The sequence below is a fragment of the Amborella trichopoda genome, chromosome 1 (assembly GCF_054954075.1).
Source record: "Amborella trichopoda isolate Santa Cruz 75 chromosome 1, AtrichopodaSantaCruz75HAP2 v2.0, whole genome shotgun sequence".
Lineage (NCBI taxonomy): Eukaryota > Viridiplantae > Streptophyta > Magnoliopsida > Amborellales > Amborellaceae > Amborella > Amborella trichopoda.
In genome coordinates, this window is record NC_142336.1 from 42545345 (window position 1) to 42617433 (window position 72089).

The following is a 72089-nucleotide window of genomic DNA, read 5'->3' on the forward strand; positions in this document are numbered from 1 at the left end:
TTACAAAAATAAAAAATAAAAAATAAAATTCGATCATGGATTACAAGAAAAAAAAACAAACATTGTGATCATGGATTACAAAAAATTCGATCATAGATTACAAAAAATTCTATCATGGGCTACAAAAAAAAAAAAAAAAAAAAAAAAAAAAAAAAAAAAAACAAATTTGTTCTTCACAGAGTCGTTTTACATAAGCGATTTTAACTCAAAAATTCACCTCCAAGTGAATAAATTACATCCAATTGACTATATTTTCTGATAAACAACAATATAAGGAATCAAAAACCTAAATTTTTAACACATTATTTCTAATATATCATGAAAACAAAATCAAAAGGCGGAAAAAAAAAAAAAAAAACAGCGGAATTTTTTTCCCCTGACATCTCAATGTTCATATCAAATTTCTTGCTGTAATTGACCAGATTACGTAAAATTAAAAATTTTAAATCATACTAGACACAATAAAGATTAAAAACCCTAATTATTGAACTCATTTTGTTCAAAATATGCCATGAAATAAATCAAATGGCGGAAAAACAAAAAAACCCAAAGTTCTTACCTGTTTTTGTGAACCGAAGCCTTCAATCTCCAAAAAAGTCTGTTTTTCTCAACGATTTTCACAAATTAGTAACAAAATCTTTTGATTCACAGCTTTAAGATCAATATGCCAACAAATTTTGAAAGATTCATGCCCTATTTGGCATGAAATTTCAAAAATGGCGGAAACCCTAAACCCCGAATTTTTCTTGATCCAAAAACAACCAATTTTTCCACCATTAAATCGTTAAAAAAGCTGAATAAAGCTGTTTACAGCCTGAAAAACAGATCACGTGCCGAAAAAAACAAAAAAAATGATCAAAAAATGACAAATTTGAAAAAAATCCGTGAAGAACACTGTGCAACCCGTGTTCTTCACGGACTCGCCGATTCCGCACAGTGAATCGGCGAGTCACTGTGCGGAATCGTCCGGTTCTCTCTAGAACCGGACGATTCCCGGTTTTTGAACCGATCCGGTCCCTTTTTCTTGAATTCCGAGTCGAACCGGGCGAGTCCGGTTCGACTCGGCGATTTTTAAAACGCTGGTTCTCCCTATAACATAGAAGTTCTATCCTCTCTTGTATCCAACCCTCCATTTTTTAACGGAGGGTTAAGATTGCCTTAATCACAATGTCACGTTTTTACACTATTTTATTTTTAATTTTTTTTCTATAAACTATTTTGACACCAAATTTTGGATGTCTATTCTTCTATTAAACTCCCACTAACGAAAAATATAAAAAAAAGATTTTCAATAAAATAAAATTACCAATACCCTTGAAAGGTTCAAGGGGTATTTTGGTCATTATGTTTTATCAAAAAATTATTGTTAATAGTTTTTTATACGTGCGCCCAATGAGAAGATGACACGTACCAAATTTTATATTCAAAAAAATTGTACTAAAAAAATAAAAATAAAATACTTTGAGACATCATATCTAAGATCAAACGGTGAGAGCTCTCTTGATAAAAAATGGATAGCTGGTTGGTAGGGGAGGATAGAATTTCTATGTTGTAGGAGAATATAGAAAACTTTCCAAAAAAAAAAAACTCAAAGGAAAAACTTTCCAAAAAAAAACTTTCTATACTTCCGCTATAGTATAGAAGATCTATGCTTCCCCTACCATCCAGCCGTCCAATTTTGATAAGAGAGCTACTCACCGTTTGATCTTAGATACGATGTTTCAAAGTATTTTATTTTTAGTTTTTTTTTACTCAATCGGGTGCACTTTTAAAAAATATTAAAAATAATTTTTCGATAAAATATAATAACCAAAATATCTTTTAAAACTTTCAAGAGTATTTTGGTCATTTTATTTTATTGAAAATATTTTATTTATATTTCTCGCTAATATGATTTTAATAGAGGATTGGATGCACAAAATTTGGTATCAAAATAGTTTACAGAAAAAAATAAAAAATAAAATAACGTAGAGACGTGACATTGTGATTGGAGCACTATTACCCCTCCAAGTTGGATGGATAAGGGGAAGTATGTAAATTTTATGTTGTACATAGAAAGCTTGCCCAAAACTCAAAAGGCAAAAGTACAAACAAAAAAGGTCTATGGAACATTTATTTCGAATAGGAACAAGCCACAACATACAAAGACATCCACGAGCATGGTACTCCCAAGTCTTCCAAGGCAAATAGGGTGCCTTCTTCAGTTTGGTCTAAAGAGAAAATTTAGTTCAGTAAAAATTTAGTGTTTGTCTAGTTTTTAGCTGGTTGAAACATCTACTTTTGACTAATTTGATCTGATAAAAAGAACACTTTTTTAAATATATTTCATTATTTTAAGTTATATAATTTTAAATTGTTATTATATTTAAATTTTTAAAATATAGTCCAATTAGTTAGACCAATAATTAGAACAGACCCCTTTCTTGATTACTGTTATGAGAAGAAGAAAGATCATGATTCCACAACTTTTCTCTCAACTACTTGTTTAGTAGTAGTAGGGGAAAAACAAAAATAACTAATACAGTCAAACTGCTTATTTGGAAAAAAACAAAATCATTGATTTGGAGCAAGTGGCAGGATTCTCGAGCCCTACTTGGATTGGATTGGATTGATGAAATGGAGGTGATTTAGTCCCGTCAATTAGAGGATCAATCTAAGGTACCGTCATGTAAAGAACTTGGGTACCCAACGCAAGAGTATGGATTCAAATATTTTGAGTGACAATTTTATGCATAAGTCAAAGGTTAAGACTGTTTTCAGCTCACCTCTCCAGGGCCCTATTTAAATCGTTCCGAGGCCTACTTAGACCAAACCAGCACCGGCTTTGTTTTTTAAAATTAAAAGGTCAATCGTCTTCTATATTTAGAGTTGATTTTGTGGACTTCTAGTGGAACAGACGTAAGGAAAATAAGAATTGCCCATAAGGTCGATCTAGAATTGGACGGCAAAGATCACCCTTAATGCAGATTCAGCCGTGGAAATTGTGATACAACACCACGGCACGAAAGTGAGACATGAAAAAGCTTAATGGGAGGCTCGAATATTGTTTGGAATTTCTGATCGTGCGTGACACGTAATGTGAGTAGACAAAATTGGTTCCCTTTTCGTTGTTGGGTTTTGCTGTCCTTTTCTAGCATATTAGACAAGCGGCAGAAATGACTGACCGAATGCCAAATATTATGAAATTAAGGAACTGCTAAGTCATAAAATTTTAGTAAATAGATTTATTTATAAGAAATATTACACATAATCCATTGATTTTAGACCAATGGATCAGCAAAATAGCGTTTGCTTTAACCTAGGGTTGGCTATGGGTGGCCCGGTTGGGATGGCATTGGGGTCGAGTCGATTTGTCGACTGGGTTGACCTCAACTAGGTCTGGGTTTGGGTCCATCTTTTGCATGCGGCAGGTTCTGGTTCCAAATGACTTGGACTCTATTGGATTCGAGTTTGGGTCTGGCATGGACCCTATTGGATCGGGTCGGGTTGGGTTTGGGTAAGGGTGGACTGCGCCCAACCCCACCTCATGTAAAACGTATCAAACATATAGTAAATAGTATTTAAATTATTTTTTATTTTTAATTGTGTGACCCGAGTACAGGTCCTGACCTTGATCCGACCATACCTGATTCGTTACCACTATCTGTCAATCTAGTCCATATGCCCGGGCCTGAAAAAAGTGTTGGGCCACCAAATGTAGCCCAAGGGCCAAGGCAAAGATAGGGCTAGCCTAGTTTGGCCTGACTCTTTTGTTCTTTATATTTTTTATCTTTCCTTTTCTTCCATGCTGGCCGGGCCATCGCTAGGGCCTGTTTAGCCTTGTCAAGGTTGGGCGGGGCCTGGGCTAGGGCCAAGGCGGGCCTTGCTTGTTGCCAGCCGTACTCTAACCTTGTTGTTCACTTGTGAAATGAAGGTAAATTGGTATCATAATCCTTGTAAAATGCATTTTTCAATGGTTGCTTGGCACATTCAACGTTTCTTTACTTGGCTCGGGCTTGGTAGGCGGCCACTGACATCGCTGAGTTAATTGGGCAAGCTCGAGTTGACTTTGACGAGTTTGGCCTGAACCATATGACCAACCCAAAAAATGGAGAATTTTTTGAAAAATTCCAAATGTAGATAAATTATGGAAATTATTAAAAATTGACAAAACTTGTCAATAATGAAAATGGTATTTGAAATAAAAAAATAATCTAATGTGATGATATTGGGTGTACGCAAACTACTTGATAATCGAAAATATTTAAAATTTTCTATTATTCTAGTGCTAATGTAGCGGAGGCTATCAATTTCCGCTTTATAAAGTAAAGTTCTAAACATTAAGTTGAAATGAACGTCATCTTGGCATTACCCACATTAAGCAATGGTGGCTTCTTAGCCATTAATAAATGTAACAACTTTTTTATAGAAATATCTATCTTAGCCTTTTTAATAGGAAAAGTGTCTTTATTTTCAAAAAATTGTATTACAAAATAAAGATATATGAATGTCCATAAAATTGAGCACATTAAAAAAAATACTCATATATGTATGACTACTTTAAATAACCTTACATGTATAAGGGAAATTTATCGAACTACCTATAAGGACAAACAATTGAACATCTTATCCACATCTTTTTCTTTTATTTCAAAATACCCTTAAAAGTACAATGATTTAAGTTGGAAAAGCAGCAATAGGTATATTGTTAAATAACTAGACTCTTCTGAAAGAGAACATTTGCATTCATATATATATATATATATATATATATATATAGGTAACTTAGACTTTTCACACGGAGCCATTTTAAGGGATTGTCTACATAGAGACCACATATCTTTTGTACATGGAGATCGCACTCATTTTTCTCTCATAAATTTCAAAATAGTTGGTATTAAGAGTATCATTGAATAGACACAAAAAAAAAATTCGAACTTATGACTCACCCAAGCCATTCATTTTGACATCTAATGAGTGAGAATGATTGTGACTCACCACGTTTTTTAAATTGTCGAAATACTTATATTCTTGAATGAGTTTGTTGTTGATTAAGGGTGGGAGCATCCCTCTCTCTCGCCAAATCATCAACCACACTCATGGGACAAACAATTGAGTTCTGCCTGCTCTCTTCAATCTTGTAGGCAAAGAGAAACTAGTCCTTTACGAGTTCATGGCCAATGGAAACCTCCACCAATGGCTTCATGAGCTCCCTAGTGGTGACCCCAATGTCGAGGACTGGAGCATGGACACGTGGGAGCAACAGCAGCAAATCAACTCTTCGAATTTCCTCCCCTCCAACCCTGAAAAAATGGGCTGGCTCACCCGTCACCGCATCGCCGTGGGCATAGCCCGAGGCCTTGCCTTCCTCCACCATGCAGGCTCTCGACCCACACCTCATGGTCGGGTTGAGCCCACAACAATCCTTCTCGATGAGTCCTTCGAGCCTAGGCTTGCTGGCTGTGGGCTTGGTTCACTTGGATCTCAGGCCACTGAGTCATCGGTTGAGGCTGATGTGTATGCATTTGGGGTTGTTTTGCTTGAGCTGGTTACTGGGATGATGGGGTCTGAGGAGATGGTGGCTTGGGTGAGGGGGCTGGTGAGAGCAAAGCAGGTGATGAAGTTGATCGATGAGAGGCTGAAGAGGGTGGGGCCAGTGGGGGAGATGGTGGAGTGTGTGTGGGTTGGGTATTTGTGTACTGCTGAGGTGCCGGAGATGCGGCCCACCATGCAACAGGTGCTCGGCCTCCTAAAAGACATACGCCTCGCTTCATGAAGATCATCTATAAGAGCTGTAAAGCTTCTGTTGGCACGGTTAAAAACACAGCTGAGCATCCTTTTGCAGGTCTAGTTGTTACTTCCTTTTGAAATTGTACATTGATGCGGGCGGCATACACAGTACCTCGTATGTAAAATCAACTGTCCATTTTGAATGAAAGCTAATCGAGACGTACCATTCCTCAGCTTGAGTTATCCGATTATCTGCCTGACTGGAAGAATGCTTCATCTCGCAGATTCGTTGTTGAGACCGACAATTGAGATTACATCTGGAATGCTGCTTGTATGCATAGAATGCATCATATTCCTTTCTCTTTTATGTTGCAACCATTATGGGGACTCAACTCTATGGGTAGGGCATCCGGCCAACCAGTGGATAAACTAGTTACCATTGTACTGATGCTATCCTCTGACATAATGTGATACAATCTCTCTTGCAGGCATTCTTTGTTTACTTCCATGTGCTTATGGAGCACTAGCATTTGTTTTTTTTTTCTTTTTTTTGGGTAAATCAGTAGGGGGAGAAGGTCCCCTACTCGGTTTTCAATAATCCAAGGTAGAAAAAATTACATCATACTATTTTACAACCTTGCAGTAGGGTAATTGTGCCGCATCATGAAGCTGCTAGATGGATTTCACATTTTTGTTACATGAGTAGTGTGGAGAAATAAAACAGACAAAAGAAAGATTGCATGCTTCTTTTAACACACGATTTGTAAAGTTAAAGAAGCCTCCAATTTGTATGTCGTTCAATTCTAGAGATGGCTGTTTGACATGTAAATCTTGGTAATCCACGAGGATCAACTCTATCGTTCATGTTATATGGACTTTGTGCCGAGGCTTTTAAAACCCGAAATGGGGTTCAATATTACTCACAACTATGCCGATGAACCAGATAAACAAATTGCTTAACAAAAAAAAAAGAAGGTATGGGCGATTCCAGGGAGGACATGGATCGTCCACACACTGAATTTGATCTGCATGGGCACTTTTCAATCGGGATCACGGAGTATGAAAACTTGGAGTGTGCCCAATCAACATTAAAAGTGCATAGGTGCAACCATTGGAAGAAAGCCTCTCTGACTATATACCAGTACTCTCAAGTACGTATAGGAATTTCTTTGATCTGTACTTAAACCAAAAAAACAAAGGGAAATTTTTTTTTTTCAAGTTGACATGCTAATTAAGTAAAAGCTAAACATTCAGTTGTCATGCATGTATGCCCCCTACAGTCCTTTTAGAGTGTGAATCAATTTTGTTGATGCGAACCATTTTGCAACGATTCAATATTAAAATAATATTTCGCAGTTTATATTTTCAATAGGCTTCTCAAGCTGATCATCAAGAAAAGCGATTGCATAACTTGTAAACAAAAGACAAAACACGGTTACTTGAAAAAAAACTAGTTCCCGCGCCCCCATATATACCTCTTTAGTTTAATCTTTTTTTTTTTTTGGCAAGAGTGTCAAATATTATTTAAATCATAAAATCATTACAACCATAACAGCAAAGAAATTACAAAAAAAAAACCAACATTAGAACAAAGAAAAAGAAACCCTTAACAGAGGAAGGGATGCCCTCTCTATATATATGGAACAGAGGAAGGGATGCCCTCTCTATATATATGGTTGAAGGTAATGTTGCTGCCAGCAGATAATTATTAAATGTGCAACCAAATATATACCATACGCCAAGGTGTAATAGATAAGTAGTTACACCAGTCCATCGCATTCTTAGAGTCCCCCAAGCTCATCTCCTTCCATAGCTCGATACCTTGTAGGACCGCTGCCATTTCAGCATAGTTCGCAGTAGCATTACCACACGGTCCTGCAAAACAGAAAGCTAAATTCCCACTTGAGTCCCTGCTTACTCCACCTATCCTAACCCTACCTAGATTTCCCATAAAAGAGCCATCAACATTCAATTTAAAGCAACCACTCAAAGGAGGCTGCCTGCTGCTTCTTGGCCTCACCTTAATAACACTCAAAGGAGGCTGCCTGCTGCTTCTTGGCCTCACCTTAATAACACTCAAAGGAGGCTGCCTGCTGCTTCTTGGCCTCACCTTAATAAATCTTAACAAGATTAGTTGATCAAGATTCTCATCTACATCCATTCTTGAAGTTCTCCATCCTTCTTTAGTAATTCTAAACCAATTCCATGTATTGAGTAAGATCTTGTTCTCTACGGTTGCCAAATCCACCGCCACACCTTCAAAGGTCGTCCTATTTCTTTCAAGCCATACTTCCCATAACAATGAACCACGAAACATATTCCAAAGAATTCCCCCAACCCTTGGAACTCCAACAATTTTCAATTGATTCACAATATGCCAAACAGATGAAGGGAGATTCATAGAAAACCCAACTTTTTGCAAAGCTCAATACCAAAGTGCAGAAGTAACCGGACAAAGTAAAAACAAGTGATCATGCGTTTCCGCATCATTTTTACCAAAAAGGCAAACATTACTCGTTTTCGCAAATTGTCCCCTGTTAAGCATTTACTTTGTGCCAAAATCCAAACAAAAGCCTGCACTTTATGAGGGATTTTCCAACTCCATATATCTTTTAAAAAAGGCTGATTCCATCTTACACGATCATGGAACTCTTTAGGTTAATCATTCTTCAAAGTTATCTCATGAAATGTTGCTAAGGCCCTCACGGGAATGGGGTCGAGGCACCGGTGGTTATGGGGCAGTTACCTAACATTATGTCCTACCCAATGTTTAAAAAAACAGTTCGGTGACTCGAGCCGGCCTCACCCATACTTGTGTTGGATCGGTAGATAAGAGAATCGGCCAAATCAGTAATTTTTGTCCTCAAAAGTTTCAAATAATCACTATAAATGTCTAAAAATAGTGTTATTTTAGTTTTTAAAAGAAATTAGGGGTGATGCATTGTGTACTTTCGTGATTTTATAAAAGTAGGGGAATACTGAGATGTTTTCCTGTCTGGATGCCTGTATAATTATCAATTATAATATTGCATCAAAATAGCTTAAATATAAGAAAACACTTTCACATTATAAGATTAAAAACATAATTTCCCATATAAAGTGAAATTAGTATCACACCAAAGTATCAATCATGTATTAATGCGCTTTACTTATCCAAAATTATCTCAATCTAATTAACTATAATATTATATATTGAAATTGAAATTGTTAGTTTATATTGTATAATTATTCTGCTATACAAATAATTGTATAAGAATAAAACTAAAATGTGCTATAATATCATATAATTTAAAAAAATCTTATTTATAACTATAAGAATAAAAAATACATTACATAATTTATAATACAAATAAATTAATAAATAAAATACATGATTTGGTTATCAATGTGTAGTATTAACTATAATATTATAAAAAACATGATTAAAATTTATTGGAAAATGCTTTCATGTCATATAACTAAAAAGAATAAAGCCCTCTAAATGTTAATATTATAACATTAAAAAAATTCAAATAAATATTTTACCTTAAAAATAGAATAAAAAAAATAAAAAATGCCTGTCGACAACACCCACAGCAGCTATATATATATAGAGAGATGGATGCCAAAGAGAGAGAGAGATAGGTTGTTAGGGGAGAAAGAGATGAGCGATAAGGGAATTAATTTGCACATAGAGAAATAGAGAGAGCGATGGATGCCTAGGAGAGATAGATAGGTTCTTAGGGAAGAGAGAGAGGGGTCCAAACAAAAATTTTGGCATTTGCGATGAAGATTTTATGGAACCTCCAAATCAAAAAACATGGGACTATTTTATTTAAATAAACACCAAACTATTTTCTTTCGCCTTTTACTATATAGAGTATATTCCTCAGTAAATTACTAGTGAAGAATTAGGAAGTTTTCAGCAACAATTTTGCATAACGCTTGCCCCATCCCCAATGGCAAACAAACTGACCACACGAGAGTTGCGCAAACTTCGCTTCACTAGAAGAGCATATACTCAGGCAAACCATGACTAACTGGGACTATTTGTCCCTTAAAAGAACCATTAAAAAAACATTTAATGACATATAAAAAATATTTAATGACGTGAGAATCAGTGAGATGTCTGATTCATGAGGTAATGATACTGAGTTAGGACGTAATGTGGCGAATCCCTGTTGAAAATCGTCTTGATACTATTTTTCAAGTGGGCCCGGATGGGTGCCACCGACATCCGATCCGGATCAAGTCACCGATTTTTCAAATACTCGTCCTACTCTCTATTCAAAAGATAAAAAAAAAGAAGTAAAAGGAAATATACAAACCTCATTTGCATTCTACAGGGAAGCATTGGTTAGATGATCATTTTATTTTGTTTGGAGGAATGATTCTTGTCTATTGTTGACCTCAGATAATTAGGGAGCTAGTAGTACTTTGTTTTAGTTTTCTATTTTATTTTATCTTTTTTATGGAAATGCATACAACAAGGCCATTTACTTTTTGTATAAAGAAGCCATAATCAATAATGACCATTAGATGTAAAATTGGGTGGCTGGGGGTGTGTCAGTACTTGTGCACAAAGTTAAAAATCTAGTTTCACAAACTATGTGATTATCTTTAAGTTGTCGGATTTTATATTTAATGGCTACAAGTGATTGTGGCCTCCTCGTAATAAAAATGAATGGTCTTATAGTATACAATCCCCATTTTGATAGCTAGCAATAGGATTTAAACCTTGGATGCTTTAGCCACTGAGCCAAGAGCCTGTGCCCACCGATGCTTGGTATATGATACAATGTTATTTAATTATGAGAACTCGCTTGGATTTGATTGGTTAAGGTATTGCTGATTGCGAGACTATGTTTTTTTCCTACAAACTGCCACCCAAAAAGGGACCATGCTCCTAAATGAAGCCCTTCGTTAGATCATAACACTCATACCTCCCGTGAATCATTTTCCTTTAATTTTACTTTATATAAAACCTATATGGATACAATCCTACCCCCAAACTTAATGTTGCATGACTAATATTTACATGCAGACCTATTTGGATTAAATTTAAGATCTCCCCACTCAAATCATTGTTTAAAATAAACAAGGATGAAAAATAAAAGAAATAGGGATCATCAAATTATGACCAACAGAAAATAGATCTCACATTCTCTTTGTTGTAGGGCGTAGGCTGCACAAGCAATATTGTTCTTTGAATTAACTCAACAGAAACATATAAGAATTTAATAACACTTAAGATCTATAGTAAATGATGCATAAATGAAAAAAAAAAGTACCTGAAATAAAGAAAACAAAGGTCAGGCTCACCAAGCAAGACCATCAAGCACACCTAGTGCTAGTGCCTGGATTAGACTAGCATAATTGTGTCAGCCTTCTCCATTTAAAAAGTGTTACTAATTGAAATTGAAGTGAGAATGGATGCTTCCTTGGATGTTGGATTAAGAACTATGAAAAAATGTTGCTTAAATCTTCATCCAATGCTTGAAATGACATGCATGTAAGTGTGGAGTGCATTTTTGGGTCGCAATACAAGGCCGTGTACACGTAAACAATCTGCACATAAAATCCAAGAGGTTGCCTTTGAAGATCAGTGTTAGGTGGACGCCAAGCCTATATATGCCTTGCAGAAGGTGGGTCATTATGCAAGACCAATAAATATGATTATTGGGAATCTATTTGCAAGACATGCTCCAAGTACGATAATGGGGGTATGATGAAGCCAAGGCATGCCAATCCCGACCATCTGTCAGCCTATATCTTGACTCCTGATTAGTTACAAGACTATCAAATCATCTTGGTTTGAGACCAACTCAGGGACTCATATTCCCTAAGGCCCCTATATGCCTTTTCTACACGATATTGTAGGAGTTTGGAAATATATGGTGCGATATGTATTCAAAAATCTGTCGAATATTAAAGATGGGTTTGACGGCCATACTATGCGAAACTTCTTCAAATCATATCAGAATAATGTGTAAGCTTGTAGATATATTTAATGAGACATCATGCCTTTGGTCCAAGAATCATATAAATTGGACATCATTTAGCCCATTATCCAGAATTCGTTGAAGGCCAAGATATGTCTTGACTAATGACCCTACCATGATATTTTAGGAATTGATTCACAACTCTTGGAAAACCATATTTGAGGCATTATATCCCTCATCCCAGAGTTTCAAGTCATTTGGAAATGATTTGAGCTCTCATCTATATCCATTGGCAGCTAGACCCTTATACGTCATCTGCCAGGCAGATAGCTAAGATGGCCTCCGGCCACTAAATATGAGATTTTTCCCAAACCTATAAGGAGTTTTCTCATGAGACTTAGATCATTGAATTCCTAACTCAATTCCCTATCAACTATGTGAGGGCAATAGCCTATGAGTTCCTAATTTGATATGGGCTAGCATTGCTACAATAATTATAATACTATACAGAAGTTTGACCGTTGGTCTTTCATATCTCCCAATGTATGGAGAATTTTGAGCCCATATGGGGTTGTGGCTTATAATTCCCTCTACAAGATTATCAAGTCCCCAGGGTCCATAGTTCCTTGTGTTGAAAGCGGTTACCTTGCAATACTCAGATATGCTATTGCAATTTGAAGCAGAAATGAGACAACTTCAACGAGCTGTATCTCCCTCGTTATTGATCTATTTGAAGTGACATTTGGACTGTTGTGTTTGTCTTTATATCCTCTATCACCATGCAAAATTTCACAATGAGAAGATTCATCATAAAAATCGGCAGTAAAAATAATTTGGTATGCCAAAACTACCCTGCAGTTAACCACCTTTCCTCGATTTTCTCATAAGATGGCATGTCAAATCTCTGTAGTTTTGAGTTTAAATTCAAATATCTTGATACTTGAGCTTAAATGTGATTAGAACTTATCATCAAAACCACCCAGATTTGAATTCGAACGTGAATCTATGTTTATCCTATCGGTTTTCACTCAAGGATCTAATTAAACCTGATAGATTTCTATCCTTTATCATCTAGAAAGTTATTTAAACGTACTTTTTAGTGAGAGAGGGGACTGATCGGAAAGAAGCTAGTCTTTCCAACACTCACGCCTTAAAGTCCATTTTGTTACACTCAGTGAAGGAGACAAGCCCATGATAGTGCTACCCTTCTCTTGCGTGCAAGTACAAAGAGAGAACACTGGAGATCACACACTCACTTGAATCCTTAGAGTATGAGGACCAAGACGTGGTCAGTACACCGTGCAAATATTCAGGTATATAGGCATATGCGCTCCTTGGTATTGATCTCCCTCATAGTTCGTTACATTTTCTTTCGTAAAGTCTGTAAGTATTTGTTTCAAGGCTCAAATCAAAAGGTATCCGGCCTTGTGTTAAGGATTGATGTATATTGTAACAGGAATTGGAAGTTCTTGGAACTCCTCACGAACCCTACATATATGTAAAAAACCTTTGTTTTCCTATTATAGAAATATAAGGTTGGATATGGCCCTAGATATATTGGTTTCTTTGGTTCATTTTATGTATTGGAGTCATAACATCATAGAAATATTTCTTGACACATTTCTAGGTAACCAATAAGATATGAATCTTAGGATTTTGTGCTATTTAAGAATATAAATGGTTAGGTTAAGTATCCTGGTGATTTAAGATGTGTTAAGGTCTCTGTAATAAGGGTTTGGAGTTAGGTTTTCTAAGGATTCTCTAGTCCTGGAATTTAAGGTCTTGGAAATGCACCTCAAAAGGAATTAAGAATTTAAGATCTTGGAAATGCAACTCAAAATGAGATTTTTAAAATTGGAAATCCTTTAAAAAACATAGAAAATTAACCATAAAAAGTGGAGCAATATGAGACCTCTACTTAGCCATGCCTTAAATTAGGGTGTGCATGTGTTCGACTATAGTGTGCACAAATTTAGGCCGTTTTACCAAATGGATCTTCCAATCTTGGAATTCCTCATGTCCTACATTAGGAAATTGATCTCATTCAACAGTTTTTAGGGTTGTTTTCAAATTATCCTCTTTTGCTTTGACTTAGCTCTTAAAATTATATTTTTCAACTTAACTTCCCTACATTTGGTTGTTTCATATATATATATATATATATATCCCAAAGGCAACTTCATAGGTTCTTTGGGTCCCTATCTCCAAGTTTATGTGGTTCCTTCTACTAATCGTAGTGAATTAGGTTTTTGGGGGTCCTAAGACACCTTGACATTGAGACAACCATGATTTGGCCATATATGTGCTCCACGCCACAATTTGTAGTGTGCAAGAGCTAGTAGGTAGCTCTCACACCATGGTGTGCTAAAATGGGGTGGCAAATTCATTTTCTCTTTTGACTCTAGGTCCGAGGTGGTCCATGGTGGGCATTTTGATGATTGAAGCAAAGTTTTAAGAAGTTATAAAAAAGTAAGGATGAAAAAGTAATTATTAGGTTGTCTATATTTATAGCGATTCTAATTAGGATTTTTAGGCTAAGGGAAAATGTCTTTCCTAGGTTTAGAGTTCCATTTAGAATTATTTATCCAAAATTAAAGTGTCTACATTTGCCCCTCTTTGTTATTCATGCTTTATTTTTAGTAAAATGAGTTTAAAAGAAATAGGTATTGATGCGAAATAAAATAACTAGTCTTTTTATTATGGAATAGTCAGTGGGTGCCAGCCTCTTTCACAATATCCAAAGCATAAATCAATTCCCTATTTATTGGATACCTTGACTCAGCCTATGTTAAGGAGTTACGCATGTTGAATATCCTTGTCGCCCTATGCTTAGGTTTTATTGTGTCGTTGATTATGGGATTGGATGAAACTGGACATTTTAGTTGACTAAGTCATTGGGTGCTCCTGGTCTTATAGGGTTCTTAATTGTAAACGTTCATGATTGGCTCATTAAAGTTAGCCAATAAATAGAGGGATCACGAATTTAATGTGTGGATTATAGTTTTAAGAGCAAGTCATATCTATAAAGATAAATGCAATGCAATCGTGTAGGGGACTCTCTCTTCAATAGATCTATCTGACACATTTCGGGTTGCTTCCCATAATATAGCTATTATGTCCACGTGTCATGCAAAGGTTTTTGAGGATTTGGTTATTGCTCTTGCAAGCCTCGAACCACATGCAGGAGAACACCAACCTTCTGACTCACAATATCATCCTTAGACATCTTTATGACCTCAATGAGGAATAACCTGTAATGTAACCCTCAATAGTCGTACTTGTACAGGGGTTAAATATTTTGGACTTATTCCTAGGTCTAGACCACTCAAGCCAAACAAGTCAACAAAAAAACCATAAAATACCATACTAAGCCCACATGAACCAAAGTCCCACTAGAATACATTTTCATTATAGTCATGATATTTACGTGCTCTTCAGACCTTTAAAGGCCACAAATCTTATTAGCTCCCATTTGGCTTTTGAAGGCCATACAATCACTGTCCCCCACACTATCTCAAGCCCATCCGAGGTACATGCTTGGCATATACATTTGCCACTAAGCCATTACTCATGGATCTACTAACATATCCTTTGTAGGAAAATAAGCATCATCAACATCTCCTGCTCGGATCTCATTCGGTATATGTTAGTAGTCTATCTTTATATGCCTTGATTTCTTGTGAAATCATGACTCCATAGCTATAGAAATTGTAGGATGGTTATCGTAAAAGATCCTCAAGCATGATCATTTGACATGGTCGAATCTCAACTGATTCAGAAACTTCTTCAACCAGAAGACCTCTTTTGTTGCTAAACATACCACATGCTCTGACTCTATAGTAAAAACTGCAATGATGTGTTGTTTCTTTGAGCACCAAGAACCAACATCACTAGCAAGGTGCAATATATATTCAGGTATGGACTTCAAGTCATCTAGATTGCCTTGATTGCATGCATCTAAATATCCTTATATCTGAATATCCAAGCCTCCTCCATAGGTAAGCACGTGATTAATTGTTCTGTTTACATATTGTAGTACTCTTTTAATATCCTTTCGGTGCTCAATGCCCATATTGCTTTGGAATATGCTAGATTGCAAATCATACTCACTGGCGAATATGTGTCTACAATTTTTCATTTGATTCTTTGGGACATCTTTTTCATTTGAATCTTTGGGATACATAGCTAGGCTTCGCTTTGTCTCATCAATCGGGGTAAATGTGTGCTTACAGTTTTTCATCTCAAATCTCCCTAAGAATTTTTTACAATATGTTTTATTGGGACAACTGAATGGTTCTCTCTACTCTATTTCTTATAATATTAATTCTTAAGCCATATGATATCTCTCCAAGATCCTTTATATCATAAGGCTATGACAATAAAGCTTTTGTTTTTGAGACAAAAGTCATTGAACTACTGGCAATTAGCATATTATCCACATATATGAAGATGAATACAACATCACTCCTGCTGACCTTGACATATATGCAATAGTTCTCTTAGTTTTCTATAAAAGCATCATTTTGCCAAGGTTTCTTTGAATTTTATATATTATTGTTGTGATGCTTACTTTTAGTCCAGAAAGGAAATTTTTATATTTATATACAAGTTTGAAAAAAACAAAAAAATGCCCCAAAGACAACTAAAAAGATATCATGGGTGGTTTTGTTGCAACTTCTACGACTTCTCGGCACCAAATATATTTAGAAAACAATAAGAAGCACAATTGAGCCCTTGTTCAAGATCAAACTGAGCTTAGGTCTATGGAACCCTCACTTTTCATAGCAAAGGGTCTTCCCAATAAAATCCATGGTTTAGGAAAGCTTTGCCATGCCATGGAGTGCAATGGCCCAAACTTAAAAGAACCCCACAAAGATAGATCTTGTTTCTCCAAAGCCATCCTCCAAATTATAGCTCAAATGTGTCTTGTAATAAGAAAATAAATAATGGGGTACCATATACTCCCTATGTATGATTGAGAAGCTATAAATTATAGAGATACCCCAGAAATCAATCTCCGACAGTCTCAGTACCATCACAAATATTTTTGAAGGTCAAAAACCCCCAATTTCACGCCAAATAGAAGTATGTATGCCGTACATTCCCAAAAGGGAACTGATATATACTATGTAGGTCTTATGGTTTGTCCTACATGTCAAAAATAGTAATTTCCTACAACATTGCCCTAAAATTGGGTAAATTTCCCACAAATGGTGAAGGGGATCATACAGAAATTTGGTTGTCTTACTTGTCACCTAGGGATTATTTTTTTATATATTATGTAGAAGATGACTGCCCAGATTGTAAGAAATCTAAGAGAAAATTTTGTGAGTTGTCATGGTTATGCAAATTACAGTCCATCTAACCTCGCCTTGGTACTTTCATGATGACTTCACATCCGTACGATGTCTTGGGATATTATCACATGCATGTCGAAGTGACTTGAAGGGCTTCACAATGGATCAGGGGACGGATTGAAGCCCGTCCGGGCATAAAACATGGCTAATTTTATGATGTTGCAGAATATTTCATTTTCAGCAACTTGTCGAAGCCATAACTTTGTCAAATGTGGGTTATTTTTTGTGCTTATCGATGCAAAAAACGACTGTAGCAGACTCGCCTTAATTTTTCCATCTGCCAAATGACATATAATCTTGACAATTCTATGGAAAAGTGCATGAATCCAAAAGAAAAAAAAAAATGCTAGAAGTCCACTAAATCCTCGGAGTTTCAAGCAAAATTCATATCAAAACGGTCATGATGGCCCGGTATATGTTTTCCCATGGAAGATGGTCTCTTCTGACACCAAAAAGTGTGAAATAAAGGCCCCATACCATGTAGATGGGAAGATACCCCATTTTAGGACTTAAAGCATCTTAGGACATTGTTGGTGTCTAATTTTATCATTTTTTGCTTTGCCGGAATTTTCTTCTTATATTTCTTAACATTTAAATCCTAACCCAACCAACTATTGTTTATTCCAGTGTTCAAATGTCGCCAAATCGCATCGGACGACACAGGAATTGACCCCCCTGTGCCGGTTGTAGCAAAACACGGAGAACCCCCCGTGTCTAGAGAGAACCGGGCGGTTCGTAGCGATAACTCGCCGAATCGCTATAGTGACTCGTCGAGTTTGCAATTTTTTAAAAATTTAACGCGTCAGGCGCACATGGGTCATAACCTGCTACGCAACCAACGCACATGGTATTTCCCCTTCAGAAGGATTTATAGCATACAAACAAATGTTAAATCTTCGATGTGGGGTAATTCTTACATGCATGAGAAACGGTTATAAGGTTTATACGGCCATTAAAAGCACACTATTATTACCTAGTGCAGTTGGTTTTAACTCTCAAGATCTCCTTCGACATCTCGGGTATCTCCTTCGACGTCTCGGGTTTGAGCCTCTTGGGCGCCATCCTTATTTGTCCTCTAGAAACAAAATAAAGTAAAGTAAAAGGAAAAAAATAAAAAATAAAAGGTTTTTCAATAAAAAAAAAACACTTTGTTTGTCTTTGACAAGAAACAAAATAAAATTGAAGGAAAAAAATAAAGTACAGTAAAATAAAATAAAGTAAAATAAAATAAATTCCTTTTTTGAAAAAAAACTCTGTCCTCTAGAAACAAAATAAAGTACAATAAAATAAAGTAAAAGGAAAAAAATAAAAAATAAAAGGATTTTTACAAAAAAAACCTCTTTTTTGTCCTCTACAAGAAACAAACTAAAGTAAGAGGAAAAAATAAAAAATAAAACGTTTTTCAATAATAAAAATATATATATAAAAAAAAAAGTAAAAGGAAAAAGTAAAAAATAAAAGGTTTTTTAAAAAAAATGTAATATAATATATATATTTTTTATTTTCTTGTCAAAAAAACAAAATGTAATATAACAAGAATTAAAAGGTAATATAATATTGTCAAAAAATAAAATAAAAAATGTAGCACCACCTATTCTTATTTTTTTGGATTTGTTATTATTTGTATAATAAAATAATTATAAAATATAAACCAACAATTTCAATTTCAGTTATAATATCAAGTTAATTAGGTTGTAATAATTTGGGTTTTTTTTTAGCAGATTAGAGTTTTCTACCAATCGAGATTTTAGTGGCCATTTTTTCATTGATTTAATTTACTATTTATTGTAATCTATGTATAATTATATATATTTTTTAATGATAATTCTATGATTTTTTTTTTATATGATGTAAATTTAATGATTAACATAAGTTCATATAGGGAGTAACATCTCAATATTTCGCAAATTGATGAAATAAATGAAAGTTAATAATGCAGTACTCTTATTTTTTACTGAATTCCAAAAAAACAACATTTATAATGAAATTTAATAAATTTTTTGGATTTTTTTAAAGCTTAATCCGACCGATTCGGTTGATTCTCGATGTGGATCACCTATTCACTAATCCGAATAGATTTTTGAAGTGCCCGATCCGAGACACCGATCCGTTTTTTAAACGACTAGTGTCTAGCTAGGGTTGATCCGATGGATAGTGACATTCATTTACTTTATCCATTTTTATCCTTCAATGTGCATTGGGTGGTATCACACGCGAGCGTGCACACACGAACATGCGGGTGCGTCGGCGGCGCGGCACAACCAACAACTGAACGGAACTTGCCTCTTTTAGATCCATAAGCAATGCCGACTTAGTTTCACACTGAATTAATATCTATGAACTAAACTAAAAATAAATAAACTAAAATTGAAAATATACAATTAAATAGAAAAAGGAGGAGATACTAACCCCAAAAAACAAAAAGTTGGGGCAAATGTCATGACCACATGTTGTTTACATCTTGAAGCCTTCTCTTTCGCCTAAAAAAATAGGCACATGAGGGATTTGGGAAACCTAGGCGATCTTATCCCTAGGGTGGTTTTGAGTTAGGGAATTGTTAAACGGTTTTTTGTGGGAAATCTAACTTGTGGAGAATTAGAGCTTTCTATCATAAGGTTTTCTAGGTTACCTCGATCTAGGATTTAGTTCGGAAGGAATCTTTAGAGATTTTTTTAGGGTTTTTAGATTGTAGGTTTTTCCATAATATTTTATGTGGATTTTAGGTTAATTTTCTAATTTTCTAGGCTTCCTAATTTCTAAGCTGATTTTCTAAGGTTTTTGTAGGGAATTTTGGATTTTCTATGAATTTCTAGTGATTTTAAGATGATTTTTCGAAACCCATCCCCCCCCCCCCCCCCCCCCCCCCCCCCCCCCCCCCCCAACCTGTATTATTTTTACCGACATGGGTCTGTGACTCGCCATGGGTTGTGGAGAATGCCCCACATTACTCAAATCGAGTCCTAGGCTAGGGACCAAAATGGAAATTCTACCTACAATTATCAGAACTTTTAAACTGTATATTCAGATACAAACGATTATTGGACTATTGGAAAAGCTTGTGACTTTTTTTATAATTTGAAATCAAGTTTAGTCCATTTTGAGTGAGTTCTAAGGAGTATATAAGGTTAGGACTTTAAGGTATCGATTTTCAAGTTTTTGGGTATCATATAAGTGTTTCGATAATGTTTATTAGGTTCAACGGTGTCTAGGATGACTAGCTTGGGGTATTAGATAGGTTCAAGTCTGGGTTTTAGACCTGAGAATGTGATGGGTTTTAGACCTGAGTTCTAGGTTTTGGGGAATTCCCTTGGGCAAAATTATAAGGGTGTGTTTACAATTTTCTCTATCATATCCTAAATTATTTCTTTATTTAGAAAAGATAGGATATGTTTTTTTTTTAAAGAAATAGAAAAATAACCTACATTATGCCCTACGCTGCTCTATTTGAACATTGCATGCCTTAACTCCTCTCTAGAGATATGGTCCCTTGTTTTTTTAACAGATGACCATCCCTTAATTGTGGCTTGACAAATACCGGATTGATACTTATAAGTATTTATTATATAATATAGTAATTTTCTGGGCACACATAACGGGGTTGTTACCATTTACAAACCTTTTGGTTATATGCAAACATTGGTTGAAAACAAATATTGGTGGGATGGATCATCCATCACAAAGACCCGTTAGATCACCGGATTGCCGATCTAGATGGTCCAAGCCGACGACCTAGAATAATGTAAACTCAAAAATAAAAGCATGAACAAAAGGATTTATGCCAGGGAGGGGATTAGGAGGACCTAAAGAAATATTAAACAAATTAAAAAGAGGTAAAAATATGAAAGAGGCATTTTACAGGAGACTACTCTATTACAAATTAAACCAATTCACCCCCTCCTAATTCCCGATCAAATGGGCGATTCCGAATTTCCAAAGAGTGAAAGTCGGTTGGCAGAACACCAAACTCGGCATCAGTTTGTTGAGCAAAATATCTGGCGAGTCAAGCTGACCACAGCTCCACAAATCGCGGGTTCTATTGTTTCACCAGTGTGCCACGTGTATTCAAGTCACCGAAAACTTTCAAATTTAACGAAATCTGGTATATTTGTCTTCGGCTCTGCTTTTTCATTTTTGGCGGATTCTAGAAAGTCTTCAACGGGACCTGTAAACCACTCCTTTGCCCTCAAAACAATTAATATTAGATATAAAACAATTATTAATCATTTCGTTTTATAATTTTAGTGAATAAGGGAAAAAGATTGATGATTGCTATGCCACCTTGTTGAATAAAATAATTAGGTAATAGCGATCCTATCTTTTTTTTGAACGTTGCGATCGAACTTTTTTCTCATGGAAAAAGCGTATACAAAGCCGAGGCTCTAAACAATCAAATTAGAGACATCGAAAATTTCACTATAAGAGGTTGTTTTGATGCCCAAATATCTTCAAATTGATCATCCCAGCATCATGATGCAAGGACATGAAAAAAAAATAGGTTTTAAGTTTTGGAAATAGTGTATCTGACTACACAGTTTTTTACGGTCAATTTTTGAGATTTTCAAGTATTTATAGATCTGTCCGATCTATACTAGTTTTTAAACTTTAAATTTTATAATTAAAAATGAAAATATTTTTTAATGTTATCACAAAGATTTACAATATTAAAACTACATTTCTCGATCCCATTTGAAGGTGTGCTTTACTTTGATTGTTTAGAGCTTTGACCTATACAAACCACACCCTTTTCTCAAATGGAAATTGTGTAAAATAGAAAAGAAACGAGAGTTTATAGGTGGATCGTTTTCATAACATAAACTTTGAAGATTATTAAATTATTTATTTTTATTACAAGAAGATCCCCATATGGCTATGAGAAGTCAACTAGATGTCAACTTGTATAGTTTGAGGTGCGATACAAATCCGTAAAACCTAAATATTATATGCTTTAAAGAAGATCTAAATATATACAGTATTTATAAAATATTAGAGACAAGCTATTGCTTTTAATATACGGAAATCACACGTAGTTAAATAGATTTTTTAAAATTGTTGATGGCAACACATTAAACTAGTGTTTTAGAACTCACAGTTGGATGGGTGATTCAAATTGATTTGAATAAGTAATTGAAAAATTTAAAAATAAAATATAAAAAAATTAATAGGTATTTATACGATGGTAATTTAGGGCAATTTGATAAAGGAAAATTGTTTCATGCGGACAGGGCTATATTTCTACATATACGGTCTAAAGGTATAAGCATTAATTTTAAAGGTGAATGCAAATAGGTGGTCCATCTACCTCTAAAAACAAATGAGATTAACTATCAAAAATTTTTTTAAAAAAATTTATTATTTTTATTTATTTTTGTATATTCATGATATCCATATTAGAGATTCCTAACATGTCCATAAAAATTAAGTCCAAAATCCATATAAAAAATAGTAAGAGGCGCCTCATTTATACATGGACTCATAGAAACCAGGTCCCTTAACCAAACACTTGATAAGTTTAAAAAATAAAAAAAAATAAAATAAGAGGTTATAAGATAAAAATTGAGCAAAACTCCGTGCCAAACCGATTTCGTCTCAACCAAATCAACATCAGATCAAGATTGACAATCGTTAGATTTCCAAAAACTCCATTGAAGTCCTCCGCAGCGCCGAACTCCAAAATCGACGGTGAACAGCGCCGTCGGTAAGGGTTTTGGGAAGGGGTCCAATTGCAATAATTTGAGTTGGAAAGGGTTATAGAGTCTTTTTCCGTTACAAATAAAGAGAAGGCACGACGACACCTTTGGTTTTAATTCCGACAACCGAAGCCTCGGTGTATAGCCAGCTCTCTTCGATATTCTGATTGTTAAGCAGTCACGTTACGTCGTTATAAAGTTCACGCCATCTGTCAAACAGGCTAGGGCGGTCGCTGCGACTTTGCCGGCCTGTTGAACAAATAATTTACTTAAAAAATATATATAATTTTATTTTTTAAGTAATTGTATAGAAGTGTTTGGTGAGACGACCTCTCACACTGTTCTCATGCAGTCTCCTTACAAAATATATATGAAAGATATATTTTTGATCCAAATTTTAGAGTTAAATAATCTCAACCATGACAATGATTTAAATTTATAATTTTTTAAAAAGAAAAAGTTTATATAAAATTGCAACTTTAAAATATAGAACTACAGCTACACTTAAAAAATCAATCGGAAAAAGGTTGTTTTAATGTTGAAAAACCTTCTAATTGATCATCTCGACAACTAGATATATGAATATGAAAAAAATATTTTTATATTAAATCCCATAAATAATTTATCTTACAATACATTATCTAGACTGTTTGTTTTTAAGATTTTCATATGTTTATGGATTTACATGATTTTAACTATTTTTAAAGTTTAAAATTATAATTAGATATAATAATAGATTTTGAGATAATCCTAGAATCAATTTATACCAAAATTACATGTTATGATAAAATTCGGAGATTTAAAGTTGCAACCTTATAGAAACCATACCCTTTTTAACAATATAGATATTAGTTTTAAAATTCTTTTTTGCACCATCCATTTCAACTTTTAGTGGATTTGACATCCATCTTAGAGATGGATGTTAGATAGACAATGGATCACATGGCAATAGGTAAGTCGGTTGACTCACGTATCCATATAAAAAAATTAGATATAATTTAAAGTAGTGAGAAAATATATACTAATTTTTTGCTTTACTAAGGATGTAACTATTGATAGAGTAAAATGAAGAACCAAGATTCATGTATATGATCTCAAATAGTTGGAAAACTGCTCTAATGATGATAATGTTATGATATCATTTATTTACATTATAAAGAGATCACAATTGCGACTAACCATTAGATCTGAATTGGATGGTTTGGAGAAGTGTTTGATAAATCGGCCGAGTCAACTCGAACTCAGCTGAGTTACTTGGGCTCGGGCAGTGGATGAGCCTGAGTTGGAGGTCCAACTCAGGGATATTGAAGAACTCGAAAAATTTATAAGAAATCTATTTGAAATATGTTTTTTTATATTTTTTATTATTTTGACAAAGATTATGGATTATTTTAGCAAAGAGTACTTATTTTTACATTTTTCCATTTTTTTTGTGAAATTTTGTAAAATACTCCTAGTTACAAAGATTTTTTAAAATCTATTTGTTGGCTCCATGTTTTTTTTACCACAGGTGTGTTTTGTTTAAATTTATTATATATATATATATATATATATATATATATATATATATATATTATATTTAATTTTTTGTTATATATATATATATATTTACCACATTGTTTTGATGCTATTGCATGCATCCCTACTCGGGCCGAGTTACTTGGACTCTCGACTATGGCATGGGCAGAGTACTCGACTCAAGAAGTTGTTTCGTACACTAGTTTGGAGCGAGAGCGAGTTTTAGAAAAAAAAATTTCACTGTAAGACTAGCCAATTGCATACTTATAACTACTTGATTTAAAATCGGATGGACAAAAACATTCCTGACTCTTTATGTTAAAAAGGGAAATTGTCTCATGCGGGCTGGGTCGACTACATATGCAGTCTAAAAAAGTGTAAAGCATCAATATTAAAGATGGATATGAGTGGTGTTCTATCTAAATACAATGAAAACTGACCGTCCAAATGTTTTTTTATTAGGATTATTATTTTTAGTTTTAAAAATTTACTTATTTTTCCATATTTATGATATTAATGTTAGATTACATGTCTTTAAAAATTATATAAAAAATCGATCTCAAATTAGATTTATTAATAAGCCCGCATTTCTACATATGCGGGCTTGGCCGCATAGAAACCGGGCCCTATTAAAAATGAATAGTTTGTGCTTTTCCAATTAAGTCCATTTCCATTAATTATAACCAAAAGATTTGATAATTTAGAACTCTCCAGCTCCTCTTCTTCTCTCATCTCTGTTAGGCAAGAGAAAGGCCGGCATTCGTCTGTGACGGAAACAGTCCGTCACCGTCACCGTCGCCGTCGCCATCTGCCGTTAACCCTTAAAGGACTTTTTTCCCTCTTCAAACAAACGTTGCAATGGTGGATCGGCAAAACAAAACCCTAATCTATCCATGCCAAAACAGCTCCTCGGTATTGATACAAAACCCTAATCCGTCCAAGCCAGAACAGCTCCTCTGTTGTCCAGCATCATAGGAGGCTTGAATTGAAGATTTCACCGAATTCGCGATCACAGCTAGAAATCGACAAACCTTGAATCAAGAGCTTTAATGGCGGATTTACAGAGGAATAGAAACCACTAGCTCATCGATGGCAGAGGAAAAGAAGCAGCTAAAAAAATCAGCACAAGGTCTCCTCCTTGGTCGATACGAGGTAGGAAAGCTTCTTGGCCATGGCACCTTCGCGAAGGTCTACCATGCTCGGAACGCAAAAACAGGTCAGAGCGTTGCGATCAAAGTTCTTGACAAAGAGAAGATCCTCAAAGGAGGCCTTGTGTCTCACATTAAGCGAGAGATTGCCATCCTTCGGCGAGTCCGGCACCCTAACATAGTCCAGCTCTACGAAGTCATGGCCTCAAAGGTGAAGATCTACTTTGTAATGGAGTATGTGAAAGGAGGGGAACTCTTTAACAGGGTTTCCAAAGGAAGGCTCAAAGAGGAGACGGCAAGAAAGTATTTTCAGCAACTGATTAGTGCAGTTGGATTCTGCCATGTTAGAGGCGTTTATCACAGAGATTTGAAGCCTGAAAACCTCCTCCTAGATGAAAATGGAGACCTGAAAGTCTCGGATTTCGGACTTAGTGCTGTGTCTGATCAGATCAGGCAAGATGGTCTCTTCCACACATTTTGTGGAACTCCTGCCTATGTAGCACCAGAGGTCCTGTCAAAAAAGGGTTATGATGCAGCAAAGGTCGATATATGGTCCTGTGGCGTGATCCTGTTCGTTTTGATGGCAGGTTACCTACCCTTTAATGATCCGAATGTTATGCTACTGTATAAGAAGATCTACAAGGGTGAATTCCGGTGCCCTAAATGGTTTTCAAGTGATCTCTCCAAACTGCTCGCTCGGCTCTTGGATACTAACCCTGAGACCAGGATTACAATACCAGAGATCATGGAAAATCGATGGTTCAAGAAGGGGTTTAAGCAGGTCAAATTCTACATAGAAAATGATCGAGTTTTCAAAGAAGCAGACGATGCAGTGGAGAGCTCAGGAGAGTGCTCGGAGAGCGATGGGGAATTTTCAGCTGATGTTCCAGTGAAGCCCAGGGGCCTTCCAAGACCAGCAAGCCTAAATGCCTTTGATATCATCTCATTTTCTCCAGGTTTCGATTTGTCAGGACTTTTCGAAGAGAACAAAGGGGAAGAGGCAAGGTTCGTTTCTGGTGCACCTGTGACTTCGATTATATCAACATTGGAGGAAATTGCAAAAGTTGTGAGCTTCACAGTGAGGAAAAAGGAGAGTTGTGGTATGAAATTGGAAGGGGGAAGAGAGGGAGAGAAGGGGAAATTGGAAATTGCAGCCGAGATTTTCGAATTGACACCCGATTTGGTTGTTGTCGAGGTGAAGAAGACAGGGGGTGATCGAAGAGAGTACGAGGAGTTTTGCGACAGAGAGCTGAGGCCTGGTTTGCGGAAAATCATGTCTGAGGTTCGTATGCATGATTCTCTTAATCCTCGTCATCTTGTTTCTGATAGTGATGAACCTGTTACTCCTCATCATGTTGTTTCTGATACAGAGTGAGAAGAGTGAATTCATGTGAATTGCATTATTATTAATGCAGAGTATCTGCTCTTTTTCCTCTTCCTTTTCTCTTAAAAGTAAATATGAAAAATATATATTATTAAAGTTATTTCTTTTATTTCTTCATTTGTATCGACATGGTGCTTATTTAGAATATTCAAGTTATCATACGATCGTCTGCAGAGTGTTTTGCTCTTGCCTTGTATTGTCTCTACCTGTTACTCCTCATCATCTTGTTTCTGATACAGAGTGAGAAGAGTGAATTCATGTGAATTGCATTATTATTAATGCAGAGTATCTGCTCTTGTTCGTCTTCCTTTTCTCTTAAAAGTAAATATGAAAAATATATAATATTTAAGTTATTTCTTTTATTTCTTCATTTGTATCGACATGGTGCTTATTTTAGAATATTCAACTTATCATATGATCGTCTGCAGAGTGTTTTGCTCTTGCCTTATATTGTCTCTGTATATTTTGTTGATTTGTGAGTTGATATCCGCCATTAATCTCTGTTTTTGGAAGTGGTGGTTTCTTAATGGTGAATATCTAATATTGTACCACCGAATTTTGTGTAGACCGTAAAGAGATGGTGTTTGGGGTTAGATTGGTAATAAGTTATTCCGATCCTCCGCGGATAAGGGTGATACAGGTCCGGGTCCCCGATATGTTTTTCTAATTATTTCTAATAATGAATTTTGTTGGTTTTTCTAATTATTACTAATAATGAATTTTGTTGGTTTTTCTAATTATTACTAATAATGAATTTTGTTGGTCTATGTGATTATACAGAGAGAGAGAGAGAGAGAGAGAGAGAGAGAGAGAGAGGAGCTTCTTGATGTGATGCAATTTTATAATTTAATGGTTAAAAGTGGATAATTAAATGGTTAAAAGTGGTTGTGAGGTCTTGGTACCAAAAATCATTTAAATATAGTATACCTTTTAAATGGTCTCTTTTAAGTATGGGTGCAGTTTGTATAGAAATCTTCTCATGATCAATAATGCATCAAAACAACCTCTTTTTTTTTTAGTGGAATTTTTGAGATTGGGCTCTAATTTGATTGTTTAGAGCTTTGGCTCTATATAAACTTTTTCCTTTATAGTTTTGGCATTTATCATTTTCTTGCCGCGAATTAACAAGGCGAGAGGCGGGGTTATGGTACATCGGAACTCCATTGCCCGGGCCGGGGAGTCTCTAAGTAAAAACTTGAAAAGTGAATAAAAAGGAAAAGGGAAAAGTTTATATAAGGTTGCAATCTTAAAATGTAGAATCATAGATGCACCTCAAAAAGCTATAGAAAATGTTATTTTAATATTGAACAAACCCTTTATTCGATCATCTCGACATTGAGATGCATGAATATGAAAAAAAAGGTTTTTAAGTCCCGTAAATAGTGCATCTTGCATCACATTATCTAGACCGTCTATTTTCGAGATTTTCGTATATTTATAGATCGATTTGATTTTAACCATTTTTGAAATTTAAAAATTTCTAATTAGGTGTGAAAATAGATTTTAAGATGAAACTAAAAAAAAGTTATAACAAAATTGTATGTTATAATAAAATTTTAAGGTGTGCCTTAATTGGATTGTTGATTGTTTAAGGTTGCATCCTTATAGAAACCGCAATTTACGCATGCTTGGTGGAGTCTAATGGAACGATGATAGCAAGTAAATTTATTTATATGAAATCATTTCTCTCTTCATTCGATCGATCTTGCAAGTCCTTTTCGGTTTGTTAAAATTATGTAAACTATTTTTTTCTTTTGCAAGCTTCAACCATGGGCAGCCACTCATTGAAAAATGAGATAAATGGATGAAGCAAATGGATATGATATATGAGGGCAATGAGGAATAGGAAAACTCATCTCATAATGCAGTGAAAGGACCCCACTCTCTTGTCCCACCGTTACGCGTTTGCCACCAAAATTTTATATGCTCCTATGTCTGTCCGGGTTATAACTTTTGTGAGGGAATGTGTACTATATAATACAAGTAATGATCCACATCCATATATTTAGGACTTTAAAGGATCTTCATTAAATTTGACACAGATTTTTAAAAAAATTATCATATGAGTGTGCGACTTGATTTTTTTAGAGATCTGTACGAAATTTAATTATGATTATTTAGGGTCTTACACATACTGGTGTGGGAGGATCTTACAAAGTCATTTCCCATATAATAGATATATGATCTATGTCATGATACACTGGTAAAATTTATAAGTTGGTTTAAAATTCCTTGTATGGCGGTATCTTAGAAATTTAGAAATTTTAAAAATAACTTCTAAAGAATATCTCGAAGAACGTTATGGTTCTCGTTTTTTTTCGAAGTATTAAATGCTCTTGATTTGGTAATGTTCGAGATGCAATTAGTTCTAGCGAGTACACTTTCAAGATACAAGTTTAATATTTCAGTTTTTAGTCATCGAGTTGCATAATGATTGACTTTTCCGTAACTACAATTCAATCTTTGATTTGTTTTTCAATTGGTAAAACAACCACAAACATCAATTGAAAATAAATATAAATAAGTATAAAATCTTTTATTCTAGAATAATAGAGTTTAAAAAACTGCTAGTAAAGTTATAATTAACTAAATATTATATCATATGATGACAACCATACTCTCAAATTGTTTTGGCTAGAATCTTCTCACCAAGATAGGCGATTTTTCTTCTTTTGTTGTTCCCTTATCAAAACAAAATTTCCCTGTATTTATAGATATGAAGTTTCAACATATGTGTTTACACATGGCCTTAGACTATGCATTTCATAATTACACACGCATGGTAGCTTAGTAATACCACATGTAACTATAGTGATGCCACCTATAAATGTACATAATTTTATATTATTTTAATCGCGACACCTGCGTTGTTCATTGTGTATTTATTTTTAAGGTTGGTATTGTGACCTATTGTTTATACTCGAAAATACAAGCAAGGGACTTCGTTCCCGCCGTAGTTTTGAGTGCAAATAAATTGATGAATTGATAGAGTATGTCTTATCAAAATACGCTCTGAGAGAGTATTAGGTCCTAATACTTTATCCCTCTCGAACCACCGACAAAGTGAGATTCCTCTTATTTCAATATTAGAACCCAGCAAAGAAAGCGTTCAAAAGAGGTTTGAGATAAAGAGGAGATTTTAGAAGAAGCGGTTTAGAAAGAGAAGAAGAGAGGAGAACCACGAATAAACAATTAAGCTAGGGAAACATAAATACACATGAGTAACAAATCTAACATGAGTAACAAATCTAACTATAAAATGCAAGAAAAATAAGAAGGCAACAAACATGGAGGTTACAAAGTCTAAGCTAGCATCTAAGTTAAACATGCATAAAACACAATGAAAGAGAGAGAAAGGATTAAAGAAAAGAAAGACTGGATGTGAAGAAGAAAAGAAAGGAAATCTTTACTACAAAGACAGAGGGATATAAATATAGGATGAGAATAAAAATCGTAAGATAACATAGATGAGAAGGAACCACAAAGAAAAGAAAACTAAAACTAAAACTAATAGATGATACGCAAGGGGAGTAATAAAAATAAATGAAAAAGAGGGATAGAGGGAAAAAGTGTTAGAGAGTGTTAAAATGAATGAGATAGAGAGAAATAGATAATGATGCATTGAAAATGGGGAAGAGATGAATAGATAGACATGGATCAATAATGAAAGATGATAAATAGACGAGGGAATAAATAAAACAAGAGAGCATAAAATAAACTAAATTATTGAACAAAATATAAGGGGAAAACAAGCAATATGAGTATCAAAGAAGAAGATGAAAGGAGGGGAGGTAGAAATAAATGATCTCTAGAATACAAAATAGAAGAAAAGAAAGAGAAAAACCAAAGTCATTCTTCAAGAAAGATACACATAATAGAAAAATGGTGATGAATACCTAAAGAAAAGAGAGAGAGATATATATATCTATGCTTCGAGATCAATAAAGAAAGGAAGGGAAATAGATATAACAACTTAAGAGAAATAACCATTTAAGAGAGGAAAGAGAAAATAGTTATTTATTAGAGAGATGAAAGAGGGAGGAACATTTACATTATCAAAGGAATAAAAGAGAGAGAAAACAAACAAAACAAGTTAGGAAGAAATAAATGCAACAAAGGAAGAGAATCTAACAATACATTAAAAGATATGGAGATTAGGTGAGGGGATAAAATCTATGGCACCAAATAAAGGAAATAAGACTGGGAATAAATATAAAAAAACAAAAGAAATAAATACAAATCAACAAAGGAAAAATGATTATGCAATAAGAAGACAAAAGAGAAAGAGGAAGATCAAATATAACTATGGATAATAAATGCTACATTAAATGAAGGGGCAAAAAAACATAAGTAGGATTATAAATAGGGGAAAATAAGGAAAAACGTACTAAAATAGTTGGAAAAAAATAAATGTAAGAAGTAAAGGAAAAGAAAAAGAACGGTTAAATCATGAAATGAAGAAAGAAGAGAAGTATAACTCTAACAAATGAAAATAAATGCTAGAAAATAAATACAAGAAGGAAGAAAACATGTTCAGGCCAGGCCCCCAAGCCTAGTGCCCAAAATCGGTGCCGATTCAGAATAGTTGGTTGCACAGTCAATCTCGAACTTTCTCGATTTTTAACGAGGCAAGTAGAAATATGAGGAATAGGGCTCAAAAGGTTTGACTATCCAGATCGCCTTCGGTTGATAGTGTATCGTGAAAGAATTGATAGTTTTGGTTTTGGATTGTAGGGACTTGGTAGAATGGGGTTTGCTCAAGTGGGCCCACCTTGGGGCTTTTTCTCTGAACATCAAGTTTAATCTCAAGATCAAGGGATTTTTTACCATAGCCTAGGCACAAAATTAAGAAAACTCGAATAGAGTTTAGGCTCAAGATTCAAGAAGCTAGGACCTTCAGAACTCTGGCGACATTTGGACTAGCGTTGGATCTAGTTGGAATGACACCATGTCATGAATGTGGCAATAATGACAGTTAAGAAATATTAACTGTTCCTTAATGCAGTCGATACGACCCTATCAATATCTGACGTCATTGGCAATGGCACCCAGCATTCTGACTGCCTTGAGATCTTCTTTCGGACATGTGTCGCTTTCTAGTGACTCCAGTCTAGTTCAAGTGGACCAATCAGAGCTCGAAGCTATTCCGACTAGCGCCGACGGCATTTGGAATGACGTCAGATACCACTTGGCACACCGTCTTGGTTGTACCTTCGTTAGTTCTTCATCCAATGGAAATTCAACAACCTTGAGTCGTACTGACGTCTAACATGCCAATACGAGTTTGTCATATCGGCATGTATGGACTGACATGTTAGCGCGTCATCCCAGTCATGTCAACCAAGCTGTTTCTCACATGGTGGAGGTCTTGGGACCTGGCACTAGTTGGATTGGAGCTGGTAGCATTGACACTACCGCCAGACTTTTGATCACTTCTAGAACTCAAAGGGGAGGCCCGGAACTGGGCACTAGTTGCGCTGGCGCTGGCGCCAATGGGAATGACGCTAGGCTCTTGGTCTTCTAGGTCACATGTTCAGTGATTGAAATGGCTTCAGACTTTTGGTAGGGCTTTGGTGGCTGTTAGGGCAACATCAAAGCCTCCTTCTGAAATGCTTCATAGGTAGGTCGTCTTGCATTGTCTAGCCTCTTGATGGCTTTGGTCCCACTATGGAAATGAAAGTTTGGTGGAGGCTAGGTTTACGGAAACGGGTTCCAGTGGGTTGAATGGTTTAAAATATCCTGGTGGTCTGCCTGGAACATTTCAATCTATCTATAACTTCCCTAGTCAAGATTGGGGTGTCTACACCTATACATCTAAAATTCACGATTCTACAGTGAACAAATTAACTAATTGTGCAAAAATGGAAAAAAGAGAGTGTGAACCTCTTGAACCATACTATACCGACTTTACTATTTACTGTGATCTTGCATATACTATTCATATGGTCTTATAAGGTACTATTTATTCGCACAATACTATTGCACAATATTATTCATAATATTATTCATTTGCATAATACTATTCACAGTTGTAGTTTTTCATAACCACAAACTTATATAGTCCAAAAAACTAACAATCCCCCACCTGTTTCAAAACAATGAGATACATATAAAACAAATTAGGAAAGACAATGTCTAAGTACAAATGTCCTAAAGACTTGAACCTTTGCATAGTGTTATGCAAAAAGCTTATCAAGATAGTGAGTGGATAAACCTTAAACTATGTTTTTTATTGATAAGCCTCCCACATACTGCACATTATCTTTGAAAAACTATGACTTTCTTGAAACGCTTGCACATTTAAGGGCCATGTGCTTATCTTGATTGCATGAACGCTTTAAAGAATGCTCAATTATCATAAGAAGCAGCCTCCACTTCCACTCTCGCATAAGTGACTCTATGAAAGATACCCCAACCTAGGCTTTCCATCACCTAAAAAAATAGAATCATTAAGAGTAAAGCTCAACCTCTTCTTTCATTGTAGTAAAATTGTACCACCTAGCAAGGATGTTGGAAAAATACAAATTTCTATTACATAGATATTTTTGGTACATATATACATCAAATATCACACAAGTGATTTTGTTTTTCCCTTTGAACCTTGGACTTGGGATATCCTTGTCCTTAGGTAGGATACCCATCACTTTGTGGCAAGATACATATGAGCTTTAAGCCCATCCCTCTAGCCATCTTCCAGACTTGGTCCCTTTCAAGGCTTTTAGTCACTGGATTTGCCAAGTTCTGGTTAGAACTAACATGAAGTATTGATATTACTCTATCTTCAAATAAGTGTCTCAACTGACTGTGCCTCAAGCGAATATATTTAGATTTTTTAGGATAAATCTTTTTTTTTCCTCGGTATACTGTTGCTTCACAGTCACAATGAATAGAAATTGCAGGCATAGGCTCTACCTCTTTTGATAGGGTTGCAACCCTATCAAAGCATTTTCCTTATAATAATTATGTAATGAATTTAGACACTTGAAATTTCGCTCAATATTCCTGACTTGGTTCATACAATCTATTCATTGCAAATCATGGGCATAATTTTCGATCATCTATAAGAACCATTCGGTACATTGTAGCCCCAACAATAGGTTGGGAAGCCTGCCCTGTTGGCTCGACCTTGAAAATCTAGGGCCTAGGCTACAAAATGTGGCTCGGGGGTTGGGGTAGGCTGGGCCATGGCCACCCTTTCTCCATCCTTATTTGTTTACTTTTTCCCATTTGGGTCTATTAGGTCTGGCCTGGACAGTGCTATATTTGGGCGAGTTCGGGTCTTTTCTTGCCGAGCATGGCTTAGACGGGCCCAGGCTTGTGACTGCATGCACCCCCAAAGCGAGAATGGCTTTAGAACTCCATTGTGGCCTTCTAATCCTAGATCGTTCAATCGAAAATGAATAGTGATTTTTTCTACCCTCATCACTGCCCAAATTTCATCGTACGGTAACGATAATCTGGTAGTGTTTTATTTTTTATTTTTATTATACAAATCGGAATGACCTGAAATCTGGAGAGTATGTACATCTTACTGAGGTGCATCTAATCAAAATATAAAAAAACTTATCCGCAAAAAGTAAATTGACCAAAATACTCTCGAAACATTTCGGGAGTAATTTGGTCAATTTTTTCTTGTAAAATAATTTTTTTTATAATTTTTAAAGATTGATCAATACACGCTCCAAATTTCAGGTCATTCCTATTTGTAAAAAAAAAAATTTTAAAAAATGAAACAATACCAGACAATAGCCATTGCGTAGTATTCCCATATATATATATATATATATATATATATATATATATATATATATATATGGAAAAGATTATGTCAACCCATAGGTTGATTGCTACTGTAAACGCCTACGGTTCAGATTAAATCTGGGCTGATCTAAAGGTCATGATCTCAGTTTGTAATTGAATTTTCATTTTTTTGTCTACAAATCCAAATCACTTGAAATTTGAGGCATCTATTCTTCAAAAATAGTAAAATATAATAAATTTTTTTTAAAAATAATGCACAAAATATAAATCGATCAAAATAGCCCCGAAATGTTTTGAGGTATTTTGATCAATTTATATTTTACGAATTATTTTTTTAGATTTTTATTAGGTACGCCTTGATGAGAAGAAGGAATGCTCTAAATTTCTCATGATTTGGATTTGTAGAAAAAAATTAAAATTAAAATACGAAATGAGGTCGTGACTGTCATATCAGCTCAGATTCAATCTGGACCATGGGCATTTACCTGTAGCAGTCAGCCCGTGGACGTATGGAATCCACTCCCATATATATATATATATATATATATATATAATTTTCTTATATATAATGATTATTTAATATAATAAATATATTTAATATAATATTAGTATAATATAAAATATTATATTAAATATTAATATACATTTATTATGATATTATATTAATTATTAGTATAATAAAAATATTATGTTTATATATTATTTATAATGTAATAATAATATTATACTATATATTTACATTTATTTTATTAATATAGTTTTTATTGAATATATATTATGTGCAATATATAATATTACTATATGGGATTGTATACAATGAGACCATATACCTTTGATACAAGGTGGTCACAATTACTTACAACCGTCCGATGTGAAATTTGATTGCTTGGATGTATCACAGAGTTTGAGAAAATTTCTTTTGAAGTTTGAGCTTGGTCAATGTAATAATTTCAGCCACACAATTTCACATCCAATGGTCATGATTTATGTGACCACCTTGTGCCAATGGTAAATGGTCTCATTTATAGTGAATACTGATCAACAAAAAAAATTATGGAAGATTAAGTTCCTATCCCCCTTAAGAACTTATTCTTTCACTTTTTAACAAAGGAATGTGAACTTTTGTTGAAAGGTTAGTTTCCAAACTTTAGATAGAAAGTGTGAAACAAATGCGAAACTTTTTAAAAATCTAAAAAAATACTTTCAAAAAAACAAGCACGCACTTAGGGAGAAGAGATGAGGTACTGAGCTCTTGGTTCTTGGAGCTATGGTGCCAACTCCCACTTTGGTTATGGTGGTAAAGTTCTGAGTTATGCTTCGAGAGGTGGTGTTCATCCCTCTCATGCCTGCATGAGGCTCAAAAGAAGACATGGGGCCGGCTCCCCTTTTGAAGCTGGTTCTTACATCTAAATAGGGTAGGGGGGCTTCTTTTGTCGACTTCACTATTAACTTTACTAATTTTATTAAACAACATTTTCACAAGATTCACCTTATGGGGAATGCTTGAAACTGAAATTTAATGGTAGTTCTCACGAGAACCCACACCCAGTAAGTGTTGGAGATCTTCTTAGAAACTTAGAGGGTGTGTAGTCTTTAGCAGTGTTAGTAAAATCGCATCGGAATAGTTAACCAGATATGGGGCAAGAAGTGGTTTAACCGACTTAACTGGTAAACCGGCCGATTTGACCATTCTAATTGGGCAAGTCCCGGGCGGCCAAAAGTTTGTTGAAAAAATAAAAAAAGATGAAAAAAAAATCTACTAAAATATGAAAAGCATATAAAGAATAATTAAAACAAAACACATTCAAATGAAGTTAAAAATTAATGAAAAGGTGAATTTTAAAAATGAGTATTAATGACCAAAACAATTTTTAATATTTACCATAATGTAAAAAATATTAAAAAATGTATTACAAATAAAATTCCTTATTTTTGAGATTTTATAGATATTTTTGTTTGAATTTTTATTTTTAACGTACCTGCCAATCACCAAAACTGCCCAAAATTGAAACCAACAAGGGGCCAGTTCCGATCTAACCGGGCGGTTACCGGTTAGATCGGGAGGTTTTTCAGACAATGGTCTTCAGTCATCCAAGACCTTGTGGTTCCACAACTAATCAAGCTCAAGTATGATCCTTTGGCAAGGTATTATGCTTTGTTGTGACTGGGCATATTGTTGTCGAAGATGACTCTTTCAATATTATTGATTGGTATAAGAGATAATGAGGATTTCATGAAAGCTGAAGTCTGTGTGGAAAGCTGAAGTCTGTGTGGATGCTTATTATGGATTCTTGTGTACCTTTGACGTTTCTTTCGAGCATGTGTACAAAGAAGCAAATTTTGAGGCCGACTCTTTTGGCGAGGAGACTGGTGGCTCTTACTTCTTTACTCTCTGCTGATGAATCTCTTTTAGATGTATCACTCCATGTATCTCTCCTTGATTATTAATAAAAGTTCTTAGCCTTTGTTCTAAAAAAAAAAAAAAACATGGAAAGAGAGAGATAATTCTTTATTTTCCTAAAAAGAGAGGCAATTTTGACTTATACAACTTAAAATTTCATTGTGGAGGTTGATGAGGAAAAATAGTAAGGTAATTGGGGAAAACAAATTTTGTGGGTAGACCACTATTCGCAAAATCGAACTGGAACAGTTAACCGGACTTGGGGCTGGGAGCGGTTAGAACCAGAACCGGACTAACCGTACGGTTAACCGGACTACCCGGTCCAGTAGATTTTTCCTTTTATAAATGGGTCAAAAATCCCCTAAAAATAAAACAAAATAAAAAAATAGAAAAACTTAGATTAAGTATATACTATCATATTACATACATTTATCTTACAAAAAAAATTTGTAAATTTTTATATAAATTAATATTTGAATACTATGGAGATATGCAAGACAATTTATCATTTGACATTAATTCAATTAATGAAGTCACAAAGTCCAACTAACAATGGCTAGTAGTAATGAGAGTAGCGATGGGGATAAGGGTATTGTTGTGGTTTGCTATTAGGGTTCACGGGCGAAAAATCTGAGTAAGGCCTGGTGAAGTATGTAATGCCGCAATTGTGCCCCCTCGTCAGTCAGGAACATTTCCCGTGGTTCCCCCTTGGCAAAAGTCTCCTAGACTCGTCCAACCTTCGTGGTGTCCCTCACCCTGTTTTGTGTTACCCCCACCTTGTTCTATATTATGGCCCTCAACAGCTTCAATATTGTCATCATCATGAATAACCAGGATACGGTACCAGCAACGGCTTCATCTCTCCCTTGTTGAGTAGCTGCTACGCCTCGATGCTTGGACTTCCTCTCGAGCCAGTCTCATTAGATCTTCTTGATCATCGGGCACCGCTTCATATTGTGCCCCTTCACATTCTTGGACGACTGGACCTTGCTAGTCGTTTTCCATTGTCACATCTATCTCCTCGTCATCCTGCACCTCATCTTCATCCTCTGCATAATCATCATAGTCGGTATTCATGTCCACTGCTATGTCTCCTTTATTGGGTGTTGCAACATCTGCATTATCATCCATATCATCAATTGCCCCACTAAGGAAATCCTAGTCTAGTAGTGGGGTCATTTGTGATACCTACTCATTGGCGAGGTCCATCCGGAAGATGTAATCAAGAGTGATCGGTGTGTAGTTTGTGGGGGTCCTCTTTATATGTCGCTTTCTCAATTTCAAGTTGTAATGAATGTACACCAAGTTGTACAACGTCTGAGTTTTTAACATATTCCGCCTCGGGGCATGTATCTATTGAAATATACTCCAGTTTCTCTCACATCCCAAGGAAGCATAGGTTTGACTTAGAACTCTACAATCTTTTGCAATTGCTTTGTTCAAATTCCATGTATCGTCCACCATTGTCCGGACACATACAAACATAGACATACTTAACAATAGAAAAGAAATTTATTTTAAAAAAACCACTATAGTATTGTACTAAACTATTACAAGTTTTAACTTAAAACTAACTTGGATGCAATTTTCTAACTACTTTTTTAGCATTGTTGTATGCAAATTCCCCATTTTTTTCCATGTATAAGATAAGCTACAAATAACAAGATGCGTATACAAGAACTTCATACAATATAGAAATGCAATTCATTATTCTGAATTGAAATTTTATTACAAACACATTTTAATTAAGGTTTACGTACTATAAACACTTCATCTGAGTTTCAAGATAAGGCTCAAGCCTGTAGATGTAGTTTTCCACCCCCTCCATGATATTTGCATCATCTAAGGTGGCATTGGAGTACAAGTTCTGTGGGTTAAGAAAGAACCATGCACATAGTTTTTATATTATTAATTACGGTAAATTTACTCAGAGTTGAGAAAGAATCGTGAATTAGCACGATAAATCATAAATTACATATCGCATGGATATCCCCGATGTAGTTGGTCTCTCGTCTTACGATCAACGCTCTCCAATATGTCATTAGTCCATATGTTATTATGAAAAATAGCTTTCCTTGCACGTGTCATTGCATCGAATAGAAACCCCATTGCTGGTTTATCATTAGAGTCAAGTAACCTCAACACTTGCACCAGAAGTTCAGTTACAGAAACAACATGGTTGCATCAAGCCAAAACCTCCGATTGACAATAATGGTTTCAACTTACCTTTCATGTTGACTCGTTGCTGCCCTATCAGTCAAAGCGTATCATTGACCTCAATCATGCATTGCTGCCCAACATTAGTTGTATAGTAAGGAATGTTGTGACGAACCTAGTTGTGGACTCCCTGACAATCTCTCATATGCAATGCTCCCTCATCAAAGCATGGCGGTACATGTGATTGTTTATGAATATTGTAATTAGCTTCCACTTCAAAATACAAGTTTTAACCCTCTTTAGCTTCCTAATTTCCTTAAGCATCAAATTAATACAATGGGCAGCACAGGGAGTCCAATAAAGATTGGGTCTTCTCTCCATTACCAACAATGCTTTTTCTTGTTACAAAAATTACATCAAACTCTTTCTTTGTCATTCACTTTTATGTCATACTGTTACTCCACATCTCCCCTCCTCGTCTTATTATTTTCTTGTAAATTTTCTTGAACATAAAAGTCATTAAAATTTTGTTTTACTATTAAATTTTAATTTTTTATAAAATAGCATATTTATTTGGGATATATTTGCCTCAATATTTTACCCAAGCAAGGTGCTCTTTATAGTTTCGATGACTCAAAACCTAAATAAAGCTTTACAAATTGATCCATCCCTCTTTACATAATGCAACTCAAGATAATTAAACATACAAGTAAATACGCAAAATAAATAAACAAATAAATAAAGTGGAAACAAAATTCCATTTTTAATATTAAAATATTTGCAACAAAGATTTATATATAGTTCTTTATGGGCCATATAAGAAAATAAGAAGAGAAAAAGTAAACTATGGATGATGTAACAACGTATGTTGGAAAAAGTTTATATAAGGATGCTACCTTATAATGTAGAACTACGGATGCCCCTAAAAACTCCATCGGAAAAGGTAGTTTTAATGTTGAAAACCCCTTTGATTGATCATTTCAACATCGAGCTGTATGACTCTGAAAAATGAAAAGATTTTAAGTCTAAGAAATAGTGCATTTTACAACATATTATCTACACCGTCCATTTTCAAGATTTTCATATGTTTATAGAGAATCAATTTGTTAAAAAACGAACAATAGATCGATCAAAAATCAGTTTTTTGGATCGATTGCAGTTCTTCGACCAACAGCTTTTCGGGTTGAAATCAACCTCAAATCTTCCAATTTTTGGACAAATTGAAATAAGGAAATGATGTATGCTTTAATAATAATTCAAAGTCCTCAAGTTTCATGACGAGCCTTGTGGTATTGAAGCTGTTATTGAGAAAATGACAAAAATTTTAATGCTTTGAAAATCCGCTACTTCAATATACAAAATCTTTTTTTTTTTTTTTTCAAATTTTAATTCTAGATTCAATATTTTATAGCGATTTGATAGTGTTAAACTACAATAAAGCACCATAAACTAAAAAAAAGGGCCGAAAATCGAATCTAAAAAACTGTAAAAGGTGGATTTATGGGTTCCTGTATTATATAATGGTCCTTTTTCAAGTAATGCCTTTTTTTTTGAAAAAAAAAAATGTTCGTTATCTTCGAAAAAATGCACTTTTTAGTGTTAAACCTGCAGGTTAACAGAAATTGGTCAGGTTTTAATTAAATTCACTGTTCAAGGCCTAACCGGTTGATTTTGGATCCAAAATTTTTTTGAGGTGTTCGTTAGACTAATGGTATTATAAAACTGAAGCTAACCTGACTCGGAAGCATAGCGGTTCCGAGCTAACTGACCGGTTCTGGTTCGAACCGGCCAGTTTTTCGAACAATGGGGTAGACCATTTTTTTTAATATGGGAGTTCATGTAATTTTTCAAAGTTGATAAAATTTAAGAAATGCTCTTTTATGAAAATTATGGATGCCAAAACTAGGAACTATAACATTTTGAAATAGATGTTGTTGGTTTATGTGGCCATTTAAAGCCTTATGAGAACTTGTATAAGCATTTATATAATAAAACATAAACTCAGTGTGGTCATTAAAGACCTTATGTGTTCATTAAATGCCCTATTGTAAACTATACTAAGCAAATGTTATTTGCCGATACTCAGACTAGGCTCGACATGTTAGACCAGTTGAGTTGAAAAAACTCAAGATACATGGGCATAAAGTTAAACCGATGATGGTTCGGCTGGTCAGCCCTTGATGAGGCCATGCCCAGATGAGTAAGTCGAGAGACTGTGTGGCCCTTGTATATGATGGTTAGCCTTTAGAGACAAGGCTAAAACATTTTCATAGTATCACCACACGACATGTACATATATAGCCGTATCGAGATTGTAATCCACTATTGAGAGTGAAACATGTCTATGTGCGAGAGATTACCCCTATACATCATAGAGTCATGGTTGCATCATGGTTCGGAAGACTATAGATTTCTCTTTAAGGGAGAACCTGAAATCCATATACTGGGATTACGTCCTTTAGCCTATTGGCTGACTTTGGTGGCCCAATCATAAACCCCTGCAGTAAACTGTGTGTCATGGGAACTGCTGGGTTAGTTTGAGAAAACCAATGTGTATCATGGTTCACAGTTGAATGTGGAGTGCTCCAGTATATTCATGATTCCTAGACCTATACAGATCCGATTCCCATCAAAATTAATTAGTTTTAATTAATTTTATGTTATATGATTTTTGAATGTTTATTTGAATTTTTGTGATCCTCTTGATATTTTAGTTTTATCATTTGGATTTATAAAATAAAAGAAAATCATTTGTAATGTTTTAAATGATCTAAGATAAATAAATTCTATTTGTAAATTCTAAAATCAAATTAATATATTTTCTAAAATATATAGGACCCTCCAATTGATATGGGGTCCATTATGTAATGGGTGGGGCCCACGAGGGGCCACCTAGGGTGGCATGCCCCACCAATAGGAGTTATTCTTACTAAATTTTGTGAGAAAGCTTCATGCTAGTTGACTTCCATTTTGGTGTGAAGCCTCATTGCATAAGGAATCAATATAATGAAATTTAGTATGTATTGTGAATCAAGATATTTTGATTGATCAAATATTATAAGAATAAGGAATGAATATCTATAAAAGATAAAATACGAGTAATATTTTTCTTATTTAAATATTTGATGTGAATAAGTTTAGGAAAATGAGGATAAAGTTCTAGCACATTTATTTAAATCTTGATGGTGGATCTAAGGAATGGATGACTCACATCTATTACTCCACAAGTCTCTTTAGATCAATGGTCTAGATTTGATCTCACTAAAGATAGCAAACCCTAAGGCATAGAAAATTTATAAATAGAGGTTTTCCTCTCATAATTCTTAACACCTATTCTCTCTTCGTCTCTCTCTAAGCTCTCTCTTTGGTGGCTTGAAAAGGGGGCACACCGCACTATGATAATTCTCTCTTTCTCTTGATTAGTTTCTCTCTCTTATAAGAAGGATAGAAAAGGGGTCACGCCCCACTTAGGTTTTATTTCTCTATCTCATCTCTCTAAGATCAAGTCAAGGGGTTCGAAAAAGACTAAGTTATTGAGCCTTTAGCAAATTGGTTCTAGATCGAGATCCATATATATTTGAGAGGGTTTTGTTATACATAGTAAAATTAAGAGACTGATAATTAATCTCAAGCACCATAGTTCCCAACCACCATTGGAAAGAGGAGACTCGGCGTGGGGTGTACAAAGCCTCGTTGAAGTAATATCTAGCAATTTTACGTGTTTTGTCGTATTGCTTTATTGTGCTCTTCTATTCCCATAAGCAATGTATTTAATTTTTGTTTATTGAACAAATAAATTGTATTTAAGTGATAGCAAGTGAAAACCGTTTTTATTTATTTATTTATTTATTTCAAGATTGATTTTATTTGTAATTCGAGATTGTAAGTGAGCTTACTAGTGTACGAAATGAAAATTTTTAAAAATATATACACCGTGCTTTATCATATCGTCCAACTTGCAATAGATGTCAATAAATGTACTATTGAATATATTGAACAGTAGATAAATATAAAATAAGAGTGTTTATTAAAAGGACACAATTTATATGAGTCGGTCAACTAATATGTAGATGTGTTTCCTCTCTGTATTATCTACTTTAGAGATGGTCAACTAATATGTAGATGTGTTTCCTCTCTGTATTATCTACTTTTGAGATGGTCAATTAATATGTAGATGTGTTTCCTCTCTATATTATCTACTTTTGAGATGTATTTCGAATCCAATATTTTAGGTACATATAATCTCCAACACGATGATCATTACTACGTAAAAAAATTAAATTTTAAAAACAAAAAAATGACATCTTTTCAAGAATAATTCTTGGCCATTCGGTTTAGTTGTCCTCTTAGGGGAAGCATTTGTGAAACACGAAATGGTGGCAAGAATTATGCAGAAAGAATGCACATGAAGGATGTTTTAGGGACATCTTGGAGTGGAATTGGAATGGATGAGAGGAGGTAAAAATAAACAGCTGGAGTATACCCCTTGTAAATTGAAGTTTAGAGGTGCAAAAGCTCCATAAGGTGTCTAATCTTTGACCCTAATGCATAGAACCCTAACTTACATTGGGTGGCCCCTATACTATCATCCCATGGAGAAAAGTTTACATAAGGTTGACCTTGATATTGTGGAAGTAAGGTGCATCTTAAAAATCCAATTGGAAAGGTGATTTAATTGATCATCTCGACCTCGAGATGTTGGATATGAAAAAAAATGATTTCAAACCCTAAAAATAGTATACCTAAAACACATTAACTAGACTATCCATTTTCAAAAAAATTAATGGGTCGTTTGGGACCCTAAGACATGAAAATCCATATTTTTATGGCCTAAGGTCGTTTAGGTATAGTTTTGGAGATCATATCCTAGATATCCACGTCCTCAAAACCACCATCATTTACTCATTTTAAAAAAAAACTTGGAATGAGTAAATAAAAGGTTTGGAATAGATAGGTTTTGCATTGGGGCATGTACCACTTCCACTTTTTCTTGCTCCCTCCTCATAATAATGATATTATTCTTATAGTTATAATATTTTATAGTTAATTTTTACTATCATTATTATTATATATATATATATACATATATTTATTAGTGTTGTTGTTGTTGTTGTTGTTTTTATTATTGTTGTTGTTCTTGTCGTCGTTGTTGTTATTATTATTATTATTTATAAAATTTGTTAATATTGATAATATTATATTAGATATAATAATATTATATTGCCAAAACCTGGTTTCACATTTAGATGAACCAAACATTGGATTTGTTATATGCCAAGCTAATTCAGAATGTACCAAAACGACATTGATCCTTAAACCATGTTTTACAAATACTGAAATTTTTATAGCCGGGATTTGATACATAACCAAGTTTCGCAAATACTTGGCCTCAAACAGCTCATAAGTGTTTCTAGATCTACTCTTTCTAAACCATATTTGGAACTTTAAATTTCATAATTAACAGTGTAATAGATTTCTAGGCCATCATAAGGCTTTTCAATACTGGAACTATATCTTCTAACAAGATTTAGAGATGCGCCTTACGTTGATTATTTAAGGTTGACATTTTATACGAACCCCACTCTTGTCCAATTGATTGATGCAAAACTAAATGGAAAAGAGTTACACAAGGCACCGACAACAAGGTGCACTATAAAAATTTTGGGGGAAAAATTGTTCGGATAATAGAAAACCTTCCAAATGATCATCTTGACCTTAAATATATGAATATGGAAACAAAAGTTTCAAGTCCAGATAATAGTCCATCTTGTAATTCATTATCTTGCATATGACTAATTTTCAAGATTTATAGTTTTGCTTGATCTAGACCATTTTTGTATTTAGTTCTACAATTAGGAAAATAAATTGATTTTCAAGCCATCACAGGAGTTTTTACCACCGAATCTTCTGCTTTATAAAATACACCGAACTTTGATTGTTTAAGGCTAATTGTACAAATCATAACCTAACTAAGTTGTGCTAAGCAGGAGTGATGTAGCTTTATCTCCCTGAGACTGTGAATGTGTGAATCAAAACTAATGTGCAGTACAAGGATATTTAATTTTCAAAACTTATGTGCAGTACAAGGATATTTGATATTGTAAAAGGAGTAGATGTGGCTTAACAAAATTAGAAGTATTTTTTGTGTGGCTAATGTTGTTAATATTTTTAGGTTGGGTTTGTTTAACCACAATTGAACGGTTCTCGATAATTTACTTAGGAGACAGTAGGATTATGATGGAAAACAATGACTCGGAGTGTTGGGTGAGTGCAGTCGTTAAAGGCCTTATGAGTGCTTGTAAAATGAAATGCTATAGTGGAACATGAACTCAGTGGGAGTGTGGACGCTCGTGGATCATACTAAGCAAACGATATTTACTGATACTGGATTGTGCTTGACAATCTAAGCCAATCGGTAGGTAAAAACTCATGTTACCTAGGCATAGAGTATAAATCGATAAGGATTATAATGGGCCATCCCTTGATGAAGTCAGAGTATGGCCAAATGAGTGAGCTGAGGGACTGTGTGACTCTTGTGTGTGATTATAGTCTTCAGAGACGGGGGCCAAAGCTTCATCCATGTACCATCATACGTCATGCATATTGATAAACCGTTTCAAAAAAGCAAGCCACCTTTCAGAATGAAGCGTATGCATGTACGAGAGATACCCCTATGCGCCATAGGAGCTGTGGTCGTATCAGGTCTAGGTGACCTTAGTCCGCCTCTAGGGGAAAACTTGAAATTCACATACTGGGATTGCATCCCCTTGGCTCATCAACCAGACTTTTGTGACCCACTAATGAGGCCCTACTTAGACTATGGGTTATGGGAAACATTTGGTCGGCCTGATAAAGCAAGTGTGGTCTGTAGTCCACATTTGAAGGTGGAGTGCCCCATGATTATTGGTTCCTGAACCATATTGAACTTTTTCCTATCAAATTGATTTAATTATATTTTTTTGTTATATAAATTATTTTAAAATTATTATTTGAATTTTTATAAACCTCTGGATATTTTATTTATAATTTTTGGTTTTATAAAATTAAAGTTATTGATTTTACAATAGTTTAAATATTCAAATAATATTCTAAAATTTATTTTTAAGAATTTTTAAATATATAAAAATTTCATGAGGGCCCATTGTGCACATGAGCCCACCATGTTCTAGAAGGTGGGGCCCATTAAGCCCCCTCATGGGGGGCTCGTCCCACCCCTTCTTTGGATGTTCTTCCTTTTAGAAATAGTCATCTTTGAATTGTGGTCAAAGATTGGTCTATGTGTTGGACATATATTGACCTAAGAAAGATTTGAATGTATATTTTGGAATGCATGAGTAGATTTGTGTTATTTTATGGAATGCACAATATTTTGATTAGAATTAATTTGATTTAATTTTATTGATAGGAAATGGTTTAGGAAAGACGGATAAGGGTTCAAGCGCATTCCATAATGTTGATGGCCCATGTATGGAATGGATGGCTCAGATCTCTCACCTCACAAGTCACCCTTAATCGACGGTTGATCTTCAATCTCACAAGAAGAGGCAAGCCAAGAAAAACATTAAGAAACCCTAATCTTGTTTAAAGCCTATAAAAAAATAGTTTGTCGCTACCCAAAATCTCTACACTTATCTCTTATGCCTAATTCTCGTCTTTCTCTCTCATACCCCACAAAAGAGGCACGACCCACTCTCTCATCTTTGAGATCTATCGCTCCCACATTGTAAAAGAAGCTAAGGGTTTAGGCAATGAAATTCTTCTCTCTCCCATCTCTCAACTATAAATTTATGACTAAGGGTTTTAGGGTATAGCAAAAAGAGAATCTATCTCTCTCAAACTAGGTTGCTAAGAGAATTCACCTATAGTTTGAGTGTGTGATTAAAGGGGTTCATGTTCTATTGGTGGGGTTTGGCCTAAACTTGCTTTCCTTGTTGAGATTGAAGGTTGATCATTGGTCTCACGCCATCGGATAGTGGTGACTCGGTCTGGGGTGTAATAAACTCGGTTGAGGTAATCTTCGACACTCTCTTTTTGTTTCTTGCTATATTTAATTATATTGTTTTTATATTCCCAAGCATAAGAATTGTGGATATTTTCTTTTATTAAAAGAAAATGGATTTAGTGGCCTCAAAGTTTTTAAGATCTTGGATTTGTTAGTTTTGAAGCAAGAGTTATTGCAATAAGACTACTTGTAAGTAATCTTTGCCAAAATAAAAGAAAAAGAAAAAAAAAGGGGTGTAAAAAAGAAAAAGAAAAATATATATTCCCCGGCAATATCGTATTTGTCTTTCTTTCATTGGTATTAGAGCTAATGATAATTGATGCCATTAGTTATTTTTTCTCTTTATTGAATTTAGATCAACCTTGGGAATGAAATATAAGAAAGCTAATGACCTTTGTGATCATGTAATATACTCCGGTTAAAGAATTATTGGAATATTCAAACACCGAAAAGGCACTTTGCATAATGGGTATTCTGGGCTATTTTGAATCAGTGATATGAAGAATATAATGGTGTATTTTTCTACTACACACTTAAGTGATATTGTGTGTATTTGATATTAGGATCTAACTGCAAAATTTCAATGGGAGACCCTAAAGGAATTGAGACTTATGGAATCATCAATAAAGAGTGTCAATTCTGACCCTGCAAAATCTAGGAACTGTCAATTGAGTTTCGTGATTCTTCCTACCAACCATATGATTTTATTTATTTCTAAAATTTTACTGTGACTCATGAAATTGAGTCCACTTTAAAAAGAAAAAGGCTTCATCAATAAAGTCCTTGTTGTTTGAAATATTGAATGGTGCGCAAGTGTTGTTTTCCGCAACGAAAACTATTTCCATAACTTGGAACTCATGATATTATTTCTATTCTTAACATAATGTTTTATAGATCACACTAAGTTTTTAGACTTCCATTTCAAGTCTAGTTTCTAATAAAATTTATTTGAGTAAAAAATATTTATGGGAAGAGAGGTCATCTTAAAATTTCTGCAATTTGGTATATTCTTCATTAAGACATGTATAGCTATATTTATCAAGCCCACTTAACAGAGTGATATAAGGCTTATAGAAATATATGTGTTACTATTATGTGTCTATTTTCAAACAAAAATTATTTTAAAGGGAATTTCTATGAGGGTAAAGAGAAAATACAATTTTACTAAATAATGTTCATCTTGGAATTCTGCAGTATGATTTATTTTGTGACGTGAATGCTACTCATTTATTTATTTCTCCGAAGAAAAGTATTATTTGGGATTCACACTATGATGTTATGATTTGTTTTTTAGTCTAGTTTTCAACACAAAAGAATTTAACAAGAAATTATTTGAAGATTGAGAGAAACAAATTTTTTATTGAGAGGTGCTTAATCTGATTTTCTGCTAAGAAAATTGCATTGTGACGTAAATGTTACTAAAACCAAGGCTCGCTAATAGTGTGATTTAGGGATGGAACTGAGCACTATTTTATATTTTTTAGTCTTTTCCAAGACTCAAAAGGATTCCGAGAAAAACGCTTTATGAGTTGAGAGATATCATGGGATGCTCATGTCCGATTCTGCAGTAAATTAAAAGATGCGGCATGTTATGACACATCTTTGGATTCCTCATAATAAAGAGCTTTTTAGGGCGCATTTAAAAAGTTTTATTGTGTGATATGAGTATGATTTATTATAATAAAACTTTAAAGTGATGTAATACAGAGTTAGCAAGATATAATATTTTACGTGAAGAATATTTTTAGAAATAACAGAAAGAAGAAGAAACACAATACTTATAAAAACATCTTGGTTCATTCGAAATGAAATGATACATAGAGAGACTTGGTGGTAGCAAATAAACGCTAAAGATCAGTGAAAGAATCAAATTTGTGATATTTGAAATGATAGGATGAATAAGAAGTTTTTAATCCTGATGTTGGAATTTGAAGCTCCAACATGATGCAGATTTGACAGATCGATGAAGACTTGAAATGGATGGTTTAGAATGTATACATCAAAATCCCATGGACAATTTATAACTTTAATGCCAAAACCCTTGCAGTCGCCTATAAATCTATTTCTCCATTGACTATGGTGTTTGAAGCTCCATAAGTGGTGTAGATTTGGCTGGTACGTGAAACCATGAAAGTTGGACATTTTAATAGAACAACATGACTATTTTTTCGCATTTGAAACTAGAAAAGCTATTTTTAGGACTTGAAATTCATCTTCTTTAACTAACATCCATAATTGTCGAGTGCCAGTCGAGTAGGTTGACCTGAGCTAGTCAGGTTCTAAAAGTGTGGACCTAATTACCAGGTTGGATCTTAGTCCATCCAAGACATAAACCGATCAGTTTGGGTCGATATTCTACATATTTCTTGTTTTATATTGTTGTTTGGATAAGATGTCAACCTTAAACAATCTAACTAAAGGCTTACCTCCAAAGCTCATCGAAAGTTGTACTTTTGGTGCTAGAAATTTCTATGATGACCTGTAAACCTACTCAACATCTAATTATAAAGTTTACAAGTAAAAATAGGTATAGATCAATCAGATCTACAAATACATAAATTTTTTCAGAATGAACGGTCTAGATAATGTATTAAGATGTATTATTTTTGGAACTTTAAAATATTATTTTTCATATCCACACATCTCGATGTCCAAATGATCAATTTGAGGGTTTTTTTGCATTGGAACAACCCTTTTCGATAGATTAAGGGTGTAATCCCAAATAAATTTCTTCTTATAGAAACTATATAATATATTCACTCTATATAATAGTATGAAAATATACAATATAGAAAATATTATGTTTATATATATATATATATTGAGTTTTGACCCAAACATAACTAAATCCGACAAGAGAGACCCAATCGCCAACCATCCTCCAAGTCGGGCCAGACCCGGACCACACTTCCTCGTCGTACGGCTTTATAAAGCGGCAGCCCTACGAAATACATTCCTTCCTAGATTTCCCAAGGCCAATGGACTGGAAGTGAGTTTTGCCCGTGTAAGGACCCGCTCTGAGAGGCAGCAATTTGTATCCTCTGGTCGAAGCCATATAGAGGAGAAGAACGCGTTTCAATTTTCAAGTTGAGAAAGCTAGGGTTTATGAATCAGACTTGGAGGCCATGGTTCCAGAAGGAGCGGCTTCTCCCAAGCTTCTGCGCCTTCTCTCTTTCATTGGAGCCGGAGGTGTGATTACAACCACTTCCCCAATTCTGTCCTTTCCTCTAGGGTTTTTAGCTCATCTCTCTCGTCAAACTTGAGTTTGTTTCTTGTTTGTTTTGTAACTTTGCTGGGTTTCTTACAGTAATTTGCACTGCGGCTATAAATGTGTGGAGCAATATTGAAACGAATCGTCACAGGAAAACGTTTGAAGCCACTGAAAGAGCCCAAGAATCTTCTCAAGTGGTGAAAAAAGCGGTACAAAATTAGTTTTCTCTTTCTATTTCTTCATTTACTTGCGAGTGTTTTGGTTTTTTATGGATGACAATGGGGGTTGAATCAGTTTCGCATAGGACTTTCGGAGTTCCAGAGGCTTGAGATCAAGTTGATGCAAGCTTTTCTTTTTTTTCTGCTGTAGGATTTGGGAATGAGCAGATCTATTGCCAAAATTTATTCAAAAGGCAAAATTCATGACTTAATTTATATAAATACCTGCTTTGTATATCACAAATATTAGAGATTTGGAATTGGTATCTTCTTCTTCTTCTTTTTTATTTTGTTTGGAACTGATATATTATGGTGGTTTTGTGGGTACGTATACTAAAAATGGAAATCATTCTTATGGTTTACTTCATTTGTTGGAACTTGAAAATAACTTCCAGATATTTAAAAAAGAAAAAGGGTGGTGCATAATTCAGGAAAAAAATGGAAGCTGAAATATCATTGACTATGCAATGCATATTAATCTAACTCTAGTGGTGAAACAACTAAAACATGAAAATTTGTATTTTAGGCAATTTTAAATATACATCATTTTAAATCGATGCTAATATGCATTATGAAATTCATAATGGACGCTAATATGCATTGATTATGCTTTATGAAATTCATACTAACTTGGGTTGATTTTGGAGCTAATAGCAAGTTGCGTGTTGCTTTTCCATCCTTGTAACCTGAAATTATTAGGATGGATGTTTATGACCAGTTTTGATCAATGTTCAATTAACTTAGCCAGGGCATTGGAGTCAGCCCTTGCCTGAGTTATCGGCTGAGTCCCGAATCCGAGTGGACTTGGCCAAGTAATGTACACATTGAAAAGAAGTAAGAAAAATCCCAAAAAATCAAACTAAAAATAAGGAAAGAGGTGGAAGATAGTGGAGAGCATTGGGGAGACCAAGAGCCCTCTAAATCAAGCAATGTCAAAGGCAATGCTGACCCAAATGATCAATATCACTTTTAGGAGAATAAGAATGGAAACAATCACAAAGCACAGTCTTTCATAGTACACAGAGAAGAATCCCAGCTGCAGTTTCAACATCTGATGGTGCTGGGCAGCCAAATGAAACCTCAGATAGCAGCCTAAACACAGGAAACAAAGAAATTTCCATGGAAGAGGAAGATTTATCCAAATAAATTTATTTGGATGATGCTCTTTCCATGAGCCAACCAAAGGATAATTCTCTTCTTTGTGTTGAAGAACTCCAGTAGCTTGCTGGTGTTACTGATAGCAAGGGTCTAGTTTCTCTTCTTGGCATGGCAATTCATCTTAGAGTATGGAAAATACATATCAAGAGAGAGTAGTAAAGGGGGTGGGCCCAGATTTCGACCCGAGAGAGAGAGAGAGAGAGAGAGAGAGAGAGAGAGAGAGAGAGAGGTATGAATCAGATAGCAAGGGTCTAGTTTTTCTTCTTGGCAGGGCAGTTCATCTTAGAGTATGGAAAATACATATCAAGAGAGTAAGAAAGGGGGCGGGCCCAGATATCGACCCGAGAGAGAGAGAGAGAGAGGGGTATGAATCAGGGGCAGATCTGCCTTCTTTTCAGAAAGAGAGAGAGGTATGAATCAGGGGCAGATCTGCCATCTTTTCAGAAAGAGAGAAATGAAAAGAGTGAGAATCTGTTCCCTCCCTCCTAGAGAGATGAAATGGGGGGAGCATACTGCCCCTTCATTGAGGGAGAGATGAGAAAGGGAGTGTGGATCTGTCCCCACCCTAGAGAGAGAGAAAAAGGGTTTTCCCATGTGCCGGAGTGGGTGCATTGGTACACCATGGCGTGGCCAAGTAACTTGGATGAGTTGAACACTAGTTTGGATTGACTGCTAAACATGACTTAGTTCTATTTTTAAAAACCCATGTGCCCGAGTGGGTGCATTGGTACACCGTGGTGTGGCCGAGTAACTTGGATGAGTTGTTGAACACTGGTTTGGATTGACTGCTAAACATGACTTAGTTATATTTTTAGAACACATTATACACTCCATAACATATTTGTCTTCGTCCTTTCTTGTTTGGAGACGACAGAAAACAGCTAAATCCGATTAACTCCACAATAATAAAAAGAAATGCATACAATAAGACCATTTACTTTTGGTATAAGGAGGTCACCGTTAGATGTCAAATTGGATGGTTGGGGATGTCTCATTATCTAGGCACAAAGTCTAAAATAAAATTTCTCCAATATCGTGACATACTTCAATATATCGGCTTACATATCCAATGGCTAATAATGATTCTGACCTTGTACCATAAATGAATGGTCTAGTTATAGTATACAATCCGATAATACAATACTTGTTGTTTTCTTGAGTATATGATAACGTGGTGAATAGTGCACCATTTGGTGGATCCATACTTGCCTTTATTGTCAAAAGAGTGGAAGTCGCAACTTGTTCAGGTGTCCACATTAACCACTTTGAATTGCACATTGTTACAAATGCATAGGATAGGAAGCTTTAATGAATCGGTTTAGACTTAATGCTCTAATCTACCAATCAAATAACCAAACAAGAAAGAAAGAGAAAATTCTCTAGTCTCAATAATATCATTGCAAACGTTTTAACTGGCTTATCTTTCCTGTTCACTTATCCTGAAACTGAATCTCGCATTTCACTCTTCCAAGATGTAAATGATAGGAGAATGATCAGAAATATTCCCCATTAAAAGTTGTATGCACAATGGCCTTAGAATTTATTCTGAAATGTTTTGCAACAATTGCAATGATTTGAAATTTCAAAAAGAAAATTGCAATGTTTCAAACCTCATGATGTCTGGGAAGTAAATGGACAGGTTCCTGTGCACAATATTCCTCTGAAAGCAGGACTTCACGCATTCTCCACTACCAACAAGGCCAAGAAGCCTTTCTTTACAAAAAAATTCAATTGTTTCACCACACTTTTACCCTTTTAAAGTAAGGACAAGAGGCTCACAGATTACGGACTGCAAGCAAACCAATTCTATTATGTAAATTAGTGATGTTTGTAGACCGTGAGTCCCTTGACAAAGGGAAAGTATCCCTTAAGTTTGTGTGGTAACCGGGGGGCAATTAAGTGACTTGGGCTCACACTACTCTTACCTTGAGTTTATAGATCACTCTTGCAGTGGTCTATGCATAAGATAATGTTGATGATCAAGGGGCATGGAAAGGGTGGCAATCGCATTCTTTTTCCCTGTGCACACATGCACACATTAGGGTGAATGTCAATAGATGCTCTATAATTACATAAATGTCTACATGTCCAATTCTTGGGTAAATAATGCATTAGAATTACTGATGCATCTACATATCCCTTTCATTTTGAGAGAACAAAAATACATTACGATCAAATGCTCTGCAAAACTTTTCATAGGAAGCGAGCAGATCTTTAAACAAGCAACCCCCTGCACAGCCCATCAACAGAAGTACAGAGAGCATAGAGAGAAGAACAAAAATGAAAAAAGAACAAAAAAATTTATAGGCAAAACAGTAACTACGCTGGTTGTTGTAGTGGCTGCTGTTGTGGTTGCTTCATGTCCCCTTGCCAAGCCCACACTATATCTTCAAGTGAAGGCTTTAGCTCTTGGTTGCAAAACGTCTGATATTCTAATGTATCACCAGCTGATTTCTTCACCTCCACAACAAAAAAAGTAGGGGTCACCTCAAAGATCTCGGCATCAATGGCCAATTGACCCTTTCGCCCCTCCTTTGACCCTTGCAATTTCACCAACCCATCTTTCTTCTTCACCTTGAACCTCTCTGTTTCTGCAATCTCTTCGAGTTTAGACACAATTCTTGAAACTGGTTGCTGGGTTGTGAACCTCGCCTCTGGCTTTGGGTTGTTCTCCTTCTCGAAAAGGCCCGAGAGGTCGAAACCAGGAGAGAGAGAGATTATATCAAAGGCGTTTAAGCAAGTGGGTTTCACAGGACCCTTCTCCACTCCCTTTTTCTCTCCTTCCCCATTTTCAAGGCTCGAATCGAAAGCCAAGTCCACATCACCAATTTCTGAATTAACCACCAATGGGGGTTGCAAAGACTCTATTGGCTTGAACCCCTTCTTGAACCAGGGGCTCTCAATGAGCATAGCCATGGTGATTCGTGAGGTCGGGTTTGGGTCCAATAGCTTGGATAAAAGCCTCCGAGCATCTGGTGAGAACCATGGTGGGAACTTGAATTCTCCCTTACTGATCTTTTTGTACATCTCCATCAGATTTGGGTCATGAAATGGAAGATAACCAGCCATCAAAACAAATAAAACAACCCCACAAGACCATATATCAGCCTTAGCTCCATCATAGCCCTTCTTGCTTATAACCTCAGGTGGAACATAAGCCGGAGTTCCACAAGTGGTATGGAGCAAACCATCTTGCCTCTTTGATTCAGCCAAAGCACTGAGGCCAAAATCAGATACCTTCAGGTTTCCCTCCTCATCGAGAAGCAAATTTTCAGGCTTCAAATCTCTATGATAAACCCCACGACTATGGCAAAAATCAACAGCGCTAACAAGTTGCTGAAAATACTTCCTCGCTATTTCTTCTTTGAGCTTGCCTTTGGCCACCTTGTTGAAGAGCTCGCCTCCTTTCACATACTCCATGCAAAAATATATTTTTGTTTTGCTAGCCATGACTTCATACAGTTGGACCACATTGGAGTGTCGAACCAGCCTCATGACAGAGATTTCTCGTTTGATTTGATCGATCATTCCCACTTTGAGGATCTTCTCTTTGTCGATCACTTTAATGGCAACGCTCTGAGCAGTCGCAAGGTTTCTCGCATAGTAGACCTTTGCAAAGGTCCCTTGGCCTAAGAGCCTCCCCAATTCATACTTTTGCATAAGAATCGTCCCCTTTTTCTGCATTTTTTTCAGCTCGGTTATGTCTTTCGACCTAATTTTGAATCCTTGACCCTACTGTTATATTCGAGCTACAAGAGCCTTTGTCCTGCATTTGTTTGAGTTTGAATATGCAAACACGGATGGCTGCATTCTTTGATAGCTTTTCAGAGAGATCAGGCAAAAAATTGCAGACAACCTAGAAATGCAGAGAGATCCAACCAAGCATTGCAATTTTAAGAGAGAATGAATAATTGTTGAAAACTAGCAAGAAATAAACAAAAATATCGAGCAAATAATCACCCAAAAAGCCTGAAATCGCAGAGATCTAAGAAATTCCTTGAACCCAAGAAATTCAAAGAGATCAAATGAAGAATCACAGAAAAAACAGCAAAAGAAGAAAGGGAAGAAAAATTGGTACCAGATTATTGAAATAAGAAGGGGATGGGAAATTCTTGGTGATTTTCTGGTGCGCCCCACCTCATAAAACCAGTCGATATCTAGGCCAAAATTAACAGCAAATCGTTAATGGAAGCCTGTTGTGAAGGCTTCGAAACGAAGCCTTAACAGCAGGGCGGGTCCATGCTGTTATCGAAGAGAGCAAATATATTTATGCACAGAGCCGTTAATGGCGGTGAAAACAGCAACTACAAATAGCAAATTTTAATTCTGTAAAATCGAAGGAAATGGCGGATACGAACCGTAGAAAAGTAGAGAGAAAAGGTAAGAAGAGAACGTAGGGTTTAGAGGGAGACACGAAATTTTTGCAGAGTAGACTTTGCACAGTTTGGGCTTCTATTTATAGTAATGTTCTCGTATGCAAAATTTTAATTTAGTTCCTAAAAATAGAAAATAAAGTGTAGTGTTCCATCTTTCCGGAAATATCGACGGCTTGGGAAATAAAAGCCAGGGGCTTGCAATATGAAAAGTTTGGAAACGTGATTTTTACACTTCTTTTTATCATGTTCTCCAGGTAAATTAACTGCAAAAGTTAAGTTTTTCAACCGTAAATGTCTAACCTCTTTGCATAGAGGCTAAAGAGAGTTTTTTTTTTTTCTTTCTTTCAAGTGAGTAAGTGGGGAGAAGGCCTCAATAGAAATTGAGCCTGAGATTTAGCATTGCAAATTGTCAAGCGCTAACGAATTTAGCAGAAGTACATCTCAAGTTCCATTATCAAGGGCAAAACAAACAAGTTTATGATGAGGTTTGCATAAAGGCTCCTACACACTAACTTTTAGGATTTGAAATTATTATTTTTCTTTATATTCACACATCTAGAGGTTGAGATAGATTGGAGGGTTTTGCAACATTATAAACACTCTCTTCTAACCTTACTTTGATAATATAAAGTTCTAGCACTATATAATTTTCTTCATATATTAATAATTTCAATTATAAATGTTTGATTGATCTCTCGGCTAATGCGGTTTTGGTTTGCTGCGACTGACCTTAATAATGTGGGTTATGTTAGAGATGGGTCCAATGGGCACATGCCTCTAGTCTCTACCATGGTGATGATGAATCTAAAAAAAAAGAAGAAAGAAAGAAAGAAAGAAAAAAAGATAAACAAAAAAAAAAAAAAAAAAAAAAGAAGAAGAAGAAAAAGAAAGGTTAACCTCATGCATGATGATTAATGTTAACAACGCACTACAAAGCTTGAACTGCGCTAATCCAACCATTTGTGCCATACTTTTTTAAAAAAGCAAAATTGATACCAACCATAACCTATGTCTCCATTTACCTTGCCGGCCATAATCAACAAACAACAAGCTCAAAAATACCAATTAATAAACATTTTTCTTGTTCCAAAAGCACTTTGGACAATAGAAATCTGTGTGATAGCTTTCAAATCAATTTCCAACTGTAATTATGAAATTTGAAATTAAAAAAATATACAAACCTTACATATCTATGAACACTTATTTTTAGGGAGAAATGGACAATCTAAATAATATGTTACAATATACACTATATTTGGGGTTCTGTAATCCTTTTTTTTTTTGTCTGCAACCATAATGAACAAGGTTGAGATGACCGATTTAAAGGTTTTATGATGCCAGAACTACAAATTTTTTTAGAGTTTTGAGGGGAGACTGTGTTTAATTTGGTAGGACTGCAGCCCTATCAATACGTTTTTCATTAAGAAAGGAACACAAAGAAATAAGAGCCAAATGACTTGCTACTTATTTCAAGCTATACTACTTGACAAATTGTAAATTATGGAAAAATATAACTGCCCAAGAAAACAAAAGAGGGGAAAATTTAAGGGTAGTAATTTCATGCAACAGTTGTATCTTAGTATAATGCAACAACCCTTCTAGAAAACCATGTATATGGTATTTGTATGACCCAAAATTTTGTACACACATCATCTCAGTAATCAATCCCAATAATAAAAAAGTTCAATTTGAACCTTAGATATGGTCAAAACGAGTCCCCTACAAAAATGAATCTAGGTCATTCATTTGGTGAATTTCAAGATCTTAGCCTTTATAAACTCAAAATCATTTTTTTTTTCTTCTTTAACATTGTTCATCTAATAATAATAAAGCCATCCAAAAAAATTGGAAATGAAAAAATCCTTCTAAGGCTTAGATTTAAGCATCTCACCAAAATGAACGGCCTATGTTAATTGGGGTAAAAAAACTTTCTAGGTTGTGTTTTCAAATTTTTCTTTTTTGTGATTGTTCATTAGAATGAAAAAATAGTGTATATTTCAAAATTTCGATCAAACAAATGGCCATAACATGGTTTTTGAAAGTTGTTGCATCATATTACTATACAACCGTTGCATGAAATCATTGCCCAAACATCATAGGGCTAAAGGCCCTACCAATTAGCATCCACATCGTCATATAAAAAATGAGAAAATATCTCGCACCGTGCCACGTGTAAGGAAGCTTATGAAAAGCTCGAGGAGCCCACCTTGTGGGGCCTGGAAAGCAAATCCACTTGAATGTGCGCCCGAACTGGGATCAGTGTCATTTCGAGGAGTCTCCAGCTGAACGTGTGTGGTCCCCAGCGACCAACAATGAAGAGCCACGTGGTTGGTTGTCCATTTTGGCTGGCTCGTATGTAGCCCCAACGAGGGAAGAGGGAGGAAGTGGCACGGTGTGAGCCGCACACTCCAAGTGTGGGCTCTAGGGGATCACAAAATTTGGCCCAAGATGAAGATTAATGGTGAATGGGCTTATGGGAGGATGTGTGGTGGGACAACGAATCGATGGGTATTGTGATTGATGTCATGGTTTCACGAAAAGGACTACCATCCATTGGTAACATCATGGAGCTATCATCCTCTCTCTCTCTCTCTCTCATGTCTACTGTCTTTTCTCTCATGGGATGCTCCACAACTCTGCACTCCCATGGAAAATTTGTCGGATCTGACCTAAGTTATTGGGTCAGATTTGAATAGTTAGCTAAGCAATTTGGATTTAGAATTTCAGAATTGCCTCCATATTCTCTACTTTTTATTGTTGTTCCTAATTGATTTGTTGAATATAGCTTGAATTGATTCAATTCAAGACAAGCCTCTGAATCAATTCAAGTTGTATTGAGTCAATTACAGTCTCCTAGGGTCCGTTCGAGGTGGACAAGCCTCCTAGAGTTTTTGCTTAATAAAATATGGTCTTTCATTAACCCAATTGAAAATACATGTTTTCTTTTTTATATATCTTAAAGTGTCATCATAGAGTTCATCAATTCACATCAATATTCCTAGAAAGTAGGAAACTTTCTGACCTAAGTGGTCGGACTTGATTTCTCGTCGTTCCAGCCCGGATATGGTTGACCTGGTCTAAAGAATCATCTCTCAAACAACGGCGAGGCCCACTTGCTTGCACGCACGTGTGCTTGTGGTGCGAATATGAACCAATAAAGAGAGAGATTTTAATCGACAAAGGACGTGCTGTGTGAGGTTCGCGGGACGCGTCCGAGCAATTTGCGCTCTTATATCTTCTTGAAACCCCTCTGGCTATCCTTGCAGCGTGGTTTGAATTCAGCTCCCTCGCTTTTCTATACAACACTTGGATCTACACACTAAAAAAGGCATTTAGCATATGCTTTTTGGGGGTGTCCTCTTATTGGTAATATGGTAAATTTGGAATCTAAACCAAGGGTTAGAGGGATGATGGAAGTTCTTTACGACTCGAGTGTAACGAGACTCAACGATTAGAGCAGTCAAAGAGTCAAAACTCTATGGATTGCTAACTCAGGATGATCCCATCCGAGTGAGCTAGGGCAAGAGCATTAATATCTCCCGCAACTCAACTCGACTGTACAGAACAGAAGTTAGAGCAACAGTCCGAAAGTTAAACCCTTAAAATAGCTTTAAGTGTAGCACCAAATCGAACACACAAAGAATAAAAGAAGCTGCCAATACAAAAGAATAGAGGGGTTGTGAAGATTAGAGTGTACTCAAAATAGTGTAGGTTCGGATGGGTGAAGTACTAGTGGAAGTGTGTAAAAGGGGTGCGTAAGAGAGTGGAGATAGGAGCATGTGGCAGAGAGTGAAGTGAGTGTGCGTGTGAGAGTGTGTGAGTGAACGTGAGAGTGTGTGATGTGTAAGGGAGAGATAAAGATTTGAGAGGGAGAGGTACGTGCAATAGAGGGAGAGATAGGATTGAGAGAGAAAAGTGGCGTGAAGAAGATGAGATAGAAGTGTGTGAAGGAGAAGAGAGAGAAATACGTGAGCGAGATGAGAGAGAGGTACGTGCAATAAAGGGAGAGAGAAGATTTGAGAGAGAAAGAATGTGAGAAACGTGGCATGAAGAAGAGAGAAGTTCATGAGAGAGAAGAGAGTAATATGTGAGGGAGATTAGAAGAGGTATGCATAATAAAGGCATAGAGAAAATTTGAGAGAGAGAAAAGAGGAGAAAAAAGTGGCGTTGAAGGGAGAGAGAGATTTGGACATGTGGAGAGGAGACGAAAATGAGAGAATGATGATTTGTTGAGAGATTGAAAGAGATAGAGCTGGTTGAGAGAAAGAGAGGTACGTGGGATAATGAGGGTGAGAGATCGAACAAGATAGGAGAGAGAGAGAGAGGGAATGAACAAATGTGAGAGGAGAGAGAGAATGGTTATATGAGGGGAGAGAGAATGATTGTGTGAGGGGAGAGAGAATGATTGTGTGAGGGGAGAGAGAATGAATAACTAAGAGGAAAGAGGGTGAATGATTGCATGAGGAGAGAGAGAAATAAAGAAATAAAAGGGTGTTAGGCGTGGGCATGGAGAGAAAATAGGAAGGTGGTGGGCACAAAGAGAAAATAGGAAGGTCACGGATACAAATGAAAAATAAAAAGGTTGTAGGCACATGGAGAAAATAGAAAGGTTGCGGGCACAGAAAGAAAATAGGGAAGAGAGAGAAAGGGAGAAGAGAGATAGAAGAGGAAGTAGGAGAAATGAGAGAGAATGGAATTGGGGTGTATTCTAGCCTACGTGCACACTCATGAGCCCCTTTGCATGCATATGAGAGAAGGATTAGGCTTTGGTTAAGACTAAGGCCCACGGTCTATGATGTAGGCTAGGGTGTATGGTGTAGCGTGTAGGCTAGGATTATTGGACCAGGGGTAGTTTCTCTCTCCACAAAAGTTTTCTCTCTCTCCCCTCTTGAAGTTGGACGATTCAAGGCTTGGAGGGGCAAAAACCCCAATTTTTATTACACTTCCCAACTTAGGTTTACAAATAACTTAATATCACTTTTATAGAGTGACTAGAAAACCAAGGTGACATGCTCAAAGCTAAGTCGAATGGTGAAAAATTACAATTTAATGGAATTAAAGTAAAATCTCTTTTTGGATAAAATTATCAAAATACCCTTTAGATCTTTTGAGTAAATGACAAAACAATTCCTCCATGGGGGGTCCCTTGCCATTGCTAAACTTCGGGAGCTTTTTTTGATGCTTACGATGATGATTCGGACGATCCATCTTCGTAGAATTGATGCTCGATCCGTTCTGAATTTTTCGATGTCCTTTGATCGTCTTACAACAGATTTTTCATGAAGGGGCAAAAATTCGGCCAAGTCCATAAATAACTTCGATTGATCCATGATGTTCCAAGTCCTCATTTTAATCACAAATTAAATAGGACATTGTCACAATCGTTTTGCACCAAATTTCGTCCAATTTGGTTTCCTTTTTAGCATATCCCCAAATTTGGAAGTCACCAGAAAATGGGTTTCTGACGATCGAAGAGCTCTTGCCATATTCAACCTTGAAATTAGTGCATTTCAACTAAATGTAAAATCTATACCAAACTTGTAGCCCTTCACGATGCGGTCAAAAAGACCCTATTTCGTGTTGATCCGATTTACGGATCTCACATTATTGCTTCGCGAAATGTGAGATGTCATCTTTCAAAATTTTGATTTTCATGGTTTTGGGCTCATCTTCTCTCTAGAAAATCTCTTGTCTCGGGCTTGGTTCACCGAGGCTACACCGTAATAGTGTGACACCTATACGTTTATGGTAATTTTTGTCTAGAATGGTCTGGGAAGGTCTGATTGAGCCCAAATTTGGTCTATGGGGGTTTTTCGATCTTTCAGATCTAATGGCGGTAGTTTGATACTGTTTTGAAACTATGAAAACTGGGTTGTAGTTATAAGGTCCATTTTCAGCATGAAAGGAGCTGGATTTGAGAACCGATTTTCGTCCTGATCATATCAAAACTTATCGGAATGTACAAAACTTTGTGAGCATCATTCGGGCATCCCAAACTACCATTTTCATGCCTTTTGAAGCTGTTCTAATACATTTTCAAAGGTTGTCCAATTATAGGCTTACTTTGTAGTGTTCTCTTGGTTTGGCGGTGTCATGGTACCGACAGTCCTCTCTCTCTCTCTCTCTCATACACACACACCTATCCGATTCTAAAATCCATTGGACTTGGACTTAACCGCAAGGTTCTTCTTTAGAAACATGAGATAGACATGGGATATCCTATCTCCTTTGAAATCAACATTGTTTTCAAGCCAATTGTGAATTTTTTTGTTTAAGCTTGTAACGGTGCTCCCAAACTGCTTCGTCAGGGGCCAAATTGGTCCACTAGACCAGCACTTCAATGATAGTCTGGTTACTATGCTTAACCATTATCCTTGCCAAAAGGGAATGTGGCTCAATCTTCTTGACACCATCTTAATTTAGAGTAGGCATCCTAGTTTGAATTGTGTAATTTGGTCCATAATTACCAGGAGATGGAATGGGAACGACTCTGGTTCCGGGAGCAGGAGCGTTGGAGCGAAGTCTGCCCAAAGCTCCAGAGCTCGGGGAACGAGTTTCAGTGAGGGTAAAAGTAGTGGATCGAGATCCCCGTATGAACAAGGAAAGCATTCCTAATACATCGGGATCGAGATCCCTATTTAACGGGAACAATTTCATGTCAAATGGGATAGCGAACCATATTCATTAGGATCATGCTCCCATCAACAACAATATTGTACCCCCATCTAAGAATGACCGCATTCCTATTTTGAAAGGATCGAGCTCCATTCAAAGAAGGATCGCGTACTGTGCATGATTAGTCCACGCTCCCATAGCCAAACTCCACTTTTATGAAAATTTGGCTTAAAAATATAATTATTTTATTTTAAAAATTAATTTTATTTAAGAATTTTCGTTTAGGATGTTTTGAAAAAATATGGACGGAGTTCCGGATGTGTAGGGATCGTGCTCTTAAAATTCTGGGAGAGGGGATCTAATTTATTCAAGAACGAGATCCTAAAATTTAAGTAACGTGTTCCGTGCAGTATCGGAAGCGAGCTCTATTGTGAATAGGATCAAGAATCCTAAAAATTGGAGCGAGATCCCAAAACGATGGGATCGGGTTCCAAGCAAGATCCCGGCTCAAGAAAGCTAGAGCGAGATTACGGAGCAAGTAATTATGATGAGGTCTGGTCATTTTCTTGAGACAAGAAAAACTTGATGAATCCTTATCCCCATTAGTGATTTTACGTTGTGAGCATGTGGATTAATTTTTTGAATAGTCCTATAAATCCCATAAAATATGGGAAAAGGCATAGCACCTTTCTCAATAGAAGTTTGTGGATATGCAGGCCACAAATAAATAGAATCATCTAACATAAACTCCCTTTCTAACCTATGATGATATGTATGTTGCTTGATACGATATTGAGCAACATGATGGGTTTCCTTCAAAACCTCTAAAATCTCATAACAATCCTTATCTCTTTATCAACTTGACCTACCTTGGTAGAGTAAGGAACTTAATCAGATAACAATGGTGGTATTTGGCTAAAGACCACTTCAAAAATTTTCATCTTTGATTTTTTATTTGTTTTTGGCTAATTTAATGAGGAAAGGATTCCTGACCTTTGGTAGAAATGAAACTCAAAATGTCACATTGTGGTGACCCACCACTTTAGCCACCTTTTGTAGTGTAGTATTATATAATGATTGTGCCAATGATAACAATATTACCCAGCTTTTTATCTCTTACAAACAAAACTGTAAAAATACATCTCCAGACGATGTTTTATCTTTAATGTTTATCCATCAATTTGTGTATGATAATTCATAAGCATCTTAAGTTACATCCCCTATGATCAAAATAACTCTTGCTAAAAGCTACTTATAGAAGCTGTATCCCTGTCACAAATAATGCATTGCGGCATGTTAAACAACTTAAATATTTGATTTATAAAAAGTTGAGCAACAGTTGAAGTAGTTATGGGCTGAAACAATGAACCAAAAAAGGCTATATTTGATAACTTGTTTGTCATACCATAATCATATTTTTGCCATGAGAATTTGACAGTCTTCTATGAAGTTCATGGCGATATCCATCCAAATATAATTAGATATGGGGAGTGACTGTAGTAACCACTGATGGGCAATCATTTCACCTTTGTTCCTTTGATAAACATCCCACTCTCTAGTTTATTTCTTTATTCCCTTGAGTGACCTACATTAGTAGAAGAGTGACGGTCCTTAAGAATATCCAAGCACGAAGGAGACTGAGACCCAATCATAATTGAAGCTCCTCCTTTATTACGAATAATGATGGATGACATTTATACCTTGTTGAAACTTTGGATTTTGAATAACATGGCATCTACAGTTCATGGTTTCCTTAGCAATTACACGTACTTAAGTCTAGGAAAGAGATAACCATGAGATAATCCTCTTCATATCGTCTTGACAAATTATCCACAACTTGATTCTCGGTCCCTAATAAAAAAGTATCTCATAATCATACCTCAATGATTTGGATACCCACTTTGTTGCTCTAATCAATTTATTCTTTATTCCATATAATACTTCAAGCTTTAGTGGTCAGTATAGATTTTGAATTGTCATCCCAACAAGTATGACCGCTACTTTGTAATAGCATTAATGATGACAATTATCTCCCTTTCAAACATTCATCATCGTCATCATTCAAGCTCATCCCAACTATTTGGAGTATGATATACGAATTATGTTCTATGATTCTGCTCTGTTAAGTTCGATACCCTTAGTTAAACTATAAGTCACCCTATCTCTTATCACTATTTCCATCTATGTCCACCTCCCTTTCACACATTAACAATGCCAATTGCTTGATGATAGAGCCTTACTAAATTGCTACGAGTCATCTATTTTGCATGCGAGCAGTGCCTATTCGAGCTCCTAAAGCATCGCTTTATTGTAAAATTCTAAGGGAAAATTTATATCGTGAGTACCAAAGTAGTAGTCGTAATTGTTTTAAAAGCATCAAATGCTTGGTCTGCTTTCAAATTCTAACTACAAGTGTCCTTCCAGAGGAGGGTTGTAAGAAACACACAGATTTCTCCATAGTCCTTAATAAACTTCTAGTAGTAGACAAAGAGTCTCAAAATCCTGTAAGCACCTTAAGGGACTTGATATGATCTTTATTAAGTTAGCTAAAACACCAATGTTCATAATAATATGCCCCAAGTGCTCTTCTTCACCTTGTCCAAACAAACACTTGGACCATTCGACTAAACGAAATTTTTTTCACAATTGCTCCAATGTAAACATCACATATTCTTTAGCTTCTTTCCAATATTTGTCATTGTTTAGGTGTATTCCTGCATCAGAGCATTCATTCAACTAATCCATCCTATACCGTAGCATTTAGTTGACATGGTTTAAAGTTCTTTGGAATTATGCCTATCTTTTCCAAGGTCTTCATTCGGCATACGTTGAGTGAGCCCTATTATCAACAAGGACTCATGTATTTCATAGCCTGCTCATGAAGATGGTGATATGAAGAGTTTGAATGTGAAAGTAGTTGTATCTTAGAGGAAGGTCGTCATTTGTGAAGGTTATTAGAGTGGATGTCGTAAGTTGGCTAAGCATCCCACTGAATTGCTCTGATATAGTATCAGGGGGAATGTAAATTTTCTGGTGGACCCTCTCAATTTGGAATATGTGTATCAGTGAATTCATGTGCAATTTCAAGATTGAGATTGGAGCATAAATCTTCCTTAAGTGTGTTAGCAAATCATATGTGGTTGAAGACTAATAGGATTTGCTGGTGGAAGAGGATGGGTCTATTGGCTGACTAGCTTTAGCAACTAATGATCATATCCTTTCTTCTAAGGTATCTACATGGCTTAAAGACATGCCCCTTCCTTGTTTGAAAGTTAACGTCATCGACACCTAACTCGAGAGGGGTTGCTTTTGTGAGAACAATGGGTGTTGTTTGTGTGTTCCTTAACTATAATGTTCCTTTAAGAGGTGTATTGTCCCTATCAATGGAGATCATATTCATCTCTAGGGTTTCATTCTTATATTCATACCATTTTGGTGGATGTTCCATAGTTTCGTCCAAAGGGGATTCCCTAAGAAGTTCCAGCCAATCGAGTTGGCCTTCTTGGGTAATCTCACTATTGGCCATAGGAAATATGAATTGGGTTGGGTCACCTTCTCGTCTGTCATTAACAATCCTGAGGATGACCACATTCCCTTGTGAATTGTCTTTCACTTCAAGGGTCAGTGGTGTCATTCTTATCAGGGAGGGGATTACTGAAAACTCCCACTTTTTGGTTCTATTCATTTATTGGTTTGTCTAGCTTCAAAATACCAATGGAGCCTTTGTCAATGAGCCCTTAAAGAACGAGTTTGAAGTGTGTGCAAGCTTATATATTGTGCGTGTGGTTTCTACGCTACTTGCACCACTTTGATTTGTCTTGTACTTTGTGTGGAGGTTCTGACTACCCAAGAAGGTATATCAAGTTCGTCTCAAGGAGCTTACACAATACCTAGTCAAGTAGGTCTTAGATCGTTGTAAAATTCATATATTGTCATGACCTAGTGTTGTTGTTTCCTTTTGTTCTCTTAGACTGATTCTTTTTGTTCCAAGAGTTCTATCTAGATTGTCAGATGATATCTTGTGCATTGTCATTACCAACAATTTCATTACTTGAACACTGGCATGGTTCTTCTTATTATTGCTATTGTTCCTTTTATTTTAAGGAGTGGTCACTGTCTTAGTTTCTGCGAGCATGGTACTAGGTGTGAGTGTCTTCGCTCTTTCAAACAGGGCCACTATCTCTAATATTGAATTGAAGGAGAAGTGACTAAAGAATGTTATGTACTGAGGGAAGGCATTTTTTATGGACATGCTGTACTTTAAGGGTTCGAGAAGTGTTACCTCAACGAACCTCATGGCTATATCCTGAAATCAAGTCATATAACAGGAGAATGTCTCATGAGGTTTTTATTTAGTAGCCAATAAGTCTTTGAGGGTAAAGGGCCTTTAGTTTAGCCCCTTGATAATGTGAAGCAAAGCACCTAAACATTTCATTGGGAGTGATATGTAGGAAATTCTTCATAGTCTCTCACTAACAAAGTAAAGCTTCCCCTGATAGGTTGTTCAAGAACATTGCTTTATGACTATTTGGGTGGTCTCATAAGGCTAGGATTGTCAATAGGCACATAGTAATGTACACCTCAAGGTGTCCTTTTTCAACATTCTTAGTTTAAATTTTAGAAAAATAAACTTGTACAGGAGTTCTTTTAGATCTCGAGGGTGACCTCTACATAATCCTTTGGTGGCAAGGCATTATGGATCCCCATCTTTGCTAAAGTATTTGTGAGGGCCATCATATGGGATGTCAGTACACTGGCAACTTTACCAACTAGTTGGTTAGTAACCATGGACTGATGGAAATGCCTAAATGGTGGGACTTGGAGGGATTCACCCTATAGTTGATGTATTTGAACATCCCATACGTTTGATGACTTTCAATTATGTAGGTAGACTAACCTAAGGGTTCTCTAGCAAGCTATGGTTAGGTTGCATGGTAGGGGTCAACCAGCTTGGAACCTAATGAGGTTGTTTTAGAGGTCAGTCTAGGTTATCAACTTTGGCTTCGGTGTTGGGTCAGAGCTTGAACCCTATAACCCTGATCAGTTAAGCATTTAAGAAAGCTTGTACATTAGTTGCCTTCCCTCCCAATGACATTCAACTAGGGATGTGGATTGTCTTGAGTGGTGCTATGATGACTAGACACTTGACTTGGGTTTCTAGACACATCAAGGCCCTGACTAGCCAGGACTTGAGCTTCTTGGTTTATAGAATTTCCCGGATCGGAGTATTGTGATGGGTTGTAGGAACGTGCATGGACTTCATTTACCCGACTGTTTTGTCTTTTGGATTGGGTAGTAATACCAAGATCCTGGAATAATGCTACTAGCCTAATCCTTGGCTATTGAGGGTGGTTATAGCAGCCAAAAACTTCATGGCTATGGGTTGTCCAATGAGATCCTAAAGGGCTAACCACATGAAGTTCCGGTCTATAAATTATAGAATCATGTATGCCTAAGACCACTTATGAGCTTAAGGGTACTTTCATGAACATAAATGTTGACATCCAGTTTGAAATTGACTTTTTCCTTGAATTCCTAGATCATGAGGTCCAAAACAATGATCCATTAACCATATGAAACAACTAAGAATAATTCATTTAACTCTTAGAGACCTTATTAGATTAGTACAGTATAGTTTGCAGTGATCCCTAGTCAGCCTAGGCCACAATCTAGCTAGAATATTCTCAAAATATTCTAAATCCCAAGCTTAGGAAAAATTACCCAGAAAAGCAGGTTGACCATTGAATTGGATGGGAGATATTTTGGAGATTGTCAAACTACATGATTTTGATCAAAATTGACAAGTAAATATCATTAGAACCAAAACCCTGAGAAAATATGCATTTCACTAACGTAACTAGCTTATTGTGTCACAAAGTGTGACACAAGAATGAGAAATCTAGAACCGCAAGGTGCAGTGTAGGCACATGCTAGCTCATGATTGGCTTAGAATAATCGCCTTCTAATAGTTATGTACATTTTGCCTATAGATATGCATGTTTTGATCCTCTTAGGATTGAAGGCCATTAAGTAGATTTTCAAACCCTAGATAACTCTAGAACCTTAAAAACTCTAATCCGTCATAAACCCTAATCTAGGAGACTAGTGAAACCCTAACCCTAATTCTCTGCAGAGCCATGACTTAACTGTAGTAATTCAAAACCTAATTCATTCATCTCATTGTCTAAACCTTGGTTCCTTTTTATATTCAAAACCTCCAACTTCAAGGAAGGCATTATTATAAGGGATCAAAGGATTCAATCAATCAATTTTCTTTGATCAGGGATCCTACTCCAAGTGCCAAGCCAATCGGTCTAATGGTTGGTTAGTATTTTTATTTTTTTTATTTTAAATTCTATTTTATATCTTGTATGCATTTTATTCCCTTGGATTACTTTTTATTTCCGATTTATCTTGATTTCAATGAGATTCATAGCCAACGCTAACAACAATATATAGAAGTTCTGATCTCTGTATGATATTTGATCATTTATGGATCAGAATTTGACTAGGCCCCATATCTTCTTAATCAACTAAGTTTAAAGCATATTTGTGTCCGATCTATCACATATCAGACCCAGATTTGGCTGTAAACAATAGGAATATATGCCCCTAGGCTTCTATATGTAGTCGTAGGCCTACATGATGCAATCAACTCTCTGTTAGATGTCGTGGTGTTGATTTGACTAAGAGGCATCTCATAGACTACGACTTATAGCTGGACGCTCCAAAAATGCGATGCTTAAATTTGATTAGGATGTTTAAACAAATAGTAGACTCCAAACAAATACCAAAGATCATTACACTCAGTCAAATTCGCCCGTGCATTCCATATCATAGAAAAATGGGTTTTTATATATCATATATTGGGAACGGAATAGTTCAAGAGGTTTAATCCTCTGTTATAATTTACATCAGTCAAAGAAGAGGAAATAGGTCAAATACCCTTAATTCAGACCTTGAAACCTATATATTCATTTCTAAGGAAGTAAATACACAAACACATTAAAAGAAAGAATACTATAAAAAGGCATATTAGCTCGTATAACTATGATTGCATGCTGGGATACTAATGCTCAAATCTAATTTGCCTTTGAGAACGGGATTCAAGTGGATCCAAGAAATAATCTTCTCTCTTTCTCTCTCTCTCTTTATCTATCAATCACTCACGAGGTACAGTCATTTATGGGATTATCTCCTCTTCGCTCTATATCCGAAACTCACTTCTCAATTCTCGTAGAACTAAACTCAAAGTAAACTTACTCCTTACAATATTTTTCCTTTCTCAAAGATGCAAGCTAGGAGTAATCTCTTCAAAAAGAATGTGATAAGTTATGGCGAGACGGGTTTATATCCTTTTTCATATATTGATAAGTCATAATTAACTGATAATCATTCCTTTGTGATCTTTTAGTCTTCACCCTTTATCTCCATTTTGAACTTATCTTCTTCTCAAAATTACGGAATTGCGAATCATCCATATTTATCTCATGTTTCAAATGATAATCATATGATTTGAGTAAATCTGCATACGCACGATCATCTCCTGATCATAATCATTTGTTTTATTCAACACTTATCTTTATGTTATTCAATTATGAATCCACAGGTACCAGATTTCAACAAAATCTGTATACTAGTAAAATCAAGAAATATGTTATTTCCATCTCACATCGTTTGGCAATTAAGCACTGCGACACAACTTTTGACATGTTTATATGCTTCTTCAACCGCTTTCAAATGGTTAATCCTTTGATCACAAAATTTGGGGACCTGAAAAAGGACCCAGAAATGAATACAATATTCTAAGTCTCACTTCAAATGGATTTCAGACGAGGGAGATATGGTTCATTCAAGGTATTATGTTACTATTAGAAATTGGGTCAGCAATAACAGTTAATTGTGGATGCAACTGCTTATGCTATACAAATCAATCAACACTACACCTTTTAAGGTAATAAAACATCAAGTTAGGAATCCAACGGTCCCAGTCTCATGAGAAAATTCCTCATATCAAAAGAGAAATCTCCTCTTTAGTGATCGAGTGTTGTCCTGGCTATAACGCACGGAGCATAAAGCTCTTAAGCCTTTAACAGCTGGGGTATATAGATGATGAATTAATTAACTTCTGGGCGATACGAAACTCCTGGGTGAGGGCTATTATGCCCCAAACATAAATCCCTGAGAGTCTCGACTCGATTCCCAAAAAATGAATTTCTGGGGTGTCAGGCAATACATATCTTAACTGACAGTGGATATGAACATAGGTTACCCAAGTTATATCATTATTGGATTTTAAGGCATATCGAGCCTCAACAAGTATACCTTCAAGGGTTTTCCTTAATAAACAATCTGGAGAGGTTTCCCTTATGCGCTGTTCGTTAAAACCCCATATTCTTAATTGACGATGGGTTAAAAGAGTCATATCACATCTCAGCCAACTCTCATCCAATATCTAATGGAGAGGCATCCATGTGCCATGAGAGAATATGTATCCCAGAATTTTGTCTCAAATTGAAACGTCTTCATCATATCTTATTATAGATTTCAGTTACAATGCACATGCGTAGCTAGTGATGGATTCAAGAACATATGTATATCAAACCACATCACGGTCCTCCACATATCACATGGATAAGCATATCGGGCCTTAGAAGTATATGTATCCTGAAACTTGTCTCATAATAAGATGGCATTCATATCTTCTATCATCAACCGTAAGTTAAACTTGAACATATTTAACCGATGAATAATCATATATTTAATCAGTCATGAGTCATAACATATAGAGGTTGATTGATGAGTCAAGGTTTTGAAGGCATATTGAGGTCTTCCTATGATAAATCTTGATCATATCATATATTTCCTATCATATCTTCATATTATGAGGGATATATGAGCAGGTGTTATCAATAACTGTGCTCGTATCTTATCGACTGTCTGTTAAAATGGCTATCAACCATTCGTTAGAAAGCACTTAGTCTCATATGAGGATTAAGAAACATGTTTATCATCCAAGATATATTTTCAAAGGCTAAGTCTGTCGAACTTTACATTGATCCCTTCATCAAGCATCAGTTCAACATTTTGCATGTCGATATCTTTGTCAAGCGTTGGTTGGAATACACTTAGCCTCATATCAAAACTGGAAGCGTACTTAACCCGAAGCACATTCTCTGGTTCTTCCTAAGTTCGTCAACCTTATCCGTCATTTATCTGACGTGCATTAGAACCCTTGTCTCACAAGTACCTTAATTTTTATTGAGCATTATTTGAAATGTATTGAGTCTTTGTGCGACTAAAAATACACCCAACAATAGTACACCACACAAAATGACTTCAAATTTTTTACCTGTCTCTAAGATAAGGCAGGTTTGATAGGGTTCCTAACTAACAAAGTTTTGAAATGTGATTAGGTTTGATTGGGTACCCACATAGGACCTAGCTTGGTCTTAACTGAGTGGGT

General features: G+C 35.6%; 4 protein-coding genes and 1 non-coding gene across 7 annotated transcripts in view; 3 read left to right on the forward strand and 2 right to left on the reverse strand.

Moving 5' to 3' along the window:
• The window catches only part of MEE62 (Leucine-rich repeat protein kinase family protein), a 15414-nt gene extending 9214 nt beyond the window's left edge, over positions 1 to 6200 (forward strand). For 2 of the 3 annotated variants that reach the window (XM_020662128.2, XM_020662129.2), the window contains one exon: positions 5124 to 6200. In XM_020662128.2, coding sequence (XP_020517787.2) covers positions 5124 to 5755 — 632 coding nt within the window. In that variant the 3' untranslated portion in view covers positions 5756 to 6200. Of the gene's footprint in view, positions 1 to 2577; positions 2765 to 5123 lie in introns of those variants that run through there. The other variant, XM_088866127.1, reaches the window with a different exon arrangement.
• Positions 6201 to 7417: 1217 nt separating this feature from the next.
• Positions 7418 to 8110, reverse strand: LOC110006498 (uncharacterized). Its single transcript, XM_020662120.1, has one exon. The coding sequence runs from the start codon at positions 8108 to 8110 to the stop codon at positions 7418 to 7420; it is 693 nt and encodes a 230-aa protein (XP_020517779.1).
• A 16812-nt stretch (positions 8111 to 24922) lies between these two features.
• On the forward strand, positions 24923 to 27028 carry LOC18425657 (CBL-interacting serine/threonine-protein kinase 12). The gene has a single exon (XM_006830195.4). It carries the CDS (start codon positions 25282 to 25284, stop codon positions 26713 to 26715), a length of 1434 nt encoding a protein of 477 aa, XP_006830258.1. The 5' UTR covers positions 24923 to 25281; the 3' UTR covers positions 26716 to 27028.
• Positions 27029 to 49886: 22858 nt separating this feature from the next.
• On the forward strand, positions 49887 to 50761 carry LOC18425659 (uncharacterized). Its single transcript, XR_016055085.1, has 2 exons — positions 49887 to 50234; positions 50353 to 50761. It is a non-coding gene; the product is annotated as an uncharacterized LOC18425659 (transcript).
• Positions 50762 to 53727: 2966 nt separating this feature from the next.
• On the reverse strand, positions 53728 to 55871 carry CIPK20 (CBL-interacting protein kinase 20). Its single transcript, XM_006830198.4, has 2 exons — positions 55711 to 55871; positions 53728 to 55488 (listed from the first exon to the last, which is right to left on the reverse strand). Exon 2 carries the CDS (start codon positions 55314 to 55316, stop codon positions 53952 to 53954), a length of 1365 nt encoding a protein of 454 aa, XP_006830261.1. The 5' UTR covers positions 55317 to 55488; positions 55711 to 55871; the 3' UTR covers positions 53728 to 53951.
• Between the last annotated feature and the right edge of the window lie 16218 nt (positions 55872 to 72089).

Coding starts and splice junctions, on each gene's coding strand:
- LOC18425657 (XM_006830195.4), top strand. CDS start 25,282: ATGGCAGAGGAAAAGAAGCAGCTAAAAAAATCAGCACAAGGTCTCCTC.
- LOC110006498 (XM_020662120.1), bottom strand. CDS start 8,110: ATGAATCTCCCTTCATCTGTTTGGCATATTGTGAATCAATTGAAAATT.
- CIPK20 (XM_006830198.4), bottom strand. CDS start 55,316: ATGCAGAAAAAGGGGACGATTCTTATGCAAAAGTATGAATTGGGGAGG.